This window comes from Corylus avellana, chromosome ca8, assembly GCF_901000735.1.
Source record: "Corylus avellana chromosome ca8, CavTom2PMs-1.0".
NCBI classification, from domain to species: domain Eukaryota; kingdom Viridiplantae; phylum Streptophyta; class Magnoliopsida; order Fagales; family Betulaceae; genus Corylus; species Corylus avellana.
Window position 1 is genome coordinate 2,777,196 of NC_081548.1, and position 71,587 is coordinate 2,848,782.

Genomic DNA, 71,587 nt, shown 5'->3' on the forward strand with positions numbered 1-71,587 from the left:
AAATTGTGAGACTTATTTGCTTTGAACAGATGAATCCCACATCAAAGGTTATCGTATGAATTTTGTGAAATTTAAGCATCTGTAAAATATTTGTATAGTATATAATATTACTTTTGTAAAATAAAAATGTCGTTTTTAACATTACTCATAACCTAGAAATGTTAGAAATCACACGTTTATTCTACCTTAAACATAACAATACCAATTAACCTTAGAATTTTTTTATTTTTCAACGATTAATCCAAAAACCGATTAAAACTATTACATCAACAAAATGAAATAAAAGCCCCATAAAAAGTAAAAGCTGTAAATTTCAAACATTGCTATGATTTAAAATAGCAGCCCTCCAATTGTTTGGAATTGCAGAGATTTGAGTCCACTAAAACCCAACTTCCTAGTAAAATTTGTGCGAGTATTCCGCGTAGCAAATCATACAAAAAAAAAAAAAAAAAATGGCACTTTCAGTTGGTATCCGTTAATTAAACCCAATAAATAGCAAATTTATTTATTGTAAAAGTAGTAGCAGTAGATTGTACATGTAGCATAAACATATGGCACCATGATAAAGCCACAGAGCTCACGTTGCCTATTCTAAAAGATACTTTCGGCTGCCCGAAGGAAGCTTAAAGGAGAGCGAAGATAGAAGATGCTTCTCCCTAGAAAAAAGCAATAAGAAAATTCCCATTACTCTCTTGGATTCTCTCTCCAATCTGCACCCTCCCCTTTGTTGTTCCCCTGTTCTTCTTTGAGATTTTTGGAAGAGAAAGGGGTTAATTTGGGTGAGAATAATGTTGTGTAGAATGGTGTTGTTGACAAAGAAGAAGAAGAAAGGAGCAGTGCCGGTTTATCTCAATGTGTACGATCTCACGCCGATGAATGGCTACGCCTACTGGCTCGGCCTTGGGGTCTACCATTCTGGCGTGCAAGGTGATGTTTTTATTTGTTTTATTTATTTATTTATTTGGGGTTCTTTTTAATTTCATTTTTAAATGTTGGGTTTTTATTTTTTCCATTTTTTTAATCTCTTTGAGGAGTTGGGGCCTGTTTGGGAGCTAAGAAAGTGAAGGAAAGGAAAAAGAAAAATTGGGGGTTTTTTATTTTATTTTATTTTATTTTTTTCTTGTGATGGCTAATTGAACTTGGGGATGTAATTTTGTTTCAAATTTTTCTTTTTGGGTTTAAGTTCGGATCTGTGGTTATGCTTTGTGTAGAATCTGCGAAATGAAAACCCAAATTCTTTGTTTGGTTGCTTTGAAATTGGAAAATTTACCATGGGAGTTTTTGTTATTTTGATGTTTAGTTTTTTTATATCTAATTGTATGATATTTGGGATCTGGGAAAGGAGTAGTTTACTCTGGAGATAATTACTTTTTTATTGAAATGTTAGATTGTTTAATTGTTTGGGAAGTGAGAAGAAAGAAAAACTTGGGTTAGCTGAGGTTAATTTAACTATGTGGCTTTGTTAGTTGAGTTTCTCAATATTCTAGGAAACAAGAACATTTTAGAAGAAACTATTTTGATGTTCCTTAATTTTCTTGGCAACCAAAGAGATGGTAAATAAATGCCATGAGGAAATAAGATTACATAATAGATATGCCTATTTGTTAACTCTCTCAAATTTGTATGCAGTTCTAGATTTTTACTTGTTTGATGGTTTTGGGATTTAATTGCTAAAACTTTGTTTGTTCTGGGGGTTAATCTGATACAGTTCATGGTGTTGAATACGGGTTTGGAGCACATGAGCACCCGACATCAGGAATTTTTGAAGTGGAACCAAAACATTGTCCTGGTTTCACATTCAGGAAATCGATTTTGATAGGAAGAACTGATCTAGGTCCCAAAGAGGTCCGTACCTTTATGGAGAAATTAGCTGAAGATTACTGTGGAAACACTTACCATCTTATTACGAAGAACTGCAACCACTTCTGCAACGATGTGTGTGTCAAATTGACCCGGAAACCTATTCCTAATTGGGTCAACCGACTTGCTCGACTTGGTAAGGGATCGACCAAATCGTTGCTCATTAGCTTTCATATTTTTGTTTCTTTGTATGAACTATCTGCTTACTTGTTGAGAAGATTGTGGAAAATAAAAGAAAATTTAGAAGTTTAAAACTGTAGGTTCTGTGTTGACAAATAAATGTGCCAAAAGATGAGCCCTTGTTGCATGGAACATACAAGGGCCAAAAACCAGAATTTAGAAACAGAAAATACAAAAAAAGAAAAAAGATTGAACAAACATTTGCTAGGTTAGTGACAATACTATGTACCTAACAGCGTGTACCGCATATCCGAATACGTGCCAATCTCTCTGTTCTCCTTCGTGATGAATTCTTGCCATTCACAGCATAAACTACAACCACTTGTTTCACCATAATTAACACCACCCTTGTACCACCACTATACTGCTGCCATTAGTGCCACCACAACACAACTCTTGCTCACAGCTTTTCAAATGCTTACACAAAATCATTGATGCAACCATTAGAATGCTCTACCCTTACCATCATTATCACTGCTGGCACCATGAAAGATTCACCTCCAAATTTACTTGGACTACCCACAGCAGTTTCCCTTTCTGTCACATGCCATCACAAATTCCACCGCATTTAGTCTGATACTATTATGTTCTTCAATGTCCCGATTTGAGCTCTTGCTAAAAAGTTGCTTTCAGGAATTAATGAATGGATGTTTTCATTGGCAAATATCAGAGTAGGGAAAGAGAACAAAGCAATGTCATGAAATTGGCTCTTGGCTCTCAACCTATTATGTTTTCTTCTGTCCTTGTTTTTGAAGATTATAAGCAACTTTTGCTTAGATGTACTATGTGCCTGTTCTATTCAGCCAATCCATTGCTACTTTTGCATAGATGTTCTTGTGTCAATAATGAAAAGCTTAAAATCTGAAATTCAATGAAATAAATAGAGGAGAGAGAATATGAATTCATGCTGTTGCATCGGGTTGTCTTTTGTGTGGATATGATAAATCATGGATGGGTTGTATAACATGAGAAGAATAGGGTTGATAGGCCCAGCCTGCATTTGAAAAGAAATCTCTTCAAATTTACTTGCCGCTTTCTTTTATATTGAAGGAAGTATATGATTGTAGTGAAAGAAGTGCCTATTAGTTATGCTGCAAATGCAACTGAAATGGTGTCTGTCAGTACCCATTCTAACAGCCACTTTCCAAACACCAACGTCCTTAATTTTTTCTTTTCTTTTCTTGTTTCCTACCTTAGCAAACAAATGTGGCATAATTTTCTAATAATCTGTTTTTGGATGAATTATAGGTTCTTTCTGCAATTGTGTCCTTCCAGCTAATGTCAGTGAGACAAAAGTTCGGCAAGTTAAATCAGGAGATAGGGTTTATGAAGGAGATAAGAAGAAATTGAGGAGCCAGTCAAGTAGGTTCCCAACTTCTACTAATCGTCCACCTCCTTCATTATCTTCTTGTCCTCCAAGTGCTGCAATCAAAAGTACTAGTAGACAAAGACGTTCTCTCCCTCCATGTTTGTCTATGATTGATTCTGCTCCAGCCACAACCTTGACTTTAAAGCTGTAATGGCAGTCTGGTTTGATAGTTTATAGGTGTTAGAATTAAACAAAAAAAAAAAAAAGGCAAAACAGTAAATCCCTGTCTATTTTAATTAGTTTTACTGTTCTTTTCTCATGGTTGTGGAAACAGCTGCTTGAAAAATGTGGCAGCGTTTCTGTTCTGTAAAATCCCCTGTTTTTACTTGAATAGTTGAATGGAAAGATATAATAATGCCTTTCCAATTCTCAGCTTCTTCCTTGTGGACTACATGTTGCCTTAGTTTTTCTGGTGCTGCTCAAGGGCAGGGGAAAATATTGGAAAATATTGGGTATTGAACATGTATGTATAATCTGCATGACTGGTGAGAAATTGAAGCCATTGAAAGGTGGAGACATAAAAATGAGTCCTCATATTCAATGTGAATGCATGAAGACTATGATCAAAGTAGTTGGGAGTGGGGGAGCCTAGCTGCTTTATCATTATGGGTTGGAGGGAGAGGTCTTGTTTTATTAGGTGTGAGATGCTTTAACAATCTTATTAGCGGCCCCATTTTCCATCAAAATGTTTTCCTTGTCGGCATTACGGGATAAATATGACATGGGCTTGGGCTCATCATGTGCTGGGAAGTAAAGACAAGGTGGGTGTTCTCCTTAATTATCTTGGTCTCTAGAATTCGTGTGGCCGTGCGGAATCGCACGCTGAAAGTACGGTTTTAAATGAAATCCCAAAATAGTGTATTGCTTGCGAATGTGTTGTTAAAAAACTGGTCTGAATTTTCAAATCGCAAGCAATATAGTGAGTTTGAATCGTCATGTGAAGTCGACATGGATTTGAGAAGCTACTAATCTAAGAAATATAAAGATGAAAAAGAAATAGGTTCCCCTCTATTTCAAGTAATTTTATGGTTTATATTAGATTTCACAGAGTCAATATGTTGGCATATAGTGAAAATGTTGCCATTGAATGACATGTACACTGTTAAATGCAACAAATCAAAGTCTAAACCGTAAAATAGATAATTTCCATTAGAGGCAAAAATCAATTTAGACTAGTTTTTTGACAAATCTTAAGAGTCCCACAAAGATAATGAGATGTGTTAATCTCCTAACTCTTTCTAGCGAAGATTGGTGGAAAGTGCAAGCGAGAAACTAAATCAAAATTCTCTTTGGATGTTGCAAAGGAGGAGGGAAAAATGGGTAAAAAATGATTCCAATTGTTGGAGAAAAGAGGTCAATTGGAGCCCACCCATTATGAACGTTTTCCAAGGGTGGCAAATGGCCATTGGGCAATAGACAAGTGCAGATGGCCCAATGGAAAATGCACCTGACTTTAATCGCTGCTTTTGGGTTCAAGTCCAGCAAGTTGTGCCATTTGAATTTTGATCTTCTTCGATGGACACCGAAATCCTAAATTATTATTAGGTCCAGATATTTTTTTCATCACGTCACACTAAATTTTATATATATATAAAGGTTGGTTGGTACTACCACTTTAATATTATGGAATAAAAATGTGGTTTATAACATTTATCGGGATAAAAGAATATAATTTATAGCATTACTTTTTTATCCATAGGCGGAACTAGAGATTTAGAAGAGGGGGACAAAACTAAAAAAAAAAAAAAAAAATTTGAGGGTAAAAATTAACTTTGTAGGTCCATTTCATAGAAATATCTAAAAACATTTTAAAATTTTGTGGTTGCGCCCCTGCTTTTATTTTAATACTACCAATCATTCCGTCCCAAGGGATAGCTCAATCAGCTGTTGACCACGCCTAATGAAGCGGAGGTCAGTAGGTCACTAGTTCGAATTCTCTCTCCTCCTTCCCTTGTGTGGACATGTCAAAAAAAAAAAAAAAATACTACCAATCAATCCTTGTTTGAAAAAAAAAATACAAGGTTTACTAATAGTGCCATGTCAACAAAGTGAAATAAAAGTATGACAAAATGTGGTAACCTATTTGGGTAGAGATTTAAAGTTATTTTTGACCTAAAGAAAAAGAGTTGGGGTATCATAATTATAATTATTATATTGCCGCACATTATGGTTAACTCCAGGCTTTAAATTAAATAAATATCAGCTGGCAAATAGTTGTCATTGACTGCTTATGTAATTTGGATGGAAATCCCACCTGGTTCAAGTCATATTTGTCGGCATTAACAAATTTGTGAAGGACACAAAACTCTTCTTAGAAACTTTACACGAAACTCATTCAACCTTCTACATAGTCATTGTTGTGGCAAGATAAACATAAAACCCTAATGTGAAACTAATCATATCCAAAGTCGTGTTAGAGTCTTAATCGGTCACTTAGATAATTCGAAGCTCTATCACTCCATAAATCTGAAGGACTAAGTTTCATTTACAAATTTGAAGGCCTAGGTTTCTTCTACGAACATGCTCGATTGTATCATTTTATTTGTGTTTTGTTATTAGTGGGTCAACATCATAAAGTACTTTGAATTTGGATCGGATGCAATTCCCCAACAAAGAGGGCAGTGCAAAGACGATCGGATTTGGACAAATAAGTCCTAAATTTGGAGCGGTTGAAAAGAGGTGAGCCCAACACTTACCCTTTCTGTGGGATTATCCGAAAGTATATGCCTTTCAGACAGGAAATTGCATGCCAGCCTAATCCAAACTTTGCATGTTGCTTATGATTGAGGCTCCTTACGCATAGATGCATTGTCCTTGCCGCGTTTTTTTTACTTTAAGCAATATGAAAAGGTCACTCCTATTTATTTCGGTTGACTTTTACAGTGGAAAATTTAGAATTGTGAAATTCATTTATGTGTATTACATAATGTTTTTACCTTCCCTAAATTATCCACATATTTACACTTTTAACCCTAATATTTAAAAAATGATATTTTACCCCATCCCAAAACTTTTAAATTGTTGCAATTGGACCATTCCGACTTTTTTTTTTTTTTTTAATTTACAAAATGCCCCCATCCCTAGTTAATTTTTTTAAAAAAAAAAAATTAAGGGGTGGCTGGTCTGGGGTAGCCGAAGCCACCCCATGCCCAACTAGGGTGGCCGGCCACCCCTTAATTTTTTATTTTTTAAAAAAATAATAATTTTTTTTTTTTAAACTTGAGATAGGGGCATTTTGAAAAAAAAAAATCAAAATAGTCGAATTGTAACAATTTGAAAGTTTGGGAAATGTCATTTTTTAAACATTGGGGTTAAAATAAAATGTATTTTCTCAAAAAAAAAATATATATATATATATATATATATATATATATATATATTTGTTCTATTGATAAATGTTGCCATGTAAAATGGTATAAGTCCCGTGGCCCCCCTTTTATTTGGACAAAGTATGGTTAGAATCCAAATGGGAATGTATATATATACTTCTTTTTGGTTTCCCCCCTCTTTGTTTTTGGACAAATTGTAAAATTGTAAATGTAGATTGAGGAGGCTTCCTCCACAAACAAAGGAATCTGAAAAGGACAGTCGTGTGGTCTTTTCGTCAACCTTTACACGTTCTTTTCCAACACCCATTTTGGCCATTTCCTTATGTTTCCGTGCCGTTTCCCTTCAGCTACCCTCTTTTTTCTTTGTTTTTTTCTAAGCATAGAAATAAATTAAGCTGTTTAACGAAGTTTCTTTCATTGATCGAAGACATGGTCAACAAAACTAACGATTTTTTTTTATTCACAACATTTATGTTTTTATATGATACTGCGGCCACTCCCATAACAGTTAAGAGAGGTGGCCGACCAACTATTTATGGGCGAAAAGTTTTTACTGGTGTGTTGGTAGACCTAGGGCTGGCAAAACAGGTAATTGGGTACACCCGATTATGACCCGTTAAGACACGCGACCCAATTACCCGAAACACGACCCGTTTAATTAAACAGGTTAACGGGTTTAATATGATTATAACACGAAAAATATCCGGATAACCCGACACGACCCGCTTAACCCGTTTAGCATAACCGGGTCATATCAGGTAGACACGACCAGACATGACTTGTGCGATAAACAGGTAACCCGACCCGACCCGACACCCCCCCCCTTTTTTTTTTTTTTAAAAAAAAAAAAGCCCTTAATCAAAATTGGAAAAAATAATTTAATAAAGGAATCTCTTAGGCCAAAGGACTAATCAAATTTATCTTAACCATCCAAGAAGAATAAAACGTTTTAAAAGAGAATGTTTTAATATATAAATAATGATTTAAAAGATAATGTTTTAATATATAGACCCACATAGAAAAAGTAATGGAAAAACAAGGAATAGGCCAGTGAAGTGAAGACTGTGAAGTCGTGAAGTGAAGAGTGACATGAAGTCGTGAGTGAGTCGGTAAGTATTAGGGTTAATTTAGTTAGAACTTAGACATAGGTTTTTTTTAAAAAAATAAAAATAAAAAAAAATAAAAAATAAATAAATGGGTCTGGCGGGTCACCCAAGACCCGCCAGACCCGATTGACCTGCCAGACCCGATTGACCCGCCAGACCAGCCAGACCCATTTATTAAACGTGTCTGGCGGGTCGACCCGCCAGACACGAATTTAATCGTGTCATAATCGGGTATATCAGATTAAAACCCGAACCCGATAAGCCCAAACCAAATACCTGTTAACTTCGTGTCGTGTTCGCGTCGTGTCAAAATTGCCAGCCCTAGGTAGATCGGTAATAGCAGGTGTGAAAGTAAAGGTAACGATAACCATGGAGTTACGGTTGTCTTAAATTATACTATATGAACTGATAATACACAAATTTTGGTGTTTTTTTCGTGTCCTTCTAATTCTATGTGAAAATTATTTTATAAAAAAATAAAAATAAAATGTTGTTCTTATTTCTCTCACTTAATTTTTATAAAATAATTTTCACATAAGATAAGAGGACACAAAAAGAACATCAGAAGAGCACCTAACATTTTCTTCAATAGTCACATCCATCTACACCTTGTTGAGGGCAAATTTTAGTGGACTTGCGGGGTGGGTGTAATATGCCCATAACTATATATGGCATACGGGCATACTTTTTTTTTTTGGATTAAATCTTGAAACGACATTATATATATATTGTTGTTATCATGCACAACAATGATGAATAATATGGAATCAAAAAGAGAGATCAAGAGAGAGTTGAGATACAGATTTACGTGGTTCGACAATGTGCCTACATCTACAGAACAGAGTGCGGCTATATTTTACTATTTAATGATTTAGGGTTACAACATAACATATTTATAGGAAAACCCTAATTATTAGAAAACCCCAAAATACTCCCCACAACTTATTTGTTCCCAGACCCACATAAACTAATTACACCCAATGGGCCAATAGCAGAATATGAGCCACTTATTCCAGCATATATATATATATATAGAGAGAGAGAGAGAGAGAGAGAGAGGAAGAGAGGAGTACCTCCATTACCATATTTTGCTATTCATCCACATATGTTCGAATACTAGATATATAGAATTTGCCTATTCGAAATTAAGAGCAGAAAATTTGCTAGTAAGCTATACAAACAAAAATCATTAATAGTGGTGGTTCAATGGCTCAAGGAAATTTTCAAGTAGTTAGGGTATGTATTAGGGCGTGGGTTTGAATCTCCGTAATAAATAATCTCCACATATATCTGATTAATATTAGCTGCCTTGAATTTTCATTGATGCCTTAGTGGGGCTGGGTCAGGTTATGACTTAGTTAGATTTGAGGGAGCGTTTGCGGTTTTCACCGTCTAGGCCCCTCATGTGAGGTTGCTATGTGCTGACCTACCATTTTTACTTTTTTTTAAAAAAAGATAATGAATACAAGGTGATTTTTAACCTTCCATCTAAACACCCTTAATCAAGATTGAGATTGGGATCCATGATAGAAGTAGGGATTGGAAACTAAAAAGAAAGAAAGTTTGAGTCAAGTCATCCTTTGATGATGTATCTTATTTTGGACCCTTCGATTAAAATAAACGGTCTACATAAGAACTATTAATGCCCGGTACACTGTAAATCTCAATCCCGTGATACTTACTATACACACCCACGAAAACTGTAGAGAAGTTACCAACTTCACATGCATCTTGTAGTCTTGGTAGCATATGGTCAAGAACTTGGAAAATGTGTGACAATTATTGTACCCATTAAGGGATGTGGGAAATTGTATATTAATTAATAAATTCTTGCAACTGTAGCCAGACCAGCCTCTAATATTGCGGAAATAAATTAATTCTTGTTCCACCTAATTTCACATGAAGCAATGTGGCCATTAACACATTACACATACCAATTAATTGCCTTCGAGGATCCCATTAACAAAGAGAGATGATGACTGCTAGACGGGAGGGAGATACCAAGTTTGCTTAGATTTTGATTTATTGTATTTAACAATACACACGACATTACGTTTTTTTTAAATAACGTAATAACATATTTACTATATAACAACATATATATACTATTTTTAATTTAAACCATAAAATAAACACTCTCCATTACAATGAATGCGTTTATGAAAAAATTTATATTCTATAATTTTTTTGACGGTCTAAATTTAATGTAACTTTTTTTTTTTTAATAACAACCTAAACTAAAGGCACTTGCTTGCTTTTTCGCAATGATTTTGTATATAAATAAATAAATGATATTTTTTATCTCTCATTTATTTTTATTAATTTCTTCTAAATATTTACTATATAATTAAGATGTGGAAGTACAGCATGTCTCACTCGAATATATATATATCATTATATGCTGACAAATAATCGTCCTTTAACAACTGGACTCTATTATTATATCACCCATTCTTTCAAAACTCCTGACAATCTTGACCCTTAAGTCTCAAGGGTAGGGTAGGGACAGGCCTAGAGGGCCCCTAGCCCCTAGCTCCTAGTCCCCAGAGCTCTATTCCTACGGCCCCCCTCCGTAGAATAAAAAAATTGTAAAAATTTGTCGAATTAGTATCGTATTTACTCACACTTAATTTTTCTTTACAAAATATTCATATAGAATTTTAAAAATAAATAAAATAATAAAGTGAATAACTAAAATACAAAGAAAAAAACTTAAATAATTTTTAAAAAATAAATAGTTAAAATAATTTTAAAATAAAATTTGTGAGTCTTTCATAAAAATTTAAGGATAAGTTCATTATGAATTTATATTCTGTGAAAATTTGAAGTCACGGAACTGACCAATTCTTCGCAGACAAAAAAAGATAGCAGACAAAAACAAGTTTTCTTTTGTTTCCACGAACCACATCGGCTATTTCTCACCTCGTACATGGATTTGCCCTCTTTTAAACTTACCCTCCAAGGAACCTCTCTATTCATCCAAGAACATTTTAACAAAAAATAAATAAATATATATATATATATAGATATAGATATAGCGGTTGAGATTGGTTGTTACGGTAGGTCTTAAGGTTGTCCATATTCATACATAAAACCAAGAAATATTTATTAAAAACCAAAAGAAATGTTGAAAAAGACCCTCCTCACATGCCTCTTGTCCTATGGTCGGAGACTTTGACAAGTTCGCACCTACTGTTCTTGCCAGATCGAATAACTCAGACCACACCCACAATCCACAAAGATAATCCCCCAAGTAAACCATCAACAAAGCCTTCCTCCTGCCTTCCTCTTTGCTTTTCTTCCCCATTATTTATTTATTTATTTATTATTTTTTTTTTTTTCAATTCAAAGAATTCGAACAATAAATGTAAAAAAATTAATTGATGCTCGGGCACCTCTCGTTTGCAGCAGTAAATATGCTATAACAATTCAGACAAGAATTATTGGAGTTTGGAACTCAAAAATGACAACCTTAAATGTACCAAATTTATTACAAAAAAAACAGAGTACATGTATTTTACAAGTGATTGGTAAGTACAAGGAATCCAACAGGAAAGAGAAAAAAGAATTTGTTCGGAGGGACTAGGGAGAGAGAGGGTGTTAGATTTAGCTATGTATGTATGAATGAAGCTTCATATTGTCTGGCTTTGTAAGCTGCTTTATTCGTTTAGGTGTTGAACAACAAATGGGGTTAGTGAGAGAGAAAACTAAATCAATTAATGGAGGATTTACCAAATCGGAAAACAACGGAGACCTCTGCAAAAACTTCACCTCTTCCAAGCATAAACCACCAGAGAAAACCCAGATGGGCCCACCAACTCACTCTCCTCCGTGGTGGCCCAGTCCATCACGGAGCTTCCTCCGGAAGACCCCGCCGACGACGACATGGAAACCGACGACGACGACAAGCTCTTCCTCATCTTCCTCCATTCGATCCTGCTCAACCCAGTACTCCAGCTCTGTTGCGCGCACAAAGCCATCCCGTTTTTCTCGCTCAAAGAATCCGCCTCCTTCTCTTTCTCTTTTTCGTCTTCTTCGAACCTGAACATGAAAACGGCGCGCCCGTCGTCGTTGTCTTTCTCGAACAACCAGTTGTAGACGTCCCACGAGATCTGCACGGGAACCCCATCGACTTCGATTTTCTCGTTGCCTCTGAATTTCCACTTTATGCGCTTTATCTGCAGGACCTTTTTGTTGTCGACGAAGAAACAGAGCCTGGTGTCGTCATTGTACCCGCAATCAATCCGTATTTCCCTCGTTTTTCCTCCGATTCTTGCTCTCGTGGTGTAGATTTTGTTGGCGAAGACATGCTCTCTTTTCAGGACGAGAAGCTGGGAACTTTTTGGCTTCTGGGCTTTGGTTTTGGCGTAGGCTTCTTTAGTGCAGTCGCCGACGAGAAGCGCGATTTCGCCGTCGACAACTACGGCGATGTAGAAGCCGGAATGGGGCTCAGGCCCGCCGGACCGGAACTTGGCTTTTGTCAGGTCCCAAAAGATTTGGGTGTTGGAGTTGAGCTTTTTGGATCCGTGCTTTTTCCAGAAAATGAAGGGGGCGATGTGGAGCTGGAAAGAATATGGGGAAGAAGAAGAAGAAGAAAAAGAAGAAGAAGAAAGCGGAGGAGGAGATTCAAATGGGTGGTGGTGGTCGTGGAGGAGATTAAGGTTGAGGGAGTGGGTGAGAAGGGAGCGAGACCAGGTGAGGGAGAAGAGGCCGATGTGAGTGTGGTAGAGACAGGTGGTGAGGTTGGCGTTGCCGGAGACGGGCGGCGGCTGCGGCGGTGGAGCGTGGTGGTGGTGATCGTCATTGGTGGTGGGGGATGGGCGGAAGCAGGAGGGGAAGGGGGAGGACTGGGGAGACATTTTGTTGTTTGTGAGGGGTGGGATGAGGAAAGTAGAAGGGTCTGTAGGGTTTTTGTTTTGTTTGAGAAATGTGAAGGATTGGGGTTTTTATACAATGGAAGGAAACGTTGTGAAGGGGTGGGGTGGGGGAGGGAGACTTTCCTGCCTGAAAAATTTAGTCTTGAGCTTCAAGTTGAAAGACTCCGCTCGTTGAACTTCTTTGAAAATACAAATATAATGTTTAAAAATTATTAACAAATAATTCAAATTACATAATATTTTTTTTAAAAAAAATACAAAACACTTTTCAAATTTTGAATTAAAAATATATTCTTTAAAATCATTTTACATAATAATCTAATTTTATTCTATCCTCAAATTTTATGATGGGTTTATTATTAGAGAAAGAGACATAATTTTTCTCCAAATTTTTGACGATGTGAGAAATACATATTTTTTTAATAATATTAATAAAATTAGAAAAAAAATTTATTAAAAAAAAATATATTTTTCATATATGCTATTTTTTAAGAAAAAGAAATGTAACAATTTTATAGTTTTGAATTAAAAAAAAAAATAAAAAATAAAAAATTGCCCTTTTCACTTGAGGTGAAACAATAGGAAATAATGTTGAGATAGGTAAGGTAGGGGTACGTGTGAAGTGTGATAGGACTACTTCGTATTTGTAGGGTACGTAAAATTGGTTTCTTTCCGACCAACGTACCCATGTGAAAAAGATTTGTTTTATTATCAATTAAGGATGTCTATTCACAAAAACAAAAAAAAAGGGATTTTTTAAATTAAAATAGTGATCTTAGAACAACGACAGGACATTATTCTTTCCAAACACCTAGCCATTTGGTGTATTACATAATGTTTCGTTAAAAATGAAAAACCTTTTGTCTTAACATAATTAAAATAATTGTTGTTGATGTAATTTTTGGTCCGCATTACTGTTTGTCAGCGATAATTCTTCATGACCGGGTTGTAAGTGAAATTTCTGTACATCTATAGTATTCCTACAAAATAAAAGTACAGTCAAGGGTTTCTGGTAAAATTGGTCTGTGAGATTTGAGGCCAGATAATTCCAAGTACAAATTAATTTACAAAATTTCTCATATATATATAAAAAGAGTAGATATAATTGTAATCTATAAACATTGGAAATTAAGGTGAGAAATTTCGTCAAAGAAAAATAGTGGCTTTGAAATTTCCTTATATTTTTCTGGCGATACATTTCGTGCATGTATTCAATGGCAAATGAAAAAAAAAATTAGGAGTCAAGGGTAAAGCATCGTATGTTTGAATTGTAATCTTCTTCAGCCTCTTTGAAATTTGACTGCGCCAATTACGAAGGAAAACCCAAAGTCTCAAAACGTGTGGATCAGCCAATAGGGACCCTTCCTTTTATTATTCTCAATAATAATAATAATAATATACTTTTATGCTCTTTGGACAAACTTGGTTAGATTCGGTTCATACGTAAGAAATAATAAATTTAATCAGAAGATTCAAACCCAAAATTTTGTATTTTGATATCATATTAAATCATTATTTATTGTTAAAGCTTAAGTTGAGCGAAAACGATGAATTTAATCATTTATAAAATTGTAGATTGACTTAGAATTAAACGGTTGTAATTATGACATATGTTTCTTATGCCCTGTTGAAGAACACGTATCCTAATTTTAATAGTCAAATTTCAACTAAAATTAATCCAAGTGAAGTCGGACAACATTTTATAGACAAAGACCGCCTTAATATTTTTTTTATTTTTGAATAAGACCACATTTTTATTTAGTAAATAATTAATATGGCCCTTTTTTATTTTCTAGATTTGGGATCCTCTTTAGGGTTCATATATTTGCTAATTATTGAAACCATATCTTTACTGAGAAGTAAAGGAAGCACTTTCAATTGGTTTCTCACTCTAGCTAGTTTGGTATCTCAAAAACTACCAAATCTTGAAGTAGAGCAACAACTCAATCTAACCTCCAATGATTTCAATTGGTTTCTCACTCTAGCTAGATTAATTTTTAATCTTTCAAGATAATTGACAATTTATGATAATATTAAAAGAGAGATCTGAGTTTAAATTCTGTTTCTATAATTTATTTTTCATTTTAATTAAATATTTTATGTATTAAACTTCTTTTTTAGGAGAAATTTGAGTCCACGCGTGATTCGGGTAATTTGACAATCAATTTTTTTTAGCAGCTTTGTTTGATAAGTTAGAAAATGGCCACCTCTGCAAGTTGCAAACTTAATGACTCTAGCTTGACAATTATGACCATTTTTTTTTTTTTTACTTTCTGACAATTATGAATTTATGACCAATTGATATGTGGTTTTGTTAACTAATCGTAGTTTTGACCCATTACCATTATGGTGAAAACAACACCAAAACCGTCCGCTCCATTGCAAGTTGTAGCATGTCTTAGAAGCTTTAAGGTTTTGAACATCATGGTTGATAAACAACCACAAGGAGACGAGATCCCGTGGTATTGTATGCACCGTTCATTTTAAACAAACAGTTTAGATGACACTAATAATACAAAGAAAAAAAAAAATTGACTTTCGGTGCTTCTCATAAAGATGATCGATCAACATAATAATTTGGCCATTGCCAAACGGCCGGCCTGGGGTGACCAAATTAACCGTTTAAAAGTTGTTAGGCCGCCCTTATGGGAATGGACCAAAAATCTAAAGGGTGGTTCGGCAACTCCTACGAGAAACTCTCAAAGTCAATTGTTTTTTTCTTTTTGCATTTCGGCGGTTCATTTAATTAAATAAATGGCTCCGAACAAAAGTATTGCACCAATGCAATCCTATGAGCATTGCATGGGATGAGGATCACAAAGAGACAGCCATGCCCCATTTCCTTCTTTTGTCATCGGTATCCGTTGAATTGTCCAGCTGGCCCAGACAAGCTTTTTTCTTAGCACTATCAAACACTTTATTTGGTGGCTCCTCCTCCGCTCCCTGTGAGAGTGATTGGTTTCCAGCTTGTACCTGCAAGTAAGGGCAAATTACGTACAAATTCAGACTGCATATTAAATGTCCTTCCTATCATATTGGACTGCTTCCCCCCATTTCCTCCCATCTTAGACCAAAATCTGATTGGATGAGTATCATGATCTGTGAAATTTCCTGGAAGCCAAATAGAAATTTCCAGAAAAATTGAAGCTGCTTGCTTGCATTGTTTGAGGCCTATAACGTTGTGTTGAGCTGTGTGGGATAATAAATCCAGAACCCATCATTCTTTCTTGGTGGATTGGGTGTAATAATTGTGCAACAATATCAAATTTGGAGTTGATTTTCGAACCAATGATGGCCTGCCAGCAATAAGTCCATTTTTCAAGGCTTCAGGACATAGGGAATTGTCCACTGAAAATTATTTTGAATGGTCCCTTTAAACCTCCTACCTGTTAAATGAAAGTTTTGCCATCCTCCGTTAATAAATTTCAATAGGGTATACTGCATTATTGTAAATTTGTCTTATTAAATGAATACTTTTCATTTCATTTAAAATCGAGACGATCCGTTTTTTTGTATTATAGGCATAATTTTGTAAATATTGTGTAAATGAAATGAAATTTGACTTACAAGTGCCTTCGTTTAATAGTAATAATTACGGTTATCAATCATATTATCGCATCAAATATTAACAAACAAACGTGATATTTATTATATCAGTCATGTAACACTTCAATAAATTTATAACCTAAATATTAAGTTAATTAATGACTGACGTAATAAACGTCATGTCATGTAATTATAACAGTTATAATGGGTAGAAGACTATTTCACAGAAATCTAGAATTTGAGCCTCTCTCTCCACCCTTTTAGGTCAAACTCATTTATTAAGTTCAACATCTACTGCATCTACTTTGGTACTAGAAGCATTATACAAAGTCATATTTCACATATTTTTTGCTGGTAAATTTCTCAAACATGTGGTGACATGGGGGCGTAGAAATTAAAGAAAATAAACTGCATATATATATATATATATATTATCCAACTAGAGAGAAGCATCAGGTGGGTCTCCCTATCTCCAAACACCACCTTGCTATGCAGTTTTAGGGTACGGCCACCCACTATCTCCAAACACCTTCTTGCTATGCAGTTTTAGGGTACGGCCCTGACCTGCCACAACTGTTAGGGTAATTCAACACTCCCAATTTACCAAAAGAAAAGAAAGTCACTAATTCTAATTATATTTTGTTTTTATTTTTCAATCTCAAAATTTTGAAAATAATGTGAGAAACATCCAATGACCCCAAATAACATATAGAGGAGGATGAGTAGGTGTTTTCCCAACAATTACAACCAATTCAAAATTATTGCAACTACATAGATAATCACTAAAATTAAGTAAAGCAGAATAAAATACAATAATTTTGATGATGAAGCGGAAACTTTTTGAAGAACTCCTCAAAAGTAAAATTATTTTGAGGGCAACTAACTTCAAAAAAGTTATCTACTTATAAAGAAGTCAAATTACAATCTTTTTTATTACAAAAGGTTTTATAAATATAAACCGATAGTAATTTGATTTTTCTGTAAGTAGATAATTTTTTTTGGAGTTAGTTGACCCCAAATAATTATTGAGTCACACAAGCATTTAGGCTTAATTGTTGAGCCGATGCAAGCCCAAATTTGGAAGCTTGAGCTACTTTTAAATGAACCGAGCTCAAACAATCAATACTTAATTGGCTCAACTCATTTACAATCCTAATATGGAGGTGTGAGTCTATATATAATATTGTGAGCTTCGAAGTTGAGGGAAAATTTTAATCTCCATTGATTACGTTGATCATAAAAAAAAAAAAAATGTACGGGGAAGATAAAGCATTTGAAGTCTTTGTAGTCAAAGTAAATGGCAATCGACAAAAAAGAATTAAAAAAAAAAGAAATCAACTTGTGTATGACTTGAAGACTCGGACTTGGTCCCTGAGTCCAATCATGTGCCCTTTTATCACAAAGGAGATACTAATTTCTTAGGGTTGAATAGTGCAACAAGTTTTACTTACCAATACAACATTCTAACAAGTCTAGGCCTACATTTTTCGCATGTGGGGTTGGTGCCTCGGACCATGATTTGTTTGGCAAAATTTTTTAGACCCTACTTTTGTTTTTATTTTTTAATTATGATGTGACATAAAAATTTAAGTTATTTATGATTAATGTTTTTGTTTTTTTTTTTTTTGTTAAAAAGCCGTAAAAAGCGTTGCCAAATAAGCCCGTCTACGACAAGGACTTGGTCACCACCATTTATATCAAAATGTTGATTGTATAATTGTTGACTGTGATTCAATATTTGGTTTAGGATTCTCAATAATCTTGAAAGATAGGCTATAAATCAAATGTCACGGCAAAATGATATTCATTGTTTCACAAAAAAGGATGGAGAATTATGACCATTGATTTCTGAAGCACTATCCACCTATGAGCTATGCAAATCCATAGTTATTATCAAGAAATTTAGAGATTTTAATATTAAAATAAATAAATAAAATTGTCAGTGTTCATATTTGCAAAACATAAGAAAAGTTTGTTTTTCAGCCCCCCCCAAAAAAAGAAAAAAGAAAAATGAAGTTTTATTTTAGTAAAATGATAATAATATCCTTATATGAAATCTTAATGTAATAATACTGATAGCATAACCCCGAGAGGTTGGCTCAAGTGGTAAGTTACTTGGCCTTGGTGCCTCTTAGGTCTACGGTTTGAGTCATTTGGTGAGTCACATTGCATGGTGTCCCCGACATCTAGTGGGGGTGAAGTACTCCGGCTTTTACTAAAAAAGCCTGTTATCCACTAAACAAATAAATTTATAAAAAAAAATTATAGTATTTCAAATATTTGTCCTTTTAGATTCCCTGATTCATTATGCCCCAGATAATTTTATTTGCCTAATGATGCCCAATACCCTTGAAAGCACCTATGCATATATCTAGTTGATCTTTTCTTAGGGTAGAGATGTCATTAACTTAATTTCAAAGCTCAGAAAAAATAAAATAAAATAAAATAAAATTTCAAAGCTCAGAACTTTCCTAAATAAAAATTAAGAAAAAAAATAGGAAAGCGTGATTGACCCAACGGTTGTACATGTGTCGGTTTCCTTTGGAGTTTTCTAATGCTTTAAGGCTACAAGCAATAATGGAATCTTCTTTTACCTTGTCAAATACTTATAAAGTTGCACAACCAATTTTTATTCAATTTTTAATTTCTTTTGAAATTAAGTTAAATATACCCTTAACATGAGTTATAAATAAACATTTTTAAACAATTAGTGACTTTTCCAAAGGAATCTGCCAAAAAAAATTCTCATTCTTTTCATATTACTAACCAAACGAAAATCATTGTTGACTTGCCTAGAGAATTCAACTATATGAGATTCTTGTAATATTAATTAATTATTAAATTTATCATTTTCTATCAATCACCTTAAATTTTTGGGATTACAAATAATTCAACATTGTCTTTATAATTTACTTCTCAGTTTAGTTGAATATTTTGGAAAAAAGTATTTTGGAAAGAAATATAACTCCTTTCCGACTCTTGGAAATAAGTGGAACTCAAAAATCTCATATTTGAAAATTGATAATCAGATTAAGAGACCTACTACATGTACATCTACAGTCCGGCCATTTCTTTTACAAATCCAATGGTTGATTTGCATAAAAACTATACCGGGATGGTCAACAAATGTACAAAAGATGTAAAAAATACATTTGTATTTCTCTCAAATCAAATATACTAAAATATATTGGATTGTTCACACCAAACACAATATGGAATAGTTATCAAGAGTTAACCATTTTTGACTCAAAAGAAAAAACTAAACAAAACAAAGCAAACCAAAGGAACCCCACCATGTGTAAATATCCCACAAGTTTAGGCATACTTAAGCCAACCACACAACCAACCATGCGCATCTTGCAAACAAAGCATACTTAATTTTAGTGTTCTCTTTATCTTGGTATGTCCTTACACCTTCTTGCCAACCACACTACCCAACAAAACCCTAATTAAGAAAACCCAATAAATCATATGGTCCACTGTCTACCATTTTAGTTCTACACTAAAAATATTGTTTTAATTAGCAGGTGATTCAAACTCGTGCTGAGAAATAGGTGGTCTGATTGTGAGGTTTTGTTAATGATGTTTTTATTTGTATTTAATTGTTTGTTTGGTGTTGTAGGGATCGATATCCAGTACTTTGGGGACAAAGTTTTTCTCTAAATCGAGTTTGAGAAAATTTTTTTCCACCTTAGTCTATTAAACTGATATCTGTTTAAAATGAATGTAATTCTCAAATGTAGTTTAAAAACGCACATACATTTTGAATATATCAATTAATAAACTGGGTTGAATCTCTAAGTGGGGGTAGTCTATTGTTTTATGATTCTACTATATTCTTTCATATTCATTAAAAAAAATTGTCAAAAGTTCCAAACCATAATTTAAAATAAGTGGGGTTATAGATAATGGTTGAGTTGTACCTACTAACTTAAGCATCAAGGGGAGAAAAACCCTAGCAGAGAGCGCCGCACAGCTGGGGGGTTGTTCTCCCCCTCCCCCTCTCCCCCTTTTTCTTTTTGCTTAATTTTCTTTTGTTATAGGCTCAAACGCCACCGCGCCGGGTGTGCCGTTCACAATTTCTGCCGTATCTTTTTTCGGGGTTGATGGGGGCTCTTGGATTGGACTGTTCTAAGTTCGATCTACGTCAATCTGTTAGACCTACCTCAACATGTGCCCCTCCATCGCGCGCACCGGCCCTACTCGCTTCAAACGGCACCTGCCTCTTCTGATTCCGACAACCCTGCGACGGATTGTAACTCGCATGCACCTGTGCGTGGTTTTTTCATGCTCTGGCTAGAATCATCCGGCAGCCTTCCTTCGGTGGTGTTTTGTGGGCTTTTGTGCCTTCTCTTTATTTTTTCCTGTATTTTCTATTTTCCCTATATTTTGTGGTCCTGACCTGTTGAGTTGAGGATGTGAATAATTTCCTGGCTTGCAAGCCGATGATGATGAGTTTCGGCAAGAGGATGTTGCTACCTATGTATTAGATTGAGTTTGTCTAGAGCAGACCTGGTTGTTACAATTGAAGATTAATCATGGGTTAGCAGATTTTGATGTCATAGATAGGTCTTGAATGTTAGATTGCTATGTATGTATCTATGACTTGTAACCTTGTAGCTTCGGCTATGATTTTCTTAGAGCTTTTGCTCTGTGATGTAAGAGCTTTATGCTTGTGATCCTTCATCAATTAATGAGACTGGAATGATTTTCCCTTTAAAAAAAAAAATTAAAAATTGATTCCATATACCTACTCTAATGTATATATAGGATCATTTTGTAATTTTTTTTTTAATTTTTTTTTATAATCAATATCCTGAATATTCAAGATCAATTTGTTATATTCACTTTATCGTCCAAATTGTTCAATTAAATTGACGTTTATCCTAATATTTAGTAGATATTTTTCCCATTTTTTGTTTTTCCTACCCACCTCGGATTGACTAAAATATCCCTTACAAAACAATAATGTTGAATTCTAAACAAGTTAATGAAAACAACAGAGCATCCAAGCGTACAGAGGAAAAGCCCAAAACCCGAGCCCGAGTAAAATAAACAAGATATTAAGGAAAGCCCAGCCCAATTACAGAGTGTGGACCGGGTTGGATCCTCAAATATGGTCACTTGCCCACTAGAGGATGGGGATTTCCTTCTTTTTGGGCTAATAAATTAACGAACTTCAGAGTAGATTGGACCAAGTGCTAGGCCTTTAAGGTTGTCCTGTTTAATTCTAGGTCCAAAAAAACATATTCACTACAAATCTGTCATAGCCTTACCTCAATCCCACTAAGGATCCTTTTGAGTTTGTAATTTTAAAAAGTGAAATTTGAAAATTAGCGATTCAAAAACGTAATATTCAAAAACGCAGTTAAGCGTTAGGATTTGGCCTTTAAAATTGTGCGTTTTTAAAAAAATATATCCTTACCTTTGATTTGAAAACACAAATTTTTATATTTTCAAACTGCAATTTTTTAAAAACGCAATCCCAAACAATTAATTTTCTATAATTTGATTTAAAATCGCATTTTTTGTCTACGCAATTCCAAACGCATCTTAAGAATATCGGTAATTCAAAGTACTTAACTTTCATCGCATTGGGCTGATGTGACAATGTCCATCAGTTTAGTAAAATGAAAGTTGAGTATTGACATATTGTAATAATTTTTTATTGAAATCAAGGCACATGAAAATTTTAGATATGCATGAATTTATTCTTTCAATTTACTCTTTCCAAATTTTTATATTTGAATTATTCTTTTAAGTTAATGTGTTGATGAATATATAGACATTTCAAAATATGAAAAATTGCTTCAAATAACAAACTACAAGTTACATCTATATGTTTTAAGTGAAAATTAAATAATATTTAATTGTTCATTTATTTTTGTTACTTATATTAATTAATATTTTTTACAATAAATTTTGTTTTAGTTAATCTTGGTGTACTCAAGAATAAACTCCTTGGCCCATTTGGTTAGTCCAAGCAAGCCCATTTCCAAGAAGCCATATGGACCAACTTAACCCAACCAAGCCTAGACGGACGAACGCACAAGCAATAGAGAGATGTTGGGTCCACAATATGTAGACCACTTCTACTTAAACTCCTAGCGCCCCTTTATTCTCGTCCCTAAGGGACACTTGCATAAAGGAGTGGATGCCACATAATCAAATCAGTTATCCCATGGACCCTTCCATTATCAATCAAACACTGAAAAACGCTCATAGAATATAGTAGAAGGGACTCATGAGTGAGGTACCCACCATTGTGGTCTAACACTTTCTTATACAATTTTTATTAGCTTGCTCCCTTTTCCAATCATACTAACTTAAGCATCGAAGCATCAAAATAACTATCGTCAGATTCCAGCAAAACTATTAGGGCCGTTCTCTCGATTTAGGATTTGATGTGTGATCAATTGCTTCTCCATATATAAAATTGTACCTTAATTTTTTTTTTAATTTTTTATTTTATGGGACTGGTACCACATCTTGTTATCTAATTTGTGTGTGATGCTTTAACTTTGGTGCATGTATCAAAACACCTGCATCTGCATGACAAGGAGCACACAGTCTCCACATTCTGACTATATTGGTATGTGTTGCTGTAGTCTCCAACATTGACAAATTAACATGCCAGATATCTTAAGACTACATGTGCAACATGGCTGTGATTAAGTGACTCCTCAAAAACCAAAAATGCAGAACAAAAAGCACCAAAGCAAAGGCTGAGCTGATGTGACAGAATTCAATGAACACTGAGATAATATCAAGACATTCTTTGTCTTTTTCTTAGTGTCATTGTGCATGTTGATTGATGGCTTGGGAATGAGGATCCCCTGCCCCAATTTTTATAGCCCTTAAGTTACTGCTTCTACTGTTACAACTCTTTGTTAAAAGGCTTGAGATCGAAGTTGCTGCATAAATTGAAACTAAGGAGATTATTGGGCTTTAATTGGTATGGTATGGGGCTGATATGGGTCCCATCCCTTGTTTGTCTCCTTGGCTTTGTTAAAAATGAAGGGGGGTGGTTAGGGTCATGTGGATGGCTGGATGCTAGCAAGTGCATGTTCATCCATGTGAAGGAATGGGAAAGGAAAAGGAAAGAAAGCAGAGACACACAACTGTTAGAAAAGACCCACAATTTTCTCCATGATTTTTTGAATAAGTTGACTTGCAGCAGCAATATCCTCTTTGATTGTATAAATATTGCACATAAGGATGTCTATCCCTTTATGAGAGCTTTGTATGGTATCTGTAGAAAACACATCCCCTGAATGAAGGGATCCAGTTGTACGGTAGAATGGTGAGAGTAAATGCTACTTTTAACGCCTATTTTATGCTGTCTGGCGTGACATGTTTTAAGTGTTTTTTTTTTTTTTTTTTTTAATGCTACTTTAACCCTTCAAAATGAGAAATCTGGATACCGTTTACGAAAGAAAGGGAAGAGACATAACATGTGCCCTAAACCTAATGAAATAGAAATAATCAGGTTGGGGTCTTGTCTGTATTTTCCAATCCCAAAAATATCACACATATTTAAAAAAGACATTTGTGCTTCAAATCAAGTTGAAAGTATTTTGGCTTTTAAGGGAGTAGGCCACCAACATTATCTTTCACTCCCAAACAAAGTTGTATGCCTTTTGGATCTTTGCATGACTCACTTGATCCAAGGCATCTAAAAGAAATGATAAATTAAGCCCCACTAAGTAGAATATTGCAACATTTATAATTAATAGTTCATGAAAAGGTAGAGACCATATGATTCTTTCTTTCACAACATTTCCTCATGAGATTCCATACACCATGATTGGATACACAATGATTGGTTTTGACTGCTTTTTTTCTTAGGAAGATCTCTCCTTTGACTCCCAGTTTTCTCTCTTTTTTCCCTCTGGAGAGTGCAAATCAAGGCTGTCCTTTTACTATGTAATTCTGTACAAAACCGTTTGTAAAAAAAAAGTTTTCATTCTAGGTTTTTCACTATTGCTTCACCACCTAGAGTAGAGTGGCAATTTCTGTTCTGCATTTTTTTTTTTTTTTATACAAATTTTACATTTACAAAAACCCCTGCAGGATAAAAGCTTGTACCAAAGAGATTCTGCAGACTGCATAGTTTTACTCCCACTAAAACAGAGGAAATTATTCCTTTTCTATTAGATTTCCAGGTCTCCATCACAGAGGAAAAGAGAAATTGCTAGTTCTGTGAATACTTTTACCATTGGCTATAATTGTTGCTGACTTTGATGCTTCTAATTCCTAGATTATAATCCTGAATTTAAATAGCAGAATAAGATGTTATATGTACAATGATTTATCATTTTTAGGTTCCGTTTGTTCCGACGTAAAATGTTTTACGGTTTTCAAACTTGAAAAATAGTATACAGTTTTCAAAAATGGAAACCATTTTTTTGGTCAAACCGAAAATATTTTTCGTCGCACTATATACTGAAAATATTTTTTAAATATCATTTTAAGCCGAAACAAATGAAGCCTTATAAGAATTATGATAATTGAGGCTACACCTGAGCATCCCCCTCCCCTGAGCGTCCCTGAAACAAAAGTTAGTCCATGGATCATGCCAAATTATCATTTCTTCCATGAATATGACTACCATGTAGTGGGGACACCAGATTTTTGCTACAAAAATAAGGATTACTTAGGGGTAGAGCATAATCTAGATAATGCCATCATAAGAAAAAACCAATAGGAAAAAAAAAAGAAAGAGAAAAAATCTTGGAAAAATGATTGGGAAATAAAGTGTAGCAATTAAGGCATAGTCATGAAGTTCTTGAAACTCTTGTTAATATGGGGTTCCCCACTCCATCTCCACATAAATGCTTTTTAATATTCAAAAGCAAAGATAAGAAACATAACAATCATGGCAAGTCAAGAGCCAATTTGTGTCACATTCATTATCTTATCAAGTTATCAGTTCATTCACTAGTAGCTAACACCTGGCAATGGGCTGCGCTGGTTTTGAGAATGTTATTAGGAGTACTACAACTTTTACTACAAGTCCTTTGTAAATTGACGTGTTAGTTCACGCGACACTTGCTGTGTTAACCACTAAACAGTTAAAGTTACTTGTCAAATGTTATTGCTTAATTTCTTCACTATTAAGATACTGTCATGCAAGTTTGTAAGGTTCGAAGTAAAATTTGTAGTAACCCAAACATTTTTCTATCCATTTATTCAGTTCGAGTTCGGACAAACGGATGGGTTTGATGGAATTTTGTCAGGTGTGCTAGAAATCTCACTAGCTTAAAGGGTTTTCCTAGGAAACAATACTCCATAAAAGCATTCAACCTCTTTTTCTCTCTTAAGAAAAAATTTGTCTTCTCTTTCTGTCTCCAAGATTAACTAGTCTTGTGATTGGTGAACTTGCTTGCTGAGATGAGAAAAGAGGTTGGTAGGGTGAAATTTCAAGTGTCCCCAAAGCCACATGGTTCAAACTATTAATGATGGTAAACTCAATAACATGCCATGATTTTAAACACCTTTACTGAATCAAAAGTAAGACAAAATAATGAGACTAAACAACTTTAATTTTTTATGGTTGTGGGGAACAAAATCAATTCCCAAACAGGTGAGCAATCATGAACTTTCATTGACAAAGATGGGACACCAAAATACCTAAAGTAAATGTATCTTTTTTAAGTGGAACCAGATTGCAAGGCCCAACAATGAACTAAAATATTTAGGCAGGTTTTAGATGAATGGCAATAGCTACAAGAAAAGCTCTCGGACTACCATATAGGAGGTAGTTTAATGGCCGAAGGAAATCTTCAAAGTAGTTAAGTATACATTAGGGCATATGTGTTCGAATCCCACAGTTGAAATCTTTGTGCTTGATTAGTGTACACCTCATTGGTTTACATTGGTGCTCTAGTGGGGTTAGTTTAGTTGGACTTGAAAGAGTACATGCAGTTCTAATCGTTTAGACTTCTCTTGTGCAACTCCCAATGGGTCAGTGCTACTATAGTCATGCCCAAGTAGAATAGTAACAATTTGTCTTTACTGCCTGTCCTTTTTAATTAAAAACAAAAATCTCTTGGACTAATTTGCAGGACATTATTTGAGTTGACCATTGGTATGAGAAACTTGATCAAGGAAATACCCTTAAAAATCTCATTCTACCCTTTTCATTATGACTTATGTGGAAAATATTTAGACCAATGATGTGAATTTTATTAAATCACTAGTTATTTTCAAAGTTTAAACGGATAAAAAAAATGAAATTTAATTAATATTTTAACATTTATTTTCACATGTTGGCTCAAATTCTCTTTCAATAAGTTAAGCCCATCATGCAAAATACTTAACTGAAAACCTAATTAAATGAAATATAAGTAAAATGTAGAATTAAAGTTCGAACTTAGGATTTCTCATCTAATACTATTTGAACAAATTGAACAATTTAGATTGTCAAAAAATTTAAATCTAAATGTTCATATTAATATCTACTTTTTCCATTATAATAATGTTTAATATCTTCTTGCAAGAAAAAGTAATGTTGGAACTTGGAAGCACATTTTTGACATGGTGCCGCACAGCAAAATTGTAGTGGTCCAAGCACCTCAATTGCAATCTGCAGAATTGTCTACTTATTGTTTTAATCTTTTATGTTTCAAGTGAAATTGAAAAAGAAATCAAGATTTTGTTTTATTTTACAGTATAATGATGTCATGTTACATATTCATTGAATATATATATTGTTACGCCATTTAAAAATGATGAATAAAATTGACTAATGAGGAGGTTATTAGCTCGAATCCTCCTCCCCTCATTTGTGTGGACATGTAAAAAAAAAAAAAAAATGATGAGGATTCTTGTCCTTTATTATTATTATTATTTTTTTTAAAAAAAAAAATTTAAATTGAATAAGGAAATGGGTTACAAGGGAGAATCATTTTCCCTCCTAATCCGAAAGGAAAAAAGAGTAGACGATCCTAAAACCGAAAATGACAGAAATTTTCTCCAAATCAGTCTGAAAGAAATATCATCAAACCCATTTAAAATAGTGTCATATGTCGATAAACCTTTATAAGGCATATTAAATTCTTAACGTCATTAATAGAAGTTTACTAACTTAGACATAATTTAACGTGCCTTATAAATGTTTATCGACACATGACACTATTTTAAATGGGTTTGAAGATATTTCTTCCAAACTGAAAATTTATGTCCAACCAAAATAGGGGTGGCTCCCCAACAATTGATCCAAAGCGAACTAAAATAATACAAAAATATATACAAATGGAAGAAAATGGGTCAAATAAGTGACATTGTCTTCTCAAATGGCTACACAAAGAAGTTACAAAAGCAAAATGAGTACAGATTAAGGCGAAAACGACATAAAAATGATGAACTTAATACAATCTAGACTTGGATATGAAAATGACATGAAAAATGATTAAAAGGTGAATTCTATTCAAGAAATCTCAATCAATTAAAGGCTTCCCTAAAAGGAAAATTGAAAGAAGCAGAACGAACAAATAAAAACAGTAGAGACAGGGAAAAAAGCAATTTGCTTTTGAAAAAAATGCGATCATGATCAATCACACGGTTTTAATCATCTGTTGAGTTATCTCTTTCATTGTAATGTTACCCTTTAAAGTTCATTTAAGGTAGCAGTAAAAAGTGAAAATTTTCTGATATATTTATGTTCAAATGATGGTTTAAAGTTTGTACTAACGTTAACAATTGCACTGAAAAATCATGCTTTTAATAGAGATTAAGCTTCTTTGAGATGTAATCACATTGACATAAATGTTCCAACACCTCCCCTTCGAAGAGGAACAAGTATCTCAATACGAATCCTAACTCAACAATTTACCTCATATTTCAATTAAATATTTCACGTGTTGACTTGGGTTTTGGGTGAGTATTGTCAAAGTATTAATTAAATGATTAAATTCATCGTTTTCTATCAACATAAGCTTTTGATCGTTTCACTCTGTCGATCAATTGTAGTATAAGAGACCTGTAACCCCTTTCCGGAATGTAAATCAACTATTGATATTTTACATTCAATCGGATTCTAGAATTATTTTTCGAAACAGACAAAAACTTTATATAATAAGATATTCTGAAAATCAGAGACTAGGAAGCGGCCGATGTAGCAAGAGAACTAGGAATAAAAGTGGCAAGGTAACAAGAGCTACTGGGGTTGCGCTAACGCGCCCTTTTGTTTTTCAGCTCCTAATAATTGAATGTTGAAAATTGAAAGGGGATCCTAAACAAAAAAGGAGTCTATGACCCCTTTTTAAAGGTGATTTAACAGCTCTTATATTATATGGGATTTACATATGTTGTGAGTGCAGAGAAGATACATACAACACGAGTAATGCTAGATACCACACAAACATTACACGTATAAATATCCTACGAGACTAAGGTTGCAAGGCTACCAAGAGCATGTTTGGAATTATGTTTGAAAAATAGAGCTTTTAAATCAAAAAGTGTTTTTTTGGTAAAAACTTCATTTTTAAGCTTTTGCCAAAAGTACGTTTTGGCCATTTTTGAATTTTTTTAATCCTTAAATGCACGTTCAATTTGTTTTATCAAACGGGTATTTTTTTCTTTAAACATACTTTTTGAGTGTTAAACGCACTCAAAAAGTATTGCACACTCTTTATACCCTAAACCTTGCAACATTAGCTTCATGAAATATTTATATGCATAATGTTTGTGTGGTATGTAGCAACCCATACAACACCTCTCTCATATAAATGAGTATAGAGAAGTATTGCATACACGCTTAATACAAAAAAGTTGAGAGAGAGAGAGAGAGAGAGTAAAGAGCCTAAAATGATTAGAACACCACTGAAAAACATTGGTGTCCCTTCTTTAACAGCTGCAAACCCAACCAGAAGCCTAGCCTAAGTTGAAATTGGATACAAAATCCTTTGAAGTAGTAAGCCAACAATTCAAAAAGGTGATCTATATTCTAAAGACCACCAGCCAACAAATAAGTGGAAACGTATCTTTTTCTGGTAGATAAAGCATTATATTAATAGTTCCACACATCCATGGAAATCAAAGTTTTTTCATTGTGCTTCCTTCCATATCTTAGATGGCCCCAGTCTCTTCTTTACCCATTTCTACTGTGTCTATGTGATCATCTAGTAAATATTCAAATATTATAATCCCCACATTTTGTTTTACCCAAATGAAAATCTTACTGTTGCGGGAATGTATGTGTTAAAGTGTTGATTAATTGATTAAATTTATCTCTTTCTATTAGCTTAAACTTTTGGAATAAATGGTAATTTAAAATTAAGCTTTTGGAACAACTGGTGATTTAATATGATATCAGAGCCAAAGGCCCTAAGATCGAATATTGACTCCGTCAAATTACCCCCATTTAAATTAAATATTCCACATGTTGTGCATCACTTACTAAAAGGGAGTTTGAGCCCATACGTGAGAGGGAGTGTTAAAGTGTTGATTAAGTGATTACATTTACCTCTTCTTATCAGCTTAAGCTTTTAGAATAACTGGTAATTTAACTGTATGAAAAAATATCTCACATTAAAATTTAAATTGAATACACCAGCAAGTTTGCATGTGCTCCACTCATGTAACATGACAAATTGGCTAGGTTACACTAAAAACGAATCTTGAATTTTCTTTGATGCCAAACAAGTCATCTATGTCACTGCAGGAACCTACATTCTCTTTAATGATTTCTTTTCTCTAAAAAAGGGAGACACAGAGAGAGAAAGAATTGATATGTGGCAATCGATCTGCAATATTACCAAATAAAACAAAAACTTTCCTGTCAGTTCCTAATGAGAGTTCTCTCTACCTGAGTGAGTGCATACAGGGAGGAGGGAAGAACTCTCCCTTCCTTATGATTGACCAACTCCTCTCTCTCCTTTCATGGAGTCTTTTCTTTCCCTTTGTGGAGACTCTCCAGCTCTCATGGTGAGCGGTTTTGACTCATTATCAATGTTATCCTTCATGTTGTGGCTTTTGAGTTCTCTTATGTCGCAATAGGCGTTTCTGTAAGTAACCCATCGACCGAATTGTCTAAAAAATTGCCGATTTTCGGCGGCCCCTTTCTAAAACTATGTCAAAAAATTATTAGATCATATCATTTATGTTGCACTATAATATTTGTACTTGGTCTATGATGGAGTCTCACACCCACCTCCTTTTGAATTATCTTTTCTTTTAGGGGAAATCTCACTTTGGGACCTCTGAATTACTACTTGTTTAGAATATTTTGACATGCCCCTCAAACTTCAAACCTCTAAATTTGGACTCATGAACTTTCAATTGCAGTCAATTTGAACCCATTCGTCAGATTTTAAACATTAACAGTTAGACAATGACGTTTATACCCTTGAATTTTTTATAAAATTTCAAATTTACCCTTAATTTCAAATTAAAAATTTTATAAAAAATAAAATAAAATCACAAGGTAACCAATGGTTGGGCCACCTTGTGACCTATTTTTTTTTCAATTTTTTTTTAATAAAAAGAAAATTGAAGGGTAATTTTCTCTTTTTAATGGTTTTAACGGCAAAAATTGATGGACAGGTTCAAATTGACTGCAATTGAAAGTTCATGGGTCCAAATTGAGAATGTTTGAAGTTTGGGGGAGACATGTCAAAACGAGTAGTAATTCAAGGGTCTAAAATGAAGTTTTCCCTTTCTTTTATTATGCAATCTCACTACATAAAAAATTACGAATGTTTGCTTTGTCACTTACACAAAAAAAAATTATTGTTTTGTAAAATTATAAAATTAAAGTAAAAGCCAAAAAAAAAAAACAGAGGAAGAGGAAGAAGAGGAAGAAGAAGAAGAAGAAGAAGCGCCCTTCTGTCAGTTTCTTTGAAATTAAGAGTGACACTGTATCTTGGTTGAACATGGTTCACCAAAGAGGACTGAAAATGTAGGGTTTTCAACGAAAAGCGACTTTAATGTCCTTGAGTGACTACCCACTCCACAGTAAGTTATGAGTGTTCCAAACATGGTGCACTTTTCTTTTCTTTTCTTTCTTTCCTTTTTTTTTTATTTATTTTTATTTTTAATTCAATTCAAAATGGTGTTGGCCTGAAGGAAAAACCAGTGTTTTTAATTTTAATGTTGTTCCTTTTCAGAAACTTTTTTCACATGAGAGACTCAACAGCCCCACATTGCAACTGTGAAAATCTGGGAAGAAACAAAGACATCAAAAGCATAGACTAATGTCATACATTACAACACAATTGACTGTACAAATAGCAGTAGCAGCATCTTCAATTGGGTCACTTAGAAGCTAGTTCTAGGACCTAGAGAGGATCTAAATGAGAGAGTGGCGGTCTAAAAAGTGCTGAGAAAAATGGGTTAAATATCAGAAAGAGTGGCATTGGCAGCAGAGCAATAGAGGCTGAGACTGAGGAGGAAGTTACAGAGCCTGAGGTGGGAAAACAGAGCAAAGCTCGATAGACCCATAATGAATTAACTCTTGAATCATCTGCTCAATGTGATCATCTTCAAGAGGCTTGAACTGCTGGCTGCTTTCCACTTGAACTTTCTTGACAACCCAATTGGCCTCCGTTTCTTGCTCATTCACCAGCGTCTTGTCCGGCGATCGGCCACCCATTTCAGCGGCTTTCCCGGCAGTGCAGCCGGTTGAGTTAGCGCGCGGCAATGGCGCGTTTTGAGGCTCTTGCAGTTGCAGCGACGGTTTTGTCATTTGCAGTGAAGCCATGTAGCACCTATGCAGTTTAGCCGTCAAAGTGGCTGAGAGAAGCTTCGACGACGACGACTGCGGCGCATTTGGGTTGTAAGGGAAGTTGGTCCGCGCTCTTGGGCCGCACATTAGCCTTGCCGCTTCGTCATACGCCCGTGCCGCGTCTTCCGCCGTTTCAAATGTTCCTAGCCAAATTCTTGTCTTCCTGCACAAAACGAAACGTTCCCATCAGTACCGACCGAAACGTGTCGGCATTATTATTAGTAGGTAATGATAAGGTGATAGCGAGGTGAACTTACAGTAGAGGGTGGCGAATCTCGGAGACCCAAGAGCCCCAATGCCTTTGGCGGACGCCTCGATATCGCTGTTGTGGTCTGGCCATGTTGGTGTCTAAAAGGAAAGGAATTGATGGAAAGGTGTTTGCGATATGCCTGAATGAGAAAAATGGGGAGTGGCCCTAAATAAGGGGATGGTGAGGGGAGGGTGGGGGGGATTTATGTAGTTGGATTTGTTGACAAACTTTGGTTCACTGTTTTGACTCTCTTTAATTGGCCTTCTGGCACCAATTAGCAATTGGGTCCCACATGGAGGGTATATATACTATTGGGTCATCCCTCCTTTTTATCTTTTGGCTTATTGCAGGTGATTTTTTTTTTTTTTAATTAATTACTAATATATAAAATTTGAAAGACCTAATTTAATTCACATGAGTAATAATACCTTTTGTCAACGCAAATCTAAACAAATAGAGGTTTTCTCAAGATCTCCGGATGATTGTCGTATTCTTTTGTTGTTGTTTTCTTATTTATATAGTTTATGCTTAGGGTATTACTAAAGTTTAAATATGTTTTTGCTTTCTAAGGTTTTGTTTAAGAATAACGAAATGGTTTTCAGTAGGTCTTTTGTGTTTTTTCTAGTTCTTTTATGGGAGCAAACTATTGACTGATGACAAGGAGTTATCAAGTTTATGGAAGATTTGTCATTGATGAAAGAGACAGTGACCAGAGACGTGATTCGTCGGTTTATGCTGCATATGTATATATTGATTATGATGATGACATTTTTAAAGTGTTGTTTTGTAAAAGCCCTAGAGGCTACTGTGTGTGTCATAGATAGTGTTGGGGCCATAGAGTTTTCAACTTGCATCTTTAACATTGTATGATAGAGCATTTTGCGCCAGATTGATTTTATATCAATGAAGATAACTTGTTTGTTAAAAAAAAAAAAATTGTTTTGGATAGAGATCCAAGCAATTTTACTCTTTTTCACATTTACTATACGGATTGTTAGCAATCTAAACAACAAATTACTGAAATCGTGATGGGTCTACATTAATTGCTTTAATGACTTTTCAAAAGTTTGAAGTTTGCTAGAACTATAACAGATGACCTCCCTCATTTTCTGGCAGTATTTCAGCACCCAAATCTTCTTGTTTTGGTATGGTAGTTGTAGGTTTTCCTCATGACTAGATTCATCGTATGATAGAGTGAGATTGATGAAAATCGGATTAAGCTATTGCTTCTCAAATCCTTCTTCTTCTTTCTTCTTTTTTCTTTTTTAATATTTGAGATTTCATTAATAAAAGTGTAAGGAAAACAAATAGCTTATCTCCTTTATCTTATCATTTACTGATGTTGGACTCTTTGGTTGGCTGTGATTAGGATTGTCATCATGATAATCCTTAACAAAAAGAAATGATAATACAAAAAGAGAGGGTGGGACACCCCAACATAGACTATAGAAACAAATATTACAGTGCAAAAATGAAATCTAATCACATTTAAGAATTGACCAAATAAATGGTCCGACTCAATATTTTTTGGCGCATAATTCAAGAAAGGGGCCATTGAAAAATGGCAGAGGCAGACTAGGGAATGGGATGTTTGGAAAAATGTATACTATGATTGCAAGAGAACTTGGTAGTCATAGCAAGGAGGATAACATTGACAATGACGGCACTAGAGTCGCCAAAGAGGAGTATCACCACAATGTTCAACACAGAAGGTACTCGATGGTAGACACTTGGTGGACATCAAATATGAATTTGGATTTGGATCTAGAAGTTTCAATAGGTAAAAGAGAGGCATCGGTTATGGAGAGCCAAAGGGGAAGGTGGAGGGCAGCCAAGAATCTGCGGCATGAGGGCAAAAAAATTTGATGTCAATGTGTGGATTGCATATGTGGTGGATGAAGCGGAGGCCGGCGAAAATGATGGAGAGGCATGAGGGTAGCAAAGGAGGGGATAGATGCACAATAATTTGGCTTCCAAGACAGACAAAGAAGGAGAGACAAAGAGAAAAATGAAAAGGATGAAGGAGAAAGGGAGAAGGGAGGGAGCATAACTCTACCCTCCTTCCCTATCTAAACTTGGTGGGGAGAGAAAACCCTTTCACCGGAAGTTAGAGAGTCTCCACAAACGGAAAGGGAATGCTCCACTGGATGAGCGGGAAGACTTGGTTAATCTTGAGGAAGGAGTGAGGAGGAGGTAGAGCTCTTTCCTCCTCTCCTTTCTGCACTCACTCGGAAGAGAAACCCTCTCATTAGGAATGTGAGAGTCTCCATAGAATCTCACTTATTGGTTGGTGCAGGTTAGATTATAAGTTTAAAAGAATTGAGAAGTGAAAACTGATAGCAAGCTCCGATTTGCTTCTAAAACCCTTGATAATGGGTAGAACTTGTATTGCACATAGGGTTGTAATCGAATCAAAGTGAATTGAGTGTTGTTTGTCTCTCCTATCTGTACTCATTAAAAAGAGAAAACCTCTCAACACCAAGCGTTGGGCTACCACTAGCCAACCTTCATGTGGTGGCCACTTCGCCGCTTCTTTCTGCAACTCAACACAAGGATCAAGTGACATGGGTCGCATGTGTCTGTCCGGCATTTTCGTCACTTCCTCTTGAGGTGGTGCTCATGCTTGTGTGGCGACTGCATGGTCACATGCAATTTATAGTATAAGTTTATAATATATACAAACGAGTTAACGAGTCGGATCGAATTTATATAAGTATATCTTGTTTAATAATTGAACATATTTTTATTTTTATGTTACACCTCGTTCAACCGTACTAATTGCACTACATAGTTGGAAAAAAAAGTTGTCGGCTGGCAATGTCCTATTTCCTTGACTTTAACAATTGAAAACCCATAAAGAGCTAAAGGCTAGAATGTCTAGATTCAGGCCCTACATAGAAAATCAAAAATTTCCCTGGGCCCAGATAGCAAGAAAGTGGTCGTCTTGGAAAGATTATCAAGCCCATTCCAAATGCCTGAAATGTCGACCCGACCAGTAGGCCTCATAACTGAATTATGCTTGGGTTGCGACCTAATGACCAGCTCCATTTTCTATAGCATAGCATTCCTCCAGAACAATACAAATGAAAAATGTAAATGTAAATATAAAAGTAGGGCTTTCCTTGTAGGGATCGGAACAGGAATCTCTGTAATTGGCTACTTAAATTGCATTCAATTAGGGCAATCTCACAAAGAGAGGTCATCGGGAGGTGGATTTTGCACTTCAAATTGCTTGGAATAAGTGTGTTCTGTACCTATGATTCGTGCAACAAATTACAGGAAATCCTTATTAGCAGAAATTAAGAGACCTCTTTTAGTTGGGAAAAAAAAAAAAAAAAAGTACTAGGTGCAGGAAATCCTAACCGAGTAGTTAAACAGATAAACATTCCAACAATTTTGTTATTTGAATTATTAACAATTCGATTTCGTAACACGTTTCAAGCAGTTCGTCCACTTTTTTTTTTTTTTTTTTTATTCAATACCCTAACATGTTTCGAGACGTCCGCCTATTTATTAGAACATGTGTGTTCCATAAAGACTCTTTCTCATTTGCTAACGAGATTATTAGTTTGCTGGGCATCGATCCCTAAAAAATCTCCCATTTCCCCGTGATTGGCGGTTAAAGTGGAGAGAAAATCCTTCCCTTGCCGTGGCTTTTTGAGCAAAACTTGTGTCCCAAGTTGATATCAACGTCATTGTGGTATCAGTGTTCAATGTAGGTTCCCACAAAAGGATACAACAAAAGTGCCAAAGCTGTTCTTCCATGAGGTGGGGTCCCAGTATTTTTTTTTACCGTTAACCAAAATCCAAAAACACACAATCAAAGAAAATTTGAACCAAAAAAAGAATGCAAGTCATGCATCTAGCTAGGCTGCATAGATAGAGTAGTAGAATGCTAAAAAATAAAGCATAATTAAGCTTAAATCATATTATAATTATAACACATTTGATGCTACGCATGGCATCATTCACATGGGTCGTCTGAAGAAACTATGAACAGAATTGGGAACTATTGGGTGGTGATTGGGTGCAAGAAACAGGAGGCTCTGGGCTCTGCGCAGGCTGACAAAAATAGGTTAAATTAGAAGATGAATGGGTGACATTAGCAGAAAAGATATACATATACCATAAAGGTGAAAGAAAGGAGGGTGTTTTTTGAGATGTTTGGAGATAAAATTAGAGGGGCTGTGGTGGAACAACAGAGCAAAGCTCAATGGAGCCATAGTCGAGAAGTTCCTCTATCATTTGCTCAATCTGAGCATCCTCAAGAGACTTGAATGGCTGCTGGCTACTTTCAACTTTCACTTTTTTGAAAACCCAATTGTTGTTTGGCTCTAGTTCTAGCTCACCCACCGGATTATTTTCCGGCAGCCGCATACCCATTTCGATGGTTTTTCCGGCGAAGCCAATGTTGGCGGCAATGACATGTGGTGATGGTTGTTTTTGAGGCTCTTGTGCTAATGGTTTGGTCATTTGGAGAGAAGCCATGTAGCACTTGTGAAGTTTTGCAGTCAAAGTTGCAGAGAGGAGCTTCGATGAAGATGACTGCGATGCATTTGGGTTGAAAGGGAAGTTGGTTCTAGCCCTCGAGCCGCACATAAGCCTTGCTGCTTCGTCATAGGCTCGCGCCGCGTCCTCCGCCGTTTCGAATGTTCCTAGCCAAATTCTAGTCTTCCTGCATAAACGAAACGTTTCGTTTAGTACTACACAAGCAAGGACACACATAAACGTGGATGAAGAGCGTGCATAGGTGTACGTACAAGATAGGGTGGCGGATTTCGGAGACCCAAGAGCCCCAATGCCTCTGCCGGACGCCTCGGTAGCGCTGTTGCAGTCTGGCCATGCCCGAAGAAAAAGAAACGTGGAAGAGGTGTTTGTGAAAATGCCTGAACGAGGGAATGATGCAGGAGAATGGTGCCTGTGAGGGAAGGGGGAGAGAGGGGTTTTTGTAGTTGCATTTGTTGACACAGATATAGGCAACTGGAGCCTGGAGGGGTCTTTTTCTAAGCCCCCTCTGGCAACCAATTTGGAGAGAATTGGGTCCCACTAGAGCTTTGAAGGGAGGCTCTAACTTCTTTTCTGTCTCTATTAGTTACCAGTTGGCTGTTTGCAACTGATGATTATTGAATAAATAGAGGAACTGAAATTTCAAACAGACCAAATTCAATTCACATGAATAAGAAAATGGCTACTATATCCAAAAACATCATGTGTTACTGTTCTCTTGCTTTTTTGCCTGTTCTTTCTTCAAGAAGATCTTAGGTCATCGTCTCATGGATTCTTCTCATGTGATTGTGGTCTAAGTTTAGACAATGACTCAATCAAGTTGGTAGTTTCCTATACCTAAAAAAAATGAGCATAAAAAATCCCTGTTGTTCTGACCAACGAAACTATTCTAATAAATGAAAGAACCTAAAACATAAAATAATATAATTATTTTTACTTTTATGTTACATTAGAACACTTTTTCAAACAAAAAGCACTCTCCAAAACATATTATGTTTGCATTATGAAAGGATGAACAATCTGCAAATATGATTATTTGGGTCAATTTTTGTTGTTGGGACACATCTATTAAAAGATTCTTGGAGTGTAATAATTAACATAACAATCCAAATCATGTAATCAAATCGTGTTCACTGTTATAATTGGATCAATTTGCAATCAATTGGATGGTAATTTTTATTGAAAAGTATGGTGATGATGCAACAGGAAACGAGATTGATCCGGCCTGTGCCAAAAAAAAGGTGGGTTACTTCAGTGGTATTTTGGATTGGAGCTTTCAATTTCATGTTACTTCTATAAAATAAAAATAAGCTTGATACAAACTTCTGACTTGTAAGGGGAGAGTCGTGTTTAAGAGCTTATTATAGACGAATGGTTAAAATTGCACTTAACCAATGTGAAACACATCAGATCGTAACATAAAATCACGCTTCTGAATTCGACAGCCACGGTGGATCATTCTATTCTATAGGTCGCCTCTTTTGCAATTTCAGGACATTTTTTTATGTAAAATTAAGATTGCACTTAATTCATAGGACGCTTCGTGACAAAGCTCATACCCTATGCAATTTTAGGGCATTTGTTTGTAGTGTAGATTCTGATAGGGATTAATGCATGTTGCTCACGGCACAGGTGCTAAAAATGGGAAACACAAGCATATGCAACACAATAGAAGAGGACAGAAACAGGTTTCTGGTTGTTGGACGGCAATGCACCATGATTACTGTTCACCCACGTGCCAAGAATGAGCCCCCATGCTGTAGAGAGGAGAAGAGAGAGACCCACAAATTTCTGTATAGTTTGAATCATAGATGGACTTTGCTTCACACGCAATTATATGGTGTTTGAGAGAAAAGCATGATGCTATCTACTTGGCGGATGTGATTGGGTGCAATGAGCCTATCTATACAATGGGCAGGTTCATGTCACATGGCACTTAAGCTTTATTCCACCTCGGATTCTATTTGTTAAGATTGTTTGAACACTTGTACGAATCGATGAAGCTTGGATATCTTCTCACCTGAAGGTATAATAGGTAGTGGAGGACCCCATATACCAACGGTTATATGCAGTCAGCATACCCTAAACAAAGTTGTTGATAAGTCTAGCCTTCTAGGGGCCCTTATTTTAAATTTTCATGTATTGAATTAGTAATCATTCAAGAGAATTGAGGGACTCCTAGAGTGGCTCAAATACCAATAGACCCTAAAAATGTCCATCCTTCATAAAAGCCCAACCGACCCCTAATCAAAAGAAGGCATACTGGCTCTAGACAGCCAAACAATTCAGTATCCTAACGACTCGTGAGCACAACTAATCACCAGAATTTGCATTCCCTGCTTGCTACTAAGATCCGAACCCACCTTTGCTAAAGGAATGCTAACAAGTAGGCAATTCTCTCTCTAATAGTTCATATTAATGAATTCTCACTCTCGGCGAATGCTTCTAACATATTGAAAATGAATTCTCATGTCAAAAACAAACATTTGGTCCCCCCACCCCAAACCCTAGAGGGTGTCAGCCTATATTATAAGAGCCTAGAGTAACTCCTAAAGATATGCATATGAATTTAGTTATACCTTAACCCAATAGCTCAATTCAACCGTTATCCTTATTTTCCCTAATTACTTTTTTACGTCACCCTTTCTAATTTGGGGGTCGAGTGGTTCTATCTGATCTCTCCGACACCCTAATAACCTTCTCCTTTTCTTGTAAGCTTCTCTCTAAAAGGCGGTCCTAAGATCACTAATGAGTTCTGGTGCCAACAGGTAGCTCCATTAGATCCTATTTGACTGCTATTTCTGGCTGTGGCAACAACTAGTTTAAACTCATGAAGTTCCAGGTTCCAAATAATAAAATATCAAGATCTTTACATCCCTGCCGTGTGGTGCATGCAACTTGAAAGATAGGGAGACAAGAAATGTTTCACCATAAATAGAGAAAATCATACAAAGCCAAGCTCTAGGGTCCTGATTCCACCTATTCATTTTGGATTTGACATCCAAGAGGACAAAAAGAAAGATAATGGGACATGTAAATCGTAGCCTTAATTAATATCTAAAAGAATATGTAGCTTCTCACCATGAAAACCAGGGACCCAAATGGGTGTTTGGAAAGATTTATGGACATCCTACCCCACAAAACAAATATCAAGGATTTATGATATTAGAAAGAGAGCATCAAAGCTTCTAAGGTCCTACAGCTTTTACTATAAAGTTTCTTACAAATTATCGTGACAATTATCACACATTAACAATTAAAATATAGACCGAATTTGTGAGAAAGTTTTACTAATGTATTAATCATTAGTTAAAAAACAGAGTCAGGAACATTTGTTTGAATTATTAAAAAAAAAAAAGAAAAAAAAGTTGTCCATTTTTTGGTTTACAGCTAACCATAGAGGAAGCGGAAATCAACAGAAAAGTCAAAAAGGAGAAAAATCTAGTGTCTAATACATAATCCGATGAATGAGTAGGACCCACACAGAAACGCGTGAGGTGGACCCCCAAATCTAACATGGGTGATGATAGCATGTCGTCCATTTGTGTGTACTAATGTATGAAAACCTCCCATGGTTTCATGCCCACATCACGGTCCCCCGTCCTTGTCAGGCATCTATCCCCCATCCCCCCCTCTTCCTCTGTCTCTTTCTCTGCCTTTCTGAGTTCACATGCAGACACAATCCAATGAATTGAAAGAAGAAGAAGAAGATGGAAGAAAGAGGTTAGAAATTGTGTTGGGGATTACAACATGGGGTATATGATGACTCTGTCACTCCAAGACATTTTGGGTTTACATCTTTTCTAGTTTGTGTTGCTGCCCAGCTTGCATACATACTTGGTGCATTTTTTGAGCAAGTTTCCCTTCTGGGTAGGGTGAATAAGGGGACTAGCTAGAAAAAAATGTTACATAGATGACGACCAATGGTTTACTAAATTAAATGGCAATAAAATCTCGAGGTTCTTTTGCTTATTGGACAGTTGTTATACAGCTAGATGCTCATTACGAGGTCAAAAAAAATCAAGAAACAAACACCGGTTCGTTCGACAACGCTTTTTGGAAGAGTTTGTTTTTTAGCTAAGACGTAAAAACATTGACAAACAACTTTAAACACAAAATACCCAGAATCTTTTTTAATAGAAAAGCAAAAAAGTACACTCTAAATATATATTTTTATTTTTATCAAGAGAACAATCTCTTCATAATCCCGAAAAATACGGAAATATTGTATAGAAATACGCCTCCAAAATCAATCCTATACACTAGACGGGTCACAAACTCCAATGAGGATATGACATAAAAAACCTTAAAATTCTACGAAGGTTATTTTAGAAATGTTGTATAACTTAGTCATCAGAGACTCATACTAGCACCAGGCTGGCATTATTTCAACGGTCTTTTTTATTTTTCCAGACGTCCACCGCTCAGTCTAAATATACAAAAATCCGCATAAACACCGTCCATGTTATCTTGGTCTCTATATCTTTTAGAAAATAATAGAAAAACAAAGTAAGCAATTGTTTTCAAGAATTTTCTCTTGTATACGCAAGCATCAAATTGTTTTCAAGAATTTATTTTAATTTTTATTGTTAGTATAGTAAAAGGTAAACGTATGAAAGTTGCATATCCAGGAATTTAGGGACAAGAATGAAAGTCACTTTTATTGGTCTTTTCATCCTTTAATTTATATTTTTATTAAGATAGGGACCAGTCAAAAGGGGAATATTCCGAAATCAAAAAAGCCAGTTTTTATTACCCTTAACGCGGTTTCGTTGGTAAGCAAGAAAGAGAGGTGAATTTAGGGGGTGTGATTATGATTGTGATAGAAATGTCTGCCTTCCAACTTCCGCCCGCACTTCATGGGATTTTGCACAGGCTGGTCCTTTGAACAAGACCACAAACCATTCATCATCCGTCTCCATGTGCATGTTCCTGTTTTGTCTCATGCTAAAACATTATAAATCAACATTAAAAATTTTAAGTTTAAAACATTAATTATCAAGGAAATTCAAATTTCTAGAGACAAATTAGGAGAAGGAAAGTGAGAGGAAACCACTTTTTTTTTTTTGTTAAGCGATAAGAAGCGACGGATTTAATTATTTATTAATATTTTAAAAGTCTCTTACGAGGGAGATATACAAGATAACATTTCGAACTCATAATATACGTTGCGATAACATGTTAAATTCTAAAAGCTAAGCTAATAAGAATCAATAAATTTAATTATTTAATTAATATTTTGATTTATATGCATTGTGAATTTTAGGATAAGATTTAGAGCATCTAGTTATCGAAGGCTCGATGCATTAGGAAAAGTCTGTTAAACTAGAAAGCAAGGCCCAAGACCGATAAACCAATAAGCACCTTGTCTCGAGGTGCATTACTGATGTAGATCGACGAGCCTTGTCTGCAAGCTTGTCTGCAACCCGTTTGGACGATCCTCCACTCAAGAGCCTCGTCTACAGTCCTCGTCTGGAGACCGTCCGAACCCTTATGTTATTTTTAGTGCTTTTACCGATTTATGTAAGTGACCGTCTGGATGGCCTTATTGTCTGTCCAGACAGCCATTGCTTCTTTATGTTTAGGTTTTAGGTTACAGGCGTCATTCAACGTTTATGTGTGTGGGCCATCCGGACGGCATTAAGCTCCATTCGGTCGAGCTCCGTAGAATGGCAATTCCAAGTTTGTTTCATATTTTAATTCGGTTTAGGGTTTTGGGGCCTATAAATATATACTTATAGCCTCCAAAAACGCAATTGTTGATTATATATGAGTTTTGTTCAATAAGAAGCCTCAGAGTTGAACGTTCTTCTGTTTTCCTTCAAAACTTAAAGAGTGTCTAGCGTTTTAGAGAATATTTCTTAAATCCTTTGATAGAATCAAAATCTAAAAATATATATTTGTTCCTTATTGTTGTTATTCGCTGCAGCCCACTAAATCACGCTGCATCAATTACAGAAGATTTTCACCCCACCAAGTCACCATATCCGCCTACTAAAGGACAAACGATGACAACTGTTGTAAAGGAAATTTTTGTTGCTCTTTCCATGAGCACATCCCTCTACTAGGCAATGTGCATCCAAGGACCATATTACACGACACAACAAAGACGCTCTGGAGGTTAGATTTTTTAATTGCCATTATTGCCTTTATGAGTATTCCGCTAATTATTGTTCAACAAAAATTATCATCTGACTTAAGCATCGAAGTAGTCGTCCATCGGTACGCCCAACAAACTCCTTTGCTCACTTTCATTCTTATTGTATGTATTCTTGGACGAGGTATCAGACTCTCGGCGTGCGGTCAACAAGATTCATTGAATTTCTTATCTAACCTAGGGTGGAAAATAGAAAATAATGTATATAAAATACAAATATAGTTGGATATAATATGGATCCATTATTGACCCAACAAAAGTTAGTCAAGCCTAATCACATGTTCAGTGTAATCCTATAGAATTGCTTATGGGAAATTTTAGGAAACCGTGAATGTGATCAAATAGCTTAAAAATTGAACAAAGGAAACTTGTGCTCTGACTTTGACATCATGTCACACATAGATTAAGTGCCACACAACTAATAGAAAATAGCCCTACTCCATTTCTTGCCATGTGCATAGAATAATTAACAAACTAAGGAATAATTAAGGAGTTTATCTATTTCCTAATTAAGAATTATATATTTTGTCTGTGGTAGATGTTGCTGATTAAAATTTATTAAACAATCTATTGTTGCGTGAGTTGGCGGGGGATACAAACACGGACGGAATTAGAGTTTTTTGTGAGAAAGAGACAAAAACTCCAAAAGAGTTGTCTAGGGCAAAAAAATATTAGCTTTGGAGCCGCTTACAAAAATATTAACGCAATAGAAGTGTTAAATTTTTTTGGCATAACGTAGATCTGCCTCTGAATACAAAATATAAAAGGAGAAATAGGAATTTCTGTAGAAATCTATAAACTCAAAAATTTGCATTTTAATTAATCAATTTCTTTTCTTTTCCCGTACAACATGGGCCAAGATTTTTCTTTCAATTTTTCCAATTAAATTAAATTTTTTTTCCTTGTGCAAATTACTATTATTATTATTATTATTATTTTAAACATATAAACCACCAAGCTCAGGATGGGCCTATTAGGGTAGTGGTGAGGGTAGTCATGAAGTCTCTTGTTGTTGACCCAAGCCTGCCGAAGTGAACCTGAAAAGTGTATATATCTGTTGGGCCTGAACTTTAATGTAAAATTTTGCCGTTTGTGGCCCAAATATCTAATTGATCCATAAAATATGAAAGGAAAAGGCCTACCCCAAGACCCCCTAATTGTACAAAATTTTAATAGCCCAAGGCCCCAAATGGATCAAAATTAAAACACGTTTCCTTTTCTTTTTCTTATAATTTTTTTTATGATATTGACCGTTAATTGTGATAAATGGAAGTAAGGCTGAACATTGGCTGGGTTCTTCTGGCTACTCGAACCGGTCCCAATCAGGCCCATGCAAACTAGTAAGGCCCTCATGAACAGAAGCCTATGTCTTAGGATTGCCTAGTGTCCTATTTATTCTAATCTTATCTGGATTGTTGTTGTTGTTGTTATTTTATTTTTTTAAAAAAAAAAAGAACAGATGTTTAGGTTATGGGTGTACAAACCGGGTAATTATTGTAGTAACCCAAATAATTAACTAAGCTTAGGTAGCTTGGTTAAAAGGTTAATTTGGATTTTGGGTAACTATGAACAGCTAGTAGGGCATTTTGGGGATTTAGACTTTCGGACTGGACGTACGCTAGGGTTGTCGGACGTACACTCTTGTCTGTAGTAGAGGACATACGCGGAGGGACCACCATACGTACGCTGTCAATAGTATGCAGTACTCTGCTAATAGTACACGGACGTACACTGGGGACCACATGGAAGTACGCTACAGCCTTTGGACCACTAGATAAATAATACCGGATGTACACCCCTATAGTACCGGACCTCCGTTACTTTTCAGAGGAGTTGGTAGCGCCCTCTACTATAAATACGAGTGATTCTTGGAGGTTTTTGGCTTCAAGGAGATAACCTTCTAAGCCTAGCTTGTTACATAGTTGTTATGCTGTCTAAGTGATTATCCATAGTTAGCTTAGTTGATAATTTGTAACTTTTAGTTACGTTGTTGCCCTTAATCTTAGTTTAGGCATGGGTTAGTGTTTAATTTTTGTTGGGCTTATTTTCTTTTACATGGAGATGTTGTTTTGAGATAGGAACTAAATATCATTTTGGTAGCTTTAGAGCTAGTTTGGGAGAATAGGAGGACGGTTGAACCAAATGAGGTTCTACTTGAAACTCTCTGAGTGGACGTACGACCACGAGCTTGGACATACGGTCAAAAGCGTTCCAAGAAACGCCACTTTGGCCAGTCGTCCGATAACCTCTGTTTTCATGTTCTAGGTTCGTTTTAGTTGAATTTAAAACTAATGATAGGTCTTTTCTCAGTATTCGAGGTTATGGAGCTTCAAGGGAATTTTGCCGAGTAACCTTACGACCCAGGTGAGTACAAACTCATATAGATATTTGTTGTTACTTTTCCTGCATTACACTTCTATTTTATATGTATCAAACATATATATTTTACAACTCTCATAAAATACATTTTGGAACTACTATAAACTTTCCTTTGCGAAAATGTATGTTGATTAATAAGATAACAATGAGGCTTGTAAAACTATGCGGTATAATTGCATCGTATGACATGGTACACCGATACGTGCGGGATAATGGTCATGGGCTTACTATACATGTTAACGTTATGGTCAAATGTATGTATGTGCGCTTTGGATCTAATGGTTTCGTGACCAAGGCACAACCATTCTCTATAGATGGTCACTATAGGACGAACATCATTAGTGGTGCTGGTCACCCAAGGTCGGACTCGGTCGTGCCAATAATGTTATGTATGGTAGCGTGCAATATCCAGGGCACCGGTGTTGTACTACAGGTCCTTCGGGACAACGCTAACCCTATTGAAAATGAGGAGTAATATTTCGGGTAGACCATACGATTGAACTATTACCGTTACTCATGATTATATGCATATTATATCTATATCACATCCATGATAAACTGTCATAACGTTGCATGTGCTTTATCAACAACTAAGTTCACCATTTAATGACGGGTATGTCATGTGCATTTATACTCATTAAGTCGTTGGGCTTACCCTTATATTATTTTCTTTTTTTCTCCATATGTAAAACTATGCAGTTATAGATAGTTTAGCAGAGATGGATACTACGAAGCATTCGGTTATCTTGGAGGATTCGACCCGGGAGATGCTTAAGGACTTATTACAAGCTTAGGCAGATACTCATGGTAACTAGTACTTTTGAGTTATACTGTAGACTTAGAGCTTTTATGCATGTTTGCATATTAAAGTATAGCATGAATTCCTTGTAAAGATGATGACTTGTATAGTGTAATTTCAGCTGCTTTGATGTTCCTTAGTAGTCGCTCTGGTTGTAATGATTAATGTTTATAGAATCTTTTGTTTCCGTTGTTTAGCATCCTCTGTTTTCGAGGAGTAGAGGTCCCTGAGTCTTGTTCCGCGAGAAATAGTGCTGTGAGACGAACCGTAAAATTAATTACTAGTTAATTAATTAATGGGGTGTTACAGTTATTAAGTGCTAATAACTGATAACCAATAACCACGTGATTGCATAGGTTGGTCGTGATTAGTGGTTATAAGAATTGACGAAAGTCGTTAATAATAGGGTAATCTGTATATAGTTTTATAATATATTACAAATAATAATAATAATTAAAATCCTTTTTAATTTTGGTAAAAGTATAACCTTTAGAGCACGTAGATGTTTTATAGTATATTCAGGTCTGCAATGGCATCGAATTGACTCCCCCTTTGTAGAAATAGAAGGAAAGATGCTTATATTGTGTATAGTTTTAAGGGTAGTTTAATCGACCAAAGACCATGTTCATGAAGCAAATATTACTAGTTCTAATTTCTCTTATTTATTTTTCTCTCTTTATACATACATGTTAAAAAAAAAAAAAAAAATTTGGGTATAGCTGTAGGCCCGTTTAGGAAACAACATCTCAGAACGTAAAAGCAGTCGTAATCAAGGAATTCCAAGAAAGCAATAGTATGCATATATAGTTTATGCTTAGTTTAGCCTACCTCGAAATTGGAATGCATTTGTATAATCCATAGCATTATTTTGTCATTCTTAATTCATTGATATTTTCTGTAAAAAAAAAATCAGTTCGCAGCACATCAAATGTGTATTCTTTCTACCATGGTCTCAATAAAATTCTAATAAGGTTTGGGTACCTGCTAGGTTGTAGGTTCGACTCTTCACAATGAAAAATCACTCATACAAACTTACATAGTATTAGTCGCCCTAGAAATCACAAATGTCTTAGTAGACCTGGGTCAGGTTATGACTCAATTAGTCTTAAAGTAATGCCTGCAATTTCTATTGTCTAGACTCCTCCTAAACAGTTCCCAACGGGCACACCCCTCTTGCCTTTTTTGCTTGGAAAAAAGAAAAAGAAAAAAAAGTTGAGTGTATTCTTCCTCGGTGTTCACATTATATTTTCTCTGTAAAAAGTCAATATATTACTTATTTAACATGCTTGCTGCCAGCGCTAAAGATTGTCATTTATGCTTATTGTAGACTTTGTTTATATTTTTCCAAGTAAGTTGTTGGTGCCGTCATTGCAGGTAATATATTTAAGATTGGTTCAACTGGAATCAGTAACTTGGGAGGTGATAGTGAAAGAAGAACCCGATGCTAAATGCTAGAGATCTATTTTATGGTCTAAATTATGTTAAATATTATAGGAATGCTACGTTACGCTTCTCAATAAAAATTTTCAAAATTTGCTTTTCAAATGATGTGTTATTTTCATGAGATGATGATACATTTATTAAAATAATAGATTACATAGGATTGTTACATATCATTTAGGGAGCAAATTTTAGAAACTTTTTTTGAAAACCGTAGCATTTCTCTAAATATTATATCTCTATTCTACTAAACTGATGTGTTTGTGTCCATCATCGTGATGCCCTCAAAGTTATGAAAAGCTTTTATGGCCAAAATAGTTATGAAAAGCTATCCATAATGACGCGATGCCCTCAAACTTGGAACATGATCATCAATTGTCCATTTTGAATTGCAGAATATTTAGTTAATAGTCAAGATCTCTCTAGAAAGATTTAGAGAGATCCTGAGGCTATAAATATGATATTTGTCCCATTAATAATAATAATAATAATAAAATATTATATATTTTTTAAAAATAATTATAAAAACAAAATTATAAAAAATTAAGAGGTGATGGGGTGGCCGGACTATCCTAGTTGGGGGCTGAGCGTGGCTACGGCCACCACAGACCGGCTGTCTAGGGTGGCTTCGCCCACCCCAAGGGCCAAATCTAAAAATTTAAAAAAATTAAAAAAAAAAAAAAAATGTTTGGCCCTTTGGGGTGGTCTACCCCCAAGGGCATGGGGGTGGCTTCAGCCACCCCAAACAGCCGATCTTCCGCCACCCCCAAGGGTTGGTCTGGGGTGGCCGAGGCCACTCACAGGACCAAAGGGAGTGGTCCGGCCACCCCCAATGGCCAAATGATATATATATTTTTTTTAGTTTGGCCATGGGGTGGTCTGGTCACCCCTAGCCAGCCATTGAGCTAAAATGGGGTGGTCCGGCCACCTGCTATGGCCAAGATGGGGTGGCCAACCACCCCTTATTTTATTATTATTATTTTTTTTTTTTAATATATATATATTTTTAGGACATGTGTCTTATTTGTGACTCTAAGATTTTTAAGAAGAAATCGTAACTATAAACTGGATATTCTCCAGTTCATTTTGGATTAAAGAAGAATTCAACTAAATGAATTGAATTGAATTCTATGGAATTGAATACCCATTACACTTGAATTTTCAAATCTAATTTTTCTAGAATGCGCTGCTACAACATTAATTGATTGCCATCACTTAAAGAATTCAATGCATTCGTGTACAACATTATGATATGTCATATCAGTTGAGCATTAAAGTTAAAGAAAATGTTAGGTGTTCAACTAGTATTTTCTTGGGAATTGAATACTCATTACACTTAATTTTCAAAACATCTTTCTTTTTTCAAATCTAATTTTTCTTGAATGTGCTGCTACAACATTAATTGATTGCCATCACTTAATGAATTCAATGCATTCATGTACAACATTGATATGCCATACCAGTTGAGCATTAAAGTTAGGAAAATGTTAGGTGCTCTTATAGTGTTATCCTGATGTCCTCCTAGTCTTAGGTAGATATTATTTTCTAAAAATCAAGTGAGAGAAATAAATGTTAATTTTATTTTTGCTTTTTTAAAAAAATAATATCCACTTAGGATTAAGAGGACGTCACGAGAGCACCTACCATTCCCCCATTGACAATAGGGTGGTAGTTTAAGGGGGATATGCGTATTTTTTCTTAAATATTTAGAAAGTTTGACAATTAGAGGTTTTGAAAAGTGGCTAGCTACAACATCAAAAATAGATTTTTAGAGTTAAATTAAAAAAAAAATAATAAATAAAAAAATTAAAGAATTCAATGTGAATGCTCTTTGTTAGAGAGCCTTTCAAATGTTATATGACAACCCTAAAATTGAATCTTTTTCTTCTTTAACCGGTTGAATATTTGATAATTAAAATTCAAAACAGTAATCGAAAACAAATTTGTTAAATCACCACTTTTTCTACAAGCTTAAGCCGATAGTGAGAAGTAAATTAAATAATTTAATCAATACTTTATTGCTCACTTTCATGTGTGTACTCACTTTTAATAGGTGATGTTCAACACATGTAATATTTAATTGAAATAGAGTAAATGACAAAGTCAAAATTCGAACTCATGACATTTGACTCTGATACGATGTTAAATCACAATTTTCCTAAGTGCTTAAGTTGATAAAAAAAAAAAAAATTTAATCATTTAATCAACACTTTAACACATTTAACAGTTATAAATATGCAGAAAGTTCATTGTTTAACAAAGTAGACTTCCCTTAATCAACTTCACGTCCCATGGGAAAATGAGTTTCACATTTTAGGCCGTTCAAAATAGGTGAGCTTTGCAGTCCTCTCTTCATAGATGGTTTGAATTTTAGTAAAACTCGCAAATTGTGTACACATCAGCACCTAATGTAGCTATAGTGATGTGTCTTGAGCATTGCTCAGAAATTAAATGTACTACAAAGTTAGGCTTACAACATTTTCTTGGTCAACATCGATATCGGAGGTTCAGAGGCGGAACCACCATTTGGCCCACTTCCCCCAAGCTATAAGGTGGTTCCCAAAAAAATATATATTTATTTTTTAAATAGACATTTAAAATTTAAATATTGCCCCCCCCCCCCCAAATTTTTTTTATTTTTTATTTTTTATAATTTTACACTTAAACTAAAAGTTCGAGTTCCAAGGTTTGTTGGTGTCCTAAAACTCTATTTGGTAGTTAAATTAAGGCCGAGAGAATAATCCTGCCTTCTTTTTGTCAAACATTTATTTATTTCTAATGGTTAGATCGGTTCAACCTCAATTGTAGGAATTAGGATCCTCTTCAGATTAAATGAACTGGAGAATATTCAGTTAGTTATATTGAAAATATATTTTTCTCTCCTAAAAAAGGTAAAAAAAACAAAAATATTCCTAACATATCAGGAGTATAATCGTCTTTTCACTTTGTTTGGACAATTATACCCCTATGGAAGGGGAACCGGTCAACTGGAGAGGTTGGTGTTGCTAATTGCAAGGATTATGATATTTTCTAGGGAATCAATTTTATATCCTAACCATTATTTTCAAATCAAATCATTAAAGATTTTACCACCTTAGCATTTATCACATGTGACATATACATTACATGTACACGTAATTGTTAACTCTGTGCGTGTTTTTTTTTTTTTTTTGATATGTTGGCACACGAAACATCAATAAAAAATACACCCATATTGAATAATATGTGCCAAATGGAGAAGGAAATTCCATGGATTCAAATACGTTGACATACAATTGGAATAACGTGGTAGTGAAAATCAATTATTGATTATTTTTTTTTGAAGTTGTTGTTAATTCAAATGTAGATTTTTATTATCACATCATCTCAATTAAATAGTAGTCTTATAGTAGTTTACTAAATAACATTATTCTTCAAATATTATCATTTGATTTAGGAAAAAAAATGCAAATCCACTTCACGTGGTTTGCCTAATTTGCAATTAGCTCCCAATTTACTCCTTAGGGTTTAGGAACTAACATGATCTAGATTGTTTTTTTAAGGAAAAATATTTGAGGGTATTATAGTTTTCACTGCAAATATTTTTATAAATTCACAAACAATTAAATTTTCTTGTTAAATTTTGTTACTTGATTTTTTTGTTTGTTTTTTTTTTTTTTTGCCATTAAAATACTATCATGTGAATTTGTAAGGAGATCATTGTAGTAAAAGCTATAATATCTCTAACAACACTTTTTTTTTTCTTTTTTTTTAAGAAAATGATAAAATAACTAAGGAAAATTAAATCACAAAAAAGAGGATAAAAAATAAAATCACAAGCATATTATTGTAATTAGTAAATATGAGTATAATACCAAAATTCAAGATAATTTTTAGCGTAAGATCAAAGTATGGCGATTTGGTTTCTTGGGACTCTATTTTTCATTCTATATACTCTCGCACGAATGTAATAATCAATATATGAGGGTTGAGGGTAGAGCCAAGGCTTTGTTTTCAATTTGCATGCACAATTAGCACTATCATTTTCCATCATAACTAAGATTTCCAAAAAAATTGTAGGGGTTTGGAATAAATATCAGATGAAACCATTGCTAAAATTTTCATATGGTTAGACACGTACTAGAGAGTGAGTTCCAAACCCGAAATGGATATCGCTCACTTCTTATTAGTGTGAATCATCTTAGGTCCTATTGAGCTCCTAATGGAGCTGAGTGAGGATATGGCTCAGTTGATCTAGAGGGAGCTTCTACGGTTGTTCACTATCTAGGTCTCTCTTGAGCAATTCCCAACGAGTAGGTGTTACCATAGTTACGCCTAAATGGAGTAGCTACAATTAGGGAAACGGGTCCTCTCTAGTCCTAAATGGACTGGAGAGTATCCAATTAAAGGTTAAGATTCTTTTCATAAATCATAAGGCTCCAAATGGAACACCTATTCCACTACTAAAATAATAATAAAATATTATTTATAGTTAAAAAAAAAAACAAAATAATAAAAAATAAGGGGTGGCTAGGGAGTGGCCGGCCACCCTTGGTGTGGCTGAACCACCCTCAAGAGCAAAAAAAAAAAAAATTGATCTAGGTATTTTAGAACTGGCAAAATGGAATTGACCTAGATCAATTTTTTTACTGTTAATATAGAATTGACCGAACTCCACCAAGGGGACCATGGGGTGAAGCCGCCACCTATGGAGATGAAGGTAGCCACCTCTTTATTTTATTATTTTGTTTTTTTTTTTAAAAAAAAAAAAAAAAACTATAAATAATATTTTTTTATTATTTTAGTAGTGGGACTGGTGTCCCATTTGGGACCTTAGGATTTTTGAAAAGAAATCTTAACTTTTAACTGGATACTTTCCAGTCCTAAATGGACTGGAGATGATCCGTTTCCCACAATTAGCCACCCCTTCCTACCCTTTTTAATTTTTTTTTTTTTTTTTTTTTTTTTTTTTAAATGGCCCATTGTTGAGCTCACCATTAAGTATTGCTATATGCTTAGCATTTTTCAATTATAAAAAGTAAAATACTAGGTGTTCACCTTGTATTTCCCTCGTGTTCTCTTGATCTTATATAGATATTATTTTTAAAAAAACTGAAAAAGAAACGGTCTCTTATTTCTCTCCCCCGGGTTTTAGAAAATAATATCTACATATGACAAAGAGAATACCAAAAAATTACCAAAAACATTCCCCCTTATAAAAAGGAATTTTCGAGAAACGTTTTTGGCAATATTGATCCCCTCTTTACAAGAAGAGAGAGAGAGAAGCACGATTGACACAATTGTATCTTCTTGTTTTTCTACTCGGCATTCGGCAATACCCAATTCTAGAACAAGGGATATATGTTTCTCTTGTTTCCATGAACAAAGGATATACTCAGGACATCAAGCATGAATATATACCTGAGTGGAAAAAATGGAGAGATTTATTTCATGGTCTAAATTATGTTAAATACTACACCCCGATCTCACTCAGTTGAAGTGGCAGTGTCCCATCAGATTAATGCTAAATGTCATTCACAATTTCACATGCATGACTCTCTTGTGTCTCTTCAGGATTGATGGAACTTTTAAAATCATCGTTAAATCAAAATTCAATAGTGATCTATCACAAATCTAATGATAATTTTAAAGCCATGTAAATTTTGGAGGGACATGAGGAGAACTTCTAGCATTACTCATGTCCATAAGCCATTGTTAAATAAAAATAAATAAATAAATTAAAAAAAAAAATCAAATTCAAATGGTTGATGGTCACGGCCACATTAACCTAGTGAGATAGGGATTTGAATCCTCTCCAGTCCATTATGGACTGAACAATATCCAGTTCATGGCTAGAATTTTTTTTAAAAGAAATCTTAAGGCCACAAATGAGACATATGTCTTAATAATAATAAAAAAATCATTTAAAGTTAAAAATAAAAAATAAAAAAGAATGGGTGCTGAACCACCCCCAAGAGCCTTAGGGGTGGCTTGGCCACCCTCAGTGAGCATTGGGGTGGCTTCGGCCACCCCATAGCCCTTAGGGGTAGTTCGGCCTCCCCCAATGGCCAACCTTATATATATATATGTGTGTGTGTGTGTGTGTGTGTGGGGTGGTTGAAGCCAACCCAAACCGATCAGTTTAGGGTTGGTTTGGGTGGCTTCCTAGGGCCATCGGGGGTGGCTCAAGGCTCTTTGGGGTGGTTTGGCCACCCCCATTTTGCAAGTTGAGGGTGGCTTACCTAAAATGGGATGGCCCGCCAACCCATTCTTTTTTATTATTATTCTTTTATTATGAGGACAGATGTCAGTCATGAATTGGATATTTTCCAATCCATTATGGATTGGAGAGGATCCTATTTGGTGAGATAAGGGTGTAATGAGAGTATAATATGTAGTATTACTCTTACATTAAATTTCACTTATTTAATTGTATATATTCATATTGTCAAGAGATAGCTATGAAAAACTATGCATAATGACAGGATGCCCTCAAACTTCCTATTATTAAGATAACACCAGCTGTCTTTTTCAAAAATCCAACCAAGTCTTAGTTAGGTAGCCTTTCAATGGGATATGACAACCCTAAAATTGAATCTTTTTCTACTACTTAACCTGATGACTATTTTATAATTAGAAATCCCAACTATGATCAAGCTGGTTGGTGCATTTTTCAAAGGTATGTATACATATTCCAACTATAAATGAGCAGCGTATATACCAAATTAAACTGTTCATTAATTTCCAAATGCAAAGTGGGATGCAATAAAATCTATGTTAATTAATAAAAATACACAGAAAGTAAAGACTTTTGTTTATCAACTTCACTCGTCCACTTGTCTTGAATAAGTGAGCCCTACATTTTAAGCTGCTCAAGGTAAGTAGATTTTGCAACTCTCTTTTCACAAATGGTGCGAATTTTAATAAAATTTAATTACTCTAATTGCAGGGTATCCCCGTTCATTATACTCTTAGTTGTATACGCATAAGCACCTAATGTAGCTAAACATGAACATGACATACATGGAGCCAAAGTGTTGTGACTTGAGCATTTCTCAGAAATTAAATGTACTACAAAGTTAGGTTTACAACATTTTAGGCCTTGTTCCTTTTCTTGGTCAACTTCGATATCTTAGGTTTGGTGTCTTAAAATTCTATTCGGTATATATATATATATATATATATATATATATATGTTAGGGTTCACAGGGATTAGGACATTTCTAGGGAATCATTAAGATTTTACAACAATTTTATATGTCACATGTGATAAATGCACATGTCATTTAAGATGAAAAAAAAAAATTGAATAATTTAATTTAAATAGAATAATGCAAGAACTGCGCCTAAGACTTTTTTTTCAACTATTTAAAAATAGCTGTTGTAATGTAGCATTACTCATTTAAAAACAAAAATTAGAGACCTCTAGGAATTTTAGATATAGAATACTACAGCTCTCTTGCAAACTCACGCAGCCGTTAGTTTATTTTTTATAAAAATGGGTCACATGAACTGCTTCGTGCAGTTCACATTTTAGAGGCTAATATGATAAGTATCATGTAGACTAATATGTCAATTTATAAATATGGTAAAATTCTAGAAAAAAAAAAGAATTTTAAAATTCTTTATATGAGCCCGTCTAGGATGTTTAAAATTCTTGACACGTCAGTTTGGAAAGAATTTTGGCTCCTACTCTTCTCTATATAATTTGGATGACGTGGTAGTAAAAATCAACTATTGATTTTTTTTTTCTTTTTAGAGCATCTCCAGCAGTGTAGCTAAAAGGAAGATATTAGTTACATTTAACTATTTTTATCCTTTTTTTTGCTCCAACAGAATAGCTTCATATTAGCTCTTATACCTTAACTGCTATAGTGAATAGTTTCATATTATTATTCACTGTAGCACACTAGATTGTTGAAAATAATATTAATTTCCACATTATTTTCTCTCTCTTCTCTCTCTCAATCTCTCCCTCAACATTTCTCTCTCTTCTCTCCCTCTCTCAACGTTTCTCTCTCTTCTCTCTTCTTTGTTCATGAATTTATGATACAAATTCAAGACTTTTGAATCCCTAAAACTCCAAAAAAAAAAAAATTGAATAGCATGCATATAATTGACAAATTCAAAATAGAAAAATAAAAATAACACACAGGTATGCTGCGTGAATCAATTCTATTGCAATTTACAAGATGATGCAAAAGCGGTCTCGGATCCAAAAAAAGAAAAAAGAAAGATTAAAAACTAATATTTAAAAAAATAGATAATGAAATAAAGAATCTGTTGGAGTTGGTATTAAAAAATGAGTAGTTAAAATAGAGAATTGTGTTTTTTGACTAGGTAGAATACCTCTTACTGCTGGAGATGCTCTTATTAAGCCCTTATTGGTCCAATGGTTAATTTTTACTGCTACATTATCTTTATATGACAGTCGTATATCAATCAACTAAATAACATGATTCTTCAAATATTATCATTAAATAACATTACACTTCAAATATTATCATTGGATTTAACAACTCTCGGAACAAAAAATAGACAGAATTAATTAAGGAATAAACGGTCTCCGACTCAAAATCTATCTCATTCATGTGTATATAACCATGAAGCTCCGTTTAAAGTGGGGGCAGCTAAGCATACTTTCCTCCTCTTACGGAAGGAGGTTAAAGCTTCTTCCTTAGTCTTTTGTTTGAAGAAAAAAAGAGGAAAAAAAAAAAAAAAAAGTTATTTTGGTTTGCCAATCTCTATGTGCCAGAAGTGATTACGTAAATGGTTTTCATGGTTTCCTCCACTTTGTACGCCAACAACCTGAGTTGTCTTCCAACTTGTTTAGGTTGTGTTGTTCAATGTCAAGTGTTTTCAGTGAAGCAGCTCCGAAGGAAGTCCATCGAATGGCGCCGACCCACAAGTTCTTCCAGAATGTTTGCTTCTTTGGCAGATGATATCAGAAGCCATGAGAGCATAAGCATCAGAAAAGATGGTGACATGGCCAATAAATGCCGGCATGCTATCACAAGCAAGCATGAATATTCATCAAAACCAGAGGATGACAATTCGACGAGCTTTGTTAATCTGCTTTCTAAGCAATTGGAAGCTTTCTACTTGTTTTCTCGTCCTCACACTGTGATTGGCACGGTGAGTGATTCCATACATGCACCGTTTGATAAAAAGATTGGATTTTTGCTGAGAGAAGACAAGAAATTGAACAGGGTTATTAAATTTTGCCCACTTCTGTTTGTCAGATTGCAGGGATATTATCGGTTTCTCTTCTTCCTTTAGAAACAATTGCGGATCTTTCTCCCACATTCTTTATGGGTTTATTGAAGGTACAGGGTTTGGTTATGTAGAGAAGAACTTGCCTGTGTTGATCATGTCCAAATTAACATTTTTTTTCTTGTTTTCCTGTTGTCTCAGGCATTGGTACCCTCAATGTTCATGAACATTTACGTTGTGGGTTTGAATCAATTGTTCGATGTTGAAATAGACAAGGTACTTAATATCAGTAGATGCAGCACATACACTAGAGTAAACTGAAATAAAAAAAAAGACATTTATCCTACTGACAAATTCTAAGGTTGTGTTGTTGTCATGTTGAGACTACATTGCATGACTGCCCCCATTGAAATATACATCTCCATATATTTGGCACCCATCTTGTGCTTGCTATCAGTCTTTTCTTTACAATTTTGCAGGTTAACAAACCTAATCTCCCTATCGCTTCCGGTGACTTCTCGATGGGAACCGGAATTACGATCGTTGCAACATGTTTAGCGATGGTTAGTTGACATTGTTAAATCACCAGTTATTCCAATAACTTAAGCTTATAGAAAATTTAATTGAACAGGCAGGCATGTGAGTAGCAATCAGAGTACATGTGGCTTCCAAAAAATTTTCACATATCAATTCTGTTGGTGTTATTTTTCAGAGTTTTGCTATGGGGATCATCTTCAAATCACCACCACTTTTTGCTGCACTTCTCGTGAGTTTTCTGCTTGGGAGTGCATATTCCATTGAAGTAAGTTTCCTATATGCCCTTTCTGTTTGTTGTGTGGTATTAAGTTCAAGAAAAGACAATCAACCAAAACTAATATAATAAAAGACCTAATCTTCCAATATAACTAAAAGACAATTTAGTATAAAACAAACTCAAATACATCTAAGTGATTTAAATTGAACTGAAATTTCTTTTTTTTGGCGTGTGTGTGGGAAGAATATCAGCTGGTTCCCTAACAAACTCAGTAGCAATGTATTGTGAATAATTTGATCAAAGTTTGTCTCTATCTCTTTCTCTGTTGTAGCTTCCTTTGCTCAGATGGAAGAGGCACGCATTTCTTGCTGCAACTTGCATCCTTATTGTGAGGGCTGTTGTTGTTCAACTTGCTTTCTTTTTACACATCCAGGTATGTACAGCTTCTTCAATTTATAGGTGACTCAGTGTGCAATCAAAATGGCACTTTGACTACTATCTTTGATGAAGAGAGTTTGTTCTTGTTATTTCAAATTCGAATTTGGCATTCCCGATTGAGTTTCTTCTTCCATTCTTGATCAACATATAAAAGTGGTGCCATAACTGCAGACATACGTGCTTGGTAGACCAGTCATGATAACAAAATCATTGGTCTTTGCTGCAACTTTCATGTGCTTCTTCTCTGCTGTCATTGCATTATTCAAGGTTAGTCGGAATTAGAATTTTACCAGGCAATTCCATTTAAGCGTTCTTCATAGTGAATAGTTGATTTTGAGAGTTTGAATAAGATACTCTGCATATGTTCCTTAAGATAAGATATCAAGTCAAGGAATTTCCAAATATATATATATCCATCGGATACTAGAGGAGAAATTAGCAAACTACGAATACAAATCACCATTCAAAAGTTCCTGATTCTTACTATAATCTGGAGGTGATGAAGAGCTCCATTAAAGAGCCAGGGATTGTGCCTTCAGATGCTATGGAATATAAAAGGGAATAAACCGATTTTTATGGATCTTTCACTGCAGCCATTGTTTATCTAGTTTGCTGCAGTATCTTTCTTTTTCTTTTTTGTTCAGAAAATTTAAATCACTTGTGCCTGTCATCATGCTGCATATATTTTATGGTTATTGATATACATCTAACATCTTGTTGGCATTCTGACAGGACATACCTGATGTCGATGGTGATAGAGAGTTTGGCATTCAATCATTCAGTGTTAAGCTGGGTCAAGAAAAGGTCAGTATATGAATATTACTTAGATTATTGCATTTTCCTTACTCTCTGTTTGGTTTCCTAGAAGAGGATGGAGAAGACAAGAAAATTTGGGATGTTCACAAACCTGAAACCCAACTAATTGTAGTGTTTCCAAAAAATTCCTTTCTTTCCCTGATACCTGATCTCAAGTGAAACCATGTGGAGCACATGTTAAAAAAAAAATTTTAAAACCTTGAAATATTGCCTTACATGTACTGTGATGTTCTTGATAGGTATTTTGGCTTTGTGTTAACATGCTATCAATGGCATACGGGGCTGCTGTGGTGACAGGGGCTTCTTCATCATTCCTTCCAAGCAAGCTTGTTACTGTATGTACTGTACCTTGACAACTTTTTTTTAATGACGTGGCACCCCTTAAAGGTAGGCCGCTTCGTGACCTATCCTTGTCGGGTAAACTCCAAATGGTTGAATGAGGAATCAAACAACTGTTCACGTAGTATTAACTAAACGAGTCAACCATTTGAGCTGGACCCTCTCGGGCATTGACAACTATTTTTGCATGTTGTGTGTCCATTTATTGATTTTTTTTATTTTTTTTTATTGCAGACATTAGGGCATTTGGCCCTTGCTTCCTTCCTGTGGGTTCGAGCTCAAACAGTTGATCTTACCAGTAAAGAATCAGTAACTTCTTTTTACATGTTCATATGGAAGGTGAGTGATTCAATGCAACAATGGTGATCTCTTGGAATTTGGAATATACATGGTGATGAAATTGTTCTTCTTGTTATAATAACGAATCATCAAATAGAACAGACCCATCATTTAAATGGTAGTAATTGACGAACACATAGTAAATTTTTTTCAGGCGCCCTTTGAAAGTCATTGCAATGATATTATCTAAATCAGATGCCTTTACTGTCTTTGAGAAGATCTCTTACATAACGTGACATTGACTCATCCCAGAAAATACAATCTTCACAAATAACTATAATTTGATTAGGTTAGAACAATTTCTCTTGTGTCGGAATGTCAATCAGAAGTACCTTAAAAAAAAAAAAAAAGTAAGCTAAAGAGCTTGTTAATGTGAGCCGGTAGAGATGACTCTGATGCTTAAATCAACAAAGTGTTTAGAGAATAATTTAGCAATAAATATGACAGTTTTGGGAAGAGACCAAAAGTTTTTTTTGACTAGGTTGTGTATTATCTTTCATAGTAACTTGCTCTAAACTGTTTACCACCAATTTTTGCATAATTATTCTTTTTAGGGTGATTCATCTCACGTTTGTTTGCACTACTGTACGCCTTATACTTACGATTTGATGCACATGATTTAGTTATAAGTAAGGCCAATGTGGCACGAAAATGGTCAAGTGGTATGGGAGAGGATTTCGTGTTTCGATTGTTTGTTGAACCTTAGTCAGTGAGTCAACGTTTGGCCAAGATTGGCTTAGTATTTCGGTAATGAGGGCTTGCTAGCCCATAAACCCAAGTACCCAACAGATTATTTTAATTAAAATTGCAGCCAAATGAATTGATCTAGTCTCTAGGGGATATCCAACTTGATACAACAGAAGCCTAGTCAATTGCTTGACTTTTTTCTCTCACTCAAGATCATAGTTTAGAGAATAATTTAGCAATAAATAGGACAAAGTTTTGGGAAGAGACTAAAAGTTTTTTTTACTTGGTTGTGTTATCTTTTATAGAGACCTACTCTCAATTGCTTACCGCCAGTTTTTGCACAATCATTCTTTTTAGGGTGATTCATCTCACGTTTATTCGCATTACCGCACACTTTATACTTAAGGTTTGAGGTACATGGTTTGGTTATAAGTATGGCCCATGTGGCACGAAAATGGCCAAGTGGTATGGGAGAGGATTCCGTGCTTCAATTGTTTGGTGAACCCTAGTCAGTGAGTCAACGTTTGGCTTAGATTGGCTTAGTATTTCGGTTATGTGGGCTTGCTAGCCCATAAACCCAACATACTATTTTAATTAAAATTTCAGCCAAATATATTGATCTAGTTTCTAGGGATACCCAGACTTTTTTTTCTCTCACCCAAGATCATAGTTCATTTGCAAGGTTGGTTTTAAAAGAAACAGAATTTTATCAACTCAACACTGATTTATGATGTTGCTTCTGCAGTTGTTCTATGCCGAGTACTTCCTCATTCCTTTTGTAAGGTGACAAGAATTGTAGGGTACGAGAATTAATACAACAAATGATGCTGCTTTGTCTCTGCCTAATGGCTCTTCCCTGCAAGAAAATATCATTTCTCAGAAGATAGATTACCATGTTCTCATTTATGCTGTGATGACGATGATGATGATGATAACTTTTGTTCTGTAATATTATGAGTTGTGGGGGTAAATCGTTGATTAGTGCTGTAATATTATGAGTTCTAAATACCCATTAAAGACAACAGATTTCAATGTTATGTGTTAAAATATTGATTATATAATTAAATAAATTATTTTTTATCCGCTTAAACTTTTGAATAATTTATGATTTAACATGGCATTAAAATTCAGGTTCTGTGTTCGAACTTTGCCTATACAAACTTTTAGACTGACTAGTAATTAAAACATTATCTTTTTAAGAAGCTTTCTTGAACATGCTCATGAAAAATGAAGCATTGAAGTTCTTATTGAATCATGGAAAAGTTTCTTCACTAATTCTGTTCTTGCTGAAATCAAAGCTTCGTGAGCATATGTTAAAACAAGGTATGGTCTTGCAGGGTTTATGAATTTCTACTGCTGCGTATTCCTATTATAGCAATTTTACCTTCTTTTCTTTATACCGTTATCGACAATCATAAGTCATGATACTATTTTTGAAGGGGGAATTCCAACTTACACCCTCTTCAATTATCCCATTCATTAGAATTTTGTGTTAAATCCTAACAATGAATGCAAAAATGATAAAAATATCCATTGTTTTCAATTAAGTTGCATGTATCGCGAGTTATGCATTTTCCGTCGGATCTAATCTAAACCGTAATTAAAGGAAGCCGACTATAACTTTTTAAAGTTTGCGAATAGAGTGCAAGTCAGAGAAAGTAGGTGTAATTTCAAAAAATAAAATAAAAAAACACTCATCCACAAGGACCACAATACATGGTGGGGAAGGATAAGATTTATAGACAAGGCATACATCTTTTGTTATCAAATTTAAATTGAAAAAGAAAAAGAAAACAGCAAAATGCATAAAAATAAAATGTTAGAAACCATATTTTAATCTTATTTTGCTAATGTGACATTGTCGATCAACCCTTAGATAAGCCATAGTTCAAAAAAAACAAAATCAAAGGAATGATTAATAGTGACACATCAACCAAGCAAGGTAAAAGTATAACAAAGGTGTAGTATATAACATTACTCAATGCAGAAATGAGCAACCAAAACAAATGGCAATTAATCATTCTTAATTCAAAATGTATATGCAGTTGATGGGAGGTGAGGTGAAAATGGGATCTTAACACCAATCCAATATGGTTTGAGATGGGAGAAATACAACACATACTCCTAAGTGCTCTTCTTGACATGACAATGAAAATCATCATTGGATGCTATATGTACTTTTATTTATTATTTCATTCAACAGTGATTTTTCCAGCCACTCCTTGAGAGTGTAACACTCCTCTTGAGATAGCATAAGTTTCACCCCCAATAGAATTTCATCTTATTTCTCCAAATATAAAATCCAAATTTTGCAATTAGAGCAAAATCGAGGAAACTCCCAACTTAATTTGTAACCGCAAACAGAAAAAACTAGAAATCAAGCCCCTGGAGCTGCGAGTAATGCATGAAACCACACTTCAATTCAACTACTATCTCGCTTTGCTGAAGTGATAATGTCAAAAAAAAAAAAAGGAGGGGGGGGGGGGGCTAATAGTTATTGCCACATAGTTTCTTGCAGTACTATGCTATTGTAACAACATATTTGGATACATCTTTTTTTAAAGAAAAACAATTAATTAATTATCATATACATTATGTATATAACTTATCAAAAAAAAAAAAATATACATTATGTATATAATCTGAACTGGATCAAAAGCAACCACAACTAACCCATTGTCCCAAATCACAAAAACATACAAATTAAAATCTCATTAGCAGCTCTCCAAAGTTGCTTGAGACAAAGAATCTGAAAGAAATACAAAAATCATGGTCTGAATCAATAACTTTGCATGGCTAAACCACTACTCTCAATCCAATAAAGCTAAAAATGTCTACAAGGTGCGTGTGTAACTTACCAATAAAAAAAAATGTGGTGTGGGAGACGAACAAAAGCTACAGAACCACCAAAGTCAACTTATAATGAAGCATTCAGCACAGAGAAACATAATTATCTCCCACACAATGATATATAAAGATGACCCCTGTTCCAAAATTTGATGTATATCTATGGACCTCTAAAAGTAAACAGGTGCTACGTTATAGCAATTGCAAATATCGAGCTGGGTATCGATATCTATCTAGAATCACAAAAGAGAGGAAAATTGTACCAAATGAAGAAACCAAGATTAATCTATCAATTCAAATTCCTCAAAACAGTAAATAATCATTGAAACATGTCAGGGAAATCACTGTTGCGAGTTCCTTGCAATAGGGTTCTTAAAAGAACTAAAATACATCAAGCTCCGAAACATATAAAGTCCTAACACTGATAAGGTAATGAAGCAAAGGTATAGGGCAGCCAAACACCTCAGAATCCGAGCTTGGTGCGACGCCAGTGCCTGCGCTTCGCATTGTACCTGAAGGAAAACAAACCGAAAGGAACCGTTGGCATTTGAAAGAGACTCAGAGAAAGCTTTAAATTATTCAAAATATTATAGCAAAAAATTATAAAAATAAATAAATAAATAAAGTTGGGAAGTGAAGAGGGTAATCGACCTGATGGTGTTATCGGTTCTCATCCGAATCCAGTGGGGGATCGGCCTGTTCTGACGCATCTTCTTCGCCAGCTTTTTCTTTATTATGAAGGTCTTGTGGGAAGGCTGCGCATATATACATATTCATCGAAACCCATGTCAAGAACTCACTCATTTTTCAACAAAATTCATTAGCAAATGAGAGAGAGAGAGAGAGAGAGAGAGAGAGAGAGAGAGAGAGTACCATCTTCGCTGTTGGAGGTCGCCGCTGCAAATGCTCAAGGAGAGAGGAAGCGAGCGAAAACCCTGGTATAAGAGAAACCCTAGGGTAGGGGAGAGATGGGCCTTTTATATCTGGCCCAAGACAATTCTCTAGGTCGGTTGGCTAATATTACACTTGGACCTAACCTAATGTTGTCACTTTTTTTTCCACAAAACAATTTTGTATCTTTAGTGTAACCAAAAAAAAAAAAAAAAAAAAATACGGATAATGGGAAATGTTTTACACTTCAAATAAAAATCAAATCAGCACAAAGGAGAATATGACTTCCACTTTATGAGGATGAAGAGTATCTTTGAGATTGGAAATTGGGATTGATTGTAATTTTTTATTCAGATTGTAGTTGGTCAAATTGTGTTTGTGAGAACAATTAATTGAAGTAAATCTCGGTCCTTATCTATTACCCTAATGTTTCACTACGAAGCAAACACAACCTTAATTATTGAAAACTTATTGACTTGTTCCTATAATCATGCAGGCAATTGTGAGAGTTTTGATGAGACTGCTTAAATTGTTAACAATTCGAGCATCCTAAGTGCAGAGAAAGAACTCCTTAACAAGGTCATCATATGAATACTCTTATGCCCCTTTGAACCCCCCTCGGCCTCCCCTTAGCACCACCAAATCCTCCTTCCCTGTGCATGGTGACACATTCCTCTCCATCGCTCTCCCTCTCTGCCGAATTTGTAGATCGTTGGCTTTGTTAATTATTTCTATTTGCTTTTTGTCTCCCTTGTTACATGTGCCCCTTTTTTTTGTTGTGGAAGTATAATAAATTGAAGTCCTTTGAGCTTCAATGGACGGATACACTTTTTGATTTTTGTAGGACTTTGGTTCAAAGCTCTTCTTTGGTAGATCCATATATTGTTTTTATAGTGCTGATTATCTTATCAAAATATCCAAGTCGCCTTAACAAGGCAATTGCAATAGCAATCTGCCCCACCTCGGTGGTTTGCATTTACAATCGTCTCTCAAGCGATACTTTTTTCAGATTTTTTCTGTTTTTTTTTTTTTTTTTTTGATATGTCCATACAAGAGGAGGTAAAAAGATGATTTAAACTAGTAATCTCCGTTTTACGGTGATTCTCAGCCACTTAAACTACCTCTTGAAGATTTTTGCTTGGATTTATATTTAAAAAACTTTGGACATAGTCATTTTGTCACACATTTCAAGTTATGTCTGCTATTTTTTATACTAAAACTATATTTTTTGTTTGAATTTTATTGTTAGGGACTGTCCCCCCTGTTATTTGTTTTCTTGTAACCCTTTCTCAATATTAATTTTTTTTTTAAAAAAAAAGGAGGGTGGTCATCGGATCAGAAATGGACTGTATTAGGAATTCGGCCCAAGGCTGAAACCAAGTAATTGGTTAAGGCATAGACTAGATTAGGCCCAATAGAAATATCGCCCACCGACCTAGAGGATTGTCTGGACCAGAGTCATATCTGATATAAACGGCCCAACTCTCTCCCACCTAGGGATTCTCTTCTACCAGGGTTTTTCGCTCACTTCCTCCCTCCCGAAGCATTTGCAGGGGCGACCGCCAACAGCGAAGATGGTACTCTCTCTCTCTCTCTCTCTCTCTCTCTCTCTCTCTCTCTCTCTCATTTGTTAGTGAATTTTGTTGAAAAATGAGTGAATTCTTGATATGGGTTTTGATGAATATGTTTGTATACATGAGCAGCCTTCCCACAAGACCTTTATAATTAAGAAAAAGCTGGCGAAGAAGATGCGTCAGAACAGGCCGATCCCCCACTGGATTCGGATGAGAACCGACAACACGATCAGGTCTATTAGTCTATTACCCACTTAACCTCCCAACTCTTTTTTTTTTTTTTTTTTTTAAATCTTTTGTATAATTTAAAACCGAGTTTCTTTCAAATGCCAACGATTCCCATCGTTCTGTCTTCTTTCAGGTACAATGCGAAGCGCAGGCACTGGCGCCGCACCAAGCTCGGATTCTGAGATGTTTGGTTGCTCTCTATACCTTTGCTTCATTACCTTATTTTGAATCAGTGTTAGGACTTTCTATATGTTTCGGAGCTTTGTTATATTGTAATTCTTTTAAGAACCCTGTTGTAAGGAACTCCCAGGAGTACTTTCCCTGACATGTTTCAATGTTTATTTACTGTTTTGAGGAATTTGAATTGATGGGTTAATCGTGGTTTCTTCATATCGCACAGTTTATTCTATAAATTGATGTTTCCAGTTTATTCTATAAATTAATGGGTTATACTTCTTTCCTCTAGTATATTCCTGTTCTGAATACATAATAATAAGTTTGACATTGCTTGTTTTGTAGCTTTTTGGCTTAGCAGCTTTTTAACATTTTTAGCTTTCTTGGATGAGAGTAGTGGTTTAGCACTGCAAGTTAATGTAAAAGTCTGTATTTCTTTGAGCTTCAGTGTCTCAAGCAACTTGTAAGAGCTGCTTTTGAGATTTCATTTTGTATGTTTATGAGACATTATGGTTTCCTTTTGATTCGAGAGAAATGCTACACTTTCCAAAAATCCTCCAAAATTTGCTCCTTAAATGATTGTGTCACAATCTCTTGAGATGCTAACACATTTCTCAAAATAATAGATTACATAGGATTATGACACATCATTCTGGGAGCAAATTTTGGAATTTTTTTTTGGGGAAGTATAGTATTTCTATCTTCTTTATATATTGTCTCATCATCATGCTGTGATAAACAATGATTTGATTTGGCACTTTATCACACATCAAAATCGATACTTCTATAGTTTGACAAACAACTTTAGGGTTTTTATTTTGTGTGGCCTTTTTTTTATTTTTGTTGGAAGGGGGTGGGGTGGGGGTTACATTTACCACAAAGTTCCCAAGAAAAAGGTTCATTATGCTCAAATTACTATTAGTTTTTGTATATTGAGAAAAAATGCTGAAATTCAACTGAGGGACTAATCTCAATCCATATTGGATTGGGGTTGAAATCCCAATTGCAACCTTAGTCACCACCAACTGCATATAGATTTAGAATACATTCCTTATGATATATTGGATATCCTTGATTTTTATCCCATTTGTTTTGTTTTGCTCCTTTCTGCATTTCTTCATTTCTTTTGATCTAAATTTGATAACAGAACAGAATGTATGCCTTGTCTCTTGATCTGACCCACCCCGGCTAGTGATTGCAACAGTTTCTTTTGAAGCGATTCGAACTCTGATTGACTTATTTATGTTGACATAAGATGTTTCTCCTGAGCAATAGTATGACGTTTTGTTATCATTTCAACCATCTATTGACGGTAAAACTAAAAATGTTGTTCGTGGTCAGTGACACTTTATGCAGTTGGAGGTGTTTTTCAACTTAAAAATGTATAGTAAAGATCTAAGGTGATGAGATATTGCTAATTTGTAAGATCATTCACTGAAAGTCTTCTGGATTTTTTGCTCATATAAATTTCTATGTTCTACTTGCGATCTGTATTTTTGTCACCCCATTTGGTAAATATCATCATAGTTTCTATCTTCATGAAAGCCTCAAATAATTGTGGAATTCCATGTTTACTTAAAAGAAAATCCTTTTTTATGGTCTCTATATCTGTTGGTCACTTTTATACGTTCCTCTTGTTGATAGCACACCCACCTGAAGCCCTCATTTTCGTGCTTTTGATTACTGCCCTAAACCATTTGCTGTTTAAGATTAAAGTAATGTTACTGTCATACCCATTTCACTCCGGTTGTCGTGTTGTGTTTTAAGTGATTCTTTTGTTTTGTTTTGTTTTGTTTTGTTTTGTTTTTTCAAGTCGTTGAGATGGGACAGCACTTAAAACACGTCAACCGGTGTGAACCTAATTCAAATTGAAACTTGTTTATGTCTTCTGTCTTCATATTCCATTGGTGCTTGTAGTTGTTTGCAACCCCAATTAAATTGAATTTAGCTAATGCCTTGTAGTATTATGGTCTGATTAACCGAGAAGATTGGTTTGAAAAACCAATCTTGTTGAGTAGACCGCATTTTTCATGCTGAGACAACAATCTTCCTTAAAATCATTTATTGATGAATATGGCTTCATTTGCTCGGATAAATTTTAGGACACAACTAGTTTGAAATTTGTGGGAATTGGACTTCATATCATACTGACAGGAATTAAAGGCTAGAGATTAGATTTTTGGGTCAACCTTAGAAGAAGAAAAAATAAAATAAATAAGATTGGAGGTTTGTTAGACTTGTGTACCAAAAGAGGTATTGATCAGCATTTTTAAATTAAATGATTTATATTTTATTACCTCGGCATTTATTATGATCAAGTGAGATTCAATGAATTAAGAAAGTGTAATGTTATATACCACTTTTATATTCTACAAAAGTAATATTATATGCTTATTTACTATCTCAGTCATTTTACTTTGTTGACATGGCAATGTCCGCTTTTATTAAAAAATAAAAAATTTAAAGGTTGATGAACATTGTTACAACATATAGGAGTGAGATGAGAGATGATTATTTAGAATTACGTATCCCACAAATTAGTTGTGATGTCCACGTCAACATGATGGGATAGTTGGATAAAAATGTAGTTTTTATCATTACTATAAAAATATAAGGTTATGAGTTGAATTATTAGTACACGTAGAGAGTTATGGGTTAAACTATCATGAATTGGATTTCACAACAATTAGTAAATGATAATGTGAGAGAATCTATATGGAATTTACTTGCTTGTATCGGTACCTAAAATTTATTTAGATAGATGAATTTCATATAAATTCTTTTCTAGTAACTATCCAAATTAACTTGCGCTAATTATTAATGCTCATATTTTCTTCTTGATTCATCGAATCTATATTGGTAGCCAAATCTCTTTACTTTCACAGCACATAATAAGGTTTCAATCTTGACAACTTGTGTTATATACCTTTTCTTTTTTTTGGCATTCATGTTTGAATTACACTGCCATTCATGGTGTCTATTTTTGTTTTTGAAAATAAATCAAAAAATAATATAAAGATAGATAAGAAGGGAAATGATGACTATTACGAAAAAAAAAAAAAAAAAATCCTTTTTTTTTTAATTTTTTTTAAAGATTTTAATTCATGGTGTCTTCCCTCCAATGCTGTCAATTTTTCCTAAAAAGACATTTTACAAATCAACCTTAACCTTAAAAAATTACAATCAATATTGTTAATGCATATTTTTATATGGTTGGACCGGTAATGAGTCTCCTACAACATAGAGAAAAAAATGTCACCGAAACCTCAAGACCTACAGGTTGCAGGGATCAAAAGAGTCTCAAACACTTACATTAGAATAATTTTGAAAAAAAAAAAAAAACAAATAAAGAGAGTGGAAGAGAGAATTTGCATACCATATTATTTAGGGCTATGTCACCCTTTAACGTGAAAAGCTCCTCAAAATTAGTCTTTAAATACTTATTGCGTGACCGCTCAAGTGGGTGTTTACGTAGAATGGGACTTAGGCATATTTATTGTACCAACAAATATAAATTTGGCAAAAGAGAAAAAGAAAATAAATAATCACTTGCAGAAACTCGGTTATAATTATAAAATTTTATCATCTTAAGATTTCTCATAAAATAAAATAAATAGTAAGATAATAAATATTAAATTTATAAAATAATCAAACTTCCTGCTAACAATTGGCCGCATCTCAGGATCAGAGTCAATTCCATTTTATCCAGACATCACCGCCACGTGGCGCGAAAAAGGACGCCTACTGCAACTTTTAAGATCCGGAATGACTATCTTACCCCTGTAGATATAGAAAAATTACAAACCAATACATCGGCGTCGATTTAAACCAGGTACGAAACGAATGTTTGGTACCTCGGCCTTCTACTTCGTATTCATCGCTCTCTCTCTCTCTCTCTCTGTGAAGATTGATTTTATACCTGAAATTCAACGATTTCACATTCAATTTTCGCTGCTTAATCGACGTATAATTCTGAGTGTACTTCTCATTTCTACTTCTCAAATCTAATGTAATTTTCGTTATACTGTTTGATTTTAGCGATTTCAGTGACGCTCAGATTCTTTAGCAGTCTTATCGTTTTTTGTTGTTGATTCAGATGGCTTCTGCGATGCTTTCTCTAGCTTCAGCCTGCCCATCTGCGTCACTTTCGGCGCATGAGAATCTCAAGGTACTGCTGGTTTCCGTTTCTGTGATTTCACTTTCAATTACGTTTTGTGTTCTTTTGAAGCGGAGGTTTCTGTTTGTTTGCCGAGAAAATGCAGGAAAATAGAACGAATCGGAGTAATGATTTCCACTTCTTCTTTCATTTTTTAGAATTCAAAAGGGCCGAAAATTTTATTTTCTGATTTTTTTTTTCTCGGCAACTAAACGTGGTTGTTATCGTGTGGATCACTGACATATTTTGTTGTAACTTGAACAGGTAAAGTTGAAGCCTGGAAGTGCTAGCTTGAGCTTCAGCAAGGACAAAAGCAATCTCTTTTATAACACAAAGGTATGCATGCCGTGGCCTTCTCTGGCTATGTAAACTTGGATTAATTAGCCCTTTAGCTTCAATTATGGTCTGTGCGGTCTTTCTTTAATATTAATGTTAACCCGTTGTGATGATTTGAGCTTTGTGTCGTGTCTGATCATCTATGCTGATAGTTACATAGGGTGGTCGAAGTCTGTTACAACACGGGCTTCTTTTAAAAAAGAAAAAAATATATATATTTTAAGGTGGTTAGATTGATTTTTTTCTTCGTCTTATTTTTCATTCTAGTTTAATGTCAAGTTGATCTGTTACTCTCTCTTGTATTGGTGCTGCTTGCTTATTTGTTGTTTATTCATTTTGTTTTTGTATCAAGGCTTTCACTTTATCTATGTTTGGTTATTAGTATGGCCGACACTTTTTGACACAACTCCCAACAAGAAATTACCGGGTTGGGATTTTGTATAATTGAGTTTGGGTCAATTTAGGTCGACCTGAATTAACCGTTTAATAAACGGGTCAATTATGGGTCAGCTTGCTTAACCTATGGCTGACCCGCATAACCTATATAAATTATAAAAGAGGAAAAGGCTAAACCTAAAAGTACTCCACACCAACACAGGTTGAAAATAATGCAGAATAGAATATGAAGTTGTTAGTCTTGTCTTTACATCATTTAGATTCATATACAGGTTGAAATGGGTCAAATGGGTTGTATTTAGGTCAACCAACACGACTTGTTTATTAAATTAGTTAAGTAGGTTGGGTCAACCCAACATGACATATTTATTAAACGGATTATATGGGCCGTGTCACCTGCTTATTTAAATGGATTGTGCCAGGTTGAGGGGTTTGACCGGTTTAATTAAATAGGTTGTGCTAGTATTAACCTGTGAGTTGACACAACACGAACTCGACATACAAACACGAATTGCACCAGCCCTCGTTAGATTTGAGTTTCGGTTGTTTCTGATATGCAGTCTTCTAGTCGGATATCTATGGTTGCTGCGGTTAATGCTTCTCGTTTTGAGGGTGTCACAATGGCTCCTCCTGATCCGATTCTGGGAGTTTCTGAGGCTTTTAAAGCAGACACACATGAAAGCAAGCTCAACCTTGGAGTTGGGGCCTATCGAACGGAAGAGCTACAACCTTATGTGCTGAATGTTGTCAAGAAGGTCAGGCTTTTTCCCTCATCTATTGATAAATATTTCATAGATGAATCTCTCTCTTTTTTTCTTTTTCTTTTTTCTTTTTGTGTGTGTGTGTTCTCGATGGACACAATTTTAGTGTCAGAAATATACATAGGTATTTTTTA

General features: G+C 34.9%; 6 protein-coding genes across 8 annotated transcripts in view; 3 read left to right on the forward strand and 3 right to left on the reverse strand.

Annotated features, from left to right (window-relative positions):
- Window positions 1–518: 518 nt before the first annotated feature.
- LOC132190599 (deSI-like protein At4g17486) lies at window positions 519–3,895 on the forward strand. Its single transcript, XM_059605634.1, has 3 exons — window positions 519–927; window positions 1,709–1,996; window positions 3,289–3,895. The coding sequence occupies exons 1-3, from the start codon at window positions 789–791 to the stop codon at window positions 3,558–3,560; spliced, it is 699 nt and encodes a 232-aa protein (XP_059461617.1). The 5' UTR covers window positions 519–788; the 3' UTR covers window positions 3,561–3,895.
- A 7,413-nt stretch (window positions 3,896–11,308) lies between these two features.
- LOC132190008 (uncharacterized) lies at window positions 11,309–12,767 on the reverse strand. The gene has a single exon (XM_059604877.1). The coding sequence runs from the start codon at window positions 12,701–12,703 to the stop codon at window positions 11,612–11,614; it is 1,092 nt and encodes a 363-aa protein (XP_059460860.1). The 5' UTR covers window positions 12,704–12,767; the 3' UTR covers window positions 11,309–11,611.
- An 18,669-nt stretch (window positions 12,768–31,436) lies between these two features.
- Window positions 31,437–32,399, reverse strand: LOC132190321 (ethylene-responsive transcription factor ERF003-like). Its single transcript, XM_059605273.1, has 2 exons — window positions 32,252–32,399; window positions 31,437–32,157 (listed from the first exon to the last, which is right to left on the reverse strand). Exons 1-2 carry the CDS (start codon window positions 32,332–32,334, stop codon window positions 31,665–31,667), a joined length of 576 nt encoding a protein of 191 aa, XP_059461256.1. The 5' UTR covers window positions 32,335–32,399; the 3' UTR covers window positions 31,437–31,664.
- Window positions 32,400–36,147: 3,748 nt separating this feature from the next.
- Window positions 36,148–37,396, reverse strand: LOC132190085 (ethylene-responsive transcription factor ERF003-like). The gene is made up of 2 exons (XM_059604966.1): window positions 37,005–37,396; window positions 36,148–36,919 (listed from the first exon to the last, which is right to left on the reverse strand). The coding sequence occupies exons 1-2, from the start codon at window positions 37,085–37,087 to the stop codon at window positions 36,421–36,423; spliced, it is 582 nt and encodes a 193-aa protein (XP_059460949.1). The 5' UTR covers window positions 37,088–37,396; the 3' UTR covers window positions 36,148–36,420.
- Window positions 37,397–56,207: 18,811 nt separating this feature from the next.
- On the forward strand, window positions 56,208–61,169 carry LOC132190365 (homogentisate phytyltransferase 1, chloroplastic-like). The gene is made up of 11 exons (XM_059605335.1): window positions 56,208–56,639; window positions 56,747–56,830; window positions 56,919–56,993; window positions 57,197–57,280; window positions 57,430–57,519; window positions 57,803–57,904; window positions 58,081–58,176; window positions 58,642–58,713; window positions 58,965–59,060; window positions 59,299–59,403; window positions 60,836–61,169. Exons 1-11 carry the CDS (start codon window positions 56,274–56,276, stop codon window positions 60,875–60,877), a joined length of 1,212 nt encoding a protein of 403 aa, XP_059461318.1. The 5' UTR covers window positions 56,208–56,273; the 3' UTR covers window positions 60,878–61,169.
- An 8,501-nt stretch (window positions 61,170–69,670) lies between these two features.
- The window catches only part of LOC132190133 (aspartate aminotransferase P2, mitochondrial), a 5,014-nt gene continuing 3,097 nt past the window's right edge, over window positions 69,671–71,587 (forward strand). Inside the window, exons 1-4 of one of the 3 annotated variants that reach the window (XM_059605026.1) lie at window positions 69,671–69,813; window positions 69,901–69,972; window positions 70,225–70,296; window positions 71,253–71,447. In XM_059605026.1, coding sequence (XP_059461009.1) covers window positions 69,901–69,972; window positions 70,225–70,296; window positions 71,253–71,447 — 339 coding nt within the window. In that variant the 5' untranslated portion in view covers window positions 69,671–69,813. The remainder of the gene's footprint in view (window positions 69,814–69,900; window positions 69,973–70,224; window positions 70,297–71,252; window positions 71,448–71,587) is intronic. The other 2 variants (XM_059605027.1, XM_059605029.1) reach the window with 2 other exon arrangements.

What these genes read in the sequence shown, in the direction of transcription:
- LOC132190321 (XM_059605273.1), bottom strand. Translation starts at nt 32,334, where the DNA reads ATGGCCAGACCACAACAGCGATATCGAGGCGTCCGCCAAAGGCATTGG. An exon ending in GAGATTCGCCACCCTCTACT is followed by an intron (nt 32,158 to 32,251) that starts GTAAGTTCACCT and finishes CGTTTTGTGCAG; the next exon opens with GAAGACAAGAATTTGGCTAG.
- LOC132190008 (XM_059604877.1), bottom strand. Translation starts at nt 12,703, where the DNA reads ATGTCTCCCCAGTCCTCCCCCTTCCCCTCCTGCTTCCGCCCATCCCCC.
- LOC132190599 (XM_059605634.1), top strand. Translation starts at nt 789, where the DNA reads ATGTTGTGTAGAATGGTGTTGTTGACAAAGAAGAAGAAGAAAGGAGCA. An exon ending in CTACCATTCTGGCGTGCAAG is followed by an intron (nt 928 to 1,708) that starts GTGATGTTTTTA and finishes AATCTGATACAG; the next exon opens with TTCATGGTGTTGAATACGGG. An exon ending in CAACCGACTTGCTCGACTTG is followed by an intron (nt 1,997 to 3,288) that starts GTAAGGGATCGA and finishes GATGAATTATAG; the next exon opens with GTTCTTTCTGCAATTGTGTC.
- LOC132190365 (XM_059605335.1), top strand. Translation starts at nt 56,274, where the DNA reads ATGGTTTTCATGGTTTCCTCCACTTTGTACGCCAACAACCTGAGTTGT. An exon ending in TTGCAACATGTTTAGCGATG is followed by an intron (nt 57,281 to 57,429) that starts GTTAGTTGACAT and finishes GTTATTTTTCAG; the next exon opens with AGTTTTGCTATGGGGATCAT. An exon ending in TTCCAAGCAAGCTTGTTACT is followed by an intron (nt 59,061 to 59,298) that starts GTATGTACTGTA and finishes TTTTTATTGCAG; the next exon opens with ACATTAGGGCATTTGGCCCT.
- LOC132190085 (XM_059604966.1), bottom strand. Translation starts at nt 37,087, where the DNA reads ATGGCCAGACTGCAACAGCGCTACCGAGGCGTCCGGCAGAGGCATTGG. An exon ending in GAAATCCGCCACCCTATCTT is followed by an intron (nt 36,920 to 37,004) that starts GTACGTACACCT and finishes TCGTTTATGCAG; the next exon opens with GAAGACTAGAATTTGGCTAG.